Source organism: Brassica napus, chromosome C5 (genome assembly GCF_020379485.1).
Source record: "Brassica napus cultivar Da-Ae chromosome C5, Da-Ae, whole genome shotgun sequence".
Classification (NCBI taxonomy): Eukaryota; Viridiplantae; Streptophyta; class Magnoliopsida; order Brassicales; family Brassicaceae; genus Brassica; species Brassica napus.
In genome coordinates this window covers 19,362,101-19,416,864 of record NC_063448.1, presented here as the reverse complement: position 1 = coordinate 19,416,864, position 54,764 = coordinate 19,362,101, and the positions used below count along the sequence as shown (strand labels likewise).

Sequence of the window (54,764 nt, the reverse complement as noted above, 5' to 3'; positions counted from 1 at the left end):
TAATTTATCATAGAGTTATACGAGCATATTCATTAATTCATTGATACAGCTGAATAAAATTTTCTGTTCTAATTTATCGTTTCTTAATATTCTTTGGACCAGGGTTTACAGCAAACTAAATAGCATACTAATATATAGACATATCATATTCATTTATATTTACAGCATACTATATAGCCTCTCTTACTTATTAAAGGATCATTAATTTTTAAAACTATCCTTGCTTTTATATTTTATTTACAGCCTGTCATTTGTTGATGTATCGATTTCTCATGCTTTTTTAGCCTACATTTATAACTACTTTTTCCATTAGACTAATTATGAATAATCTCATTGGTACTACTTAAAATTATTGTATTATATTCTCTTTGTTTCTTTTTAATTTTTTTCTTGACAACCCGTTTCATTTTAATTGTTATTTTAGATTTGTAAACATGATTTAAGAAAACATCTAATTTTGTATATTTTCTATACAAAAATATTTTTAATGATACATGTAATCATATTTCAACCAATAGAAAAATAAACAGAAGAATATAAGAAATCATATATCATATTAAGTTAATAAAATTTTCACTGAAATCCTAGAACAACACTTATTTTGTAGCAAAACTTTATTCTATAATCACAATTAAACTGAAACGGAAGGAATATTATATAGTAGATTGGTGTTTGGAGTCACCCTAATCGTTGATGTGAAAAAATAGAGTTTGAAGGTAAAAATAATTAAAATCAATTTTTTACTTGGGTCAATTTCAATAAAAAGGTTATAGATTGGTTAAATGTTTCGAGATTATAGTATTAACGAGATTAGTATTGACGTACTTTTATTCAACTATATAAACTCATTTGCTACCTTTCCAATTTAAAAAGTATTATTATGTAACAATCTATATATATCAGGAATTATTATGTAACTTTCGTAGTTTAATAATCGTTTCACCATGCGCTTTTGCGCTGATCTTAACCTAGTATATATGTTATAATAAATGTTAACATAAGTTTCACTAGCTTCAACCCAATCACCAAATTTTTTAAAAAAAGTAATTATCTCCAACGGCCAAAAACATTTAACTGTTTCAAACACCATCACATTTTCAGTACATAAACATAACCGGTTTAATCTCTTCAAGAAAATTATTACGTCGTCCCTCAAATGCTTATGATTTTAGGAATATTCATAGCTTAACTTGGACAAGTGAACCGGATACTGTACAATTTGACCAGACATAAGTCATAAAAAAATCCACTTTATTATTCTCTAACATTTCGAGAAGCATTTTTATACATAGTCATTGTGAACAGGATACTGAATTTTTTTTTCTTAAAAATCATAAGAATTCCACCATATATTTATCTATTGTGTATGTTACATTTTCTTTATCATGTATAGATTAAGATTACATGTACTAATTGCATTTCTAAATGTATACAAACACATTGTGAATTTACATATCAAGGCTTATTGATTCATTATTTTCATTCCTTGAAACAAGGTCGAACCAATATGGTTGACTAAGAACTTATAAACTCAATCACTTAAGTATGGGTATGAACTATGAATCCAATCTCACAAGAATTGATAATAAACATGATTTGAAGAAGGATTGAACACAAAATAAAAATATAACATAATAAAAATCTATACCTATTAGCTCAAGATTTGTGCTGACGTGTTCTAAGCAGAGAAGAGAATAAAAGAATTAGTATGTCTTATTCCATGAATAATGAACTCCTTATATAAAGATACAATGGAGAGTCTAACTTGGAGACTAAGTACAAGTAAACCTTGGTGAACAAGATTTTCTATAATCAACATCATAATATTTATAACATTATTGTATATGTTACATTTCCTTTATCATGTATAGATTAAGATTACATGTTAGTCTACAAGTTGCATTTCTAAATATATACAAACACATTGTTAATGGTTATTTACAAATCAAGGCTTATTAAACCGGTTGGTTAAGGATGATGTATATGGTTAATGTATCTATAGTAACTAATGTATAAATTTGCGAAGTAACTAATAATATATGCGTGTGTTTATAAAGCAAAGAAACGTTAGTTATTGTAAGGGTACATTTTTAGTAATACATTAAATCTAAATCTTTGCTACGTAGGATTTTATTTAAATGATTCAAGGTTGATTTATATTGTGATCCAATATAAAATAATTTTTAAAAGTGTAAGATATACTAGAGCATCTCTAAAAAGACTCTCTATTTTAAAATTTGCAAAACTCTATATTTGAAGTTTCAAGGTGTTTTTCTCCAAAATAAAAACTTCAAAGTAAACTTTAAAATTATATGTATTTTACACTATGATCCTTATATTTGTTATAATTAATATAAATCTACAAAACTGGTGTTGTTGTAATATTGAAATTTGTGTAATAATTATGTCTTCGTGTATCTTATTTGAAAGTTTCTTTTATTAAGTTTCTTTTGTAAATCTAGTCTTAAAATATAATAAATCTAGTATTAAAATATTATAAATCTTATTTTAAAATTTTTATTTAATTTTATGTGTAAAATCTGAATTTATAAAAAATTTTTTAAATATTTATGATATATAATTTTTTTTAAAGATTATAACGATAAATGAAAAAAAACTTAAGAATCATAAATGTGATGTGTAATTAATTATAAAGATCAAAATGTAAATAAAAAGATGAATGAAAGAAAGATGAATGGAGAAGGAAGAAATATATTTTTTAAAAGAGAAAAAAAGGAGGAAGAGGTAAACCAAAATAAATGAGAAAAAGGAAGAAAAGAAAAAAATAAAAACGAAGAAAAGAAAAGGAAAAGAATGAGATTGGAAAAGAAGAGTAGAAGAATAAAGAGAAGAAGAATAAAAGGAAAATGAGACAAAAAGTATATCTATCTATCTTATTAATGTAGAAATACTTTAAACTTTTGTTTGGCAACATAGATAGTAGTTAAAAAAAATAGTGTTGTTTGGAAACATTGATAGCAGTAAGTTAGGAAAAAAATGTAATGGGTTTATGCTATTAAAAAAATTAGAAGTCTATTACATTATATTAAAAATTAATAGGTTTATGTTACTTGATATACATATTCAAAGTAAAATAATAATTTAAAATTGATTTATATCAAAAATTCATTCAAAAATATACATATATTCAAAATTTGATTTTTACTAACATATTTTTCAATAACCATTATAAAAATGTTTTCAATATATACCAGAAAAATACAATACAAAGCTCAATTTCAAACACCAACTTAAATTATTGTTTTATATTTCACATTGAAATTTAAAAATATAATATATGTGATTATTTATATGATTGTACGTATAAAAAATTATTAATTATAAGAAAACTTATTTGATGGTACGTATAAAATACGATTAGATATATGATAATACATATTTTTGTAACCTATGATGACACATATATGTTACATAATAGTGATTAGGGGTGGGCGTTTGGGTTCTTTTTCGGGTTTGTTTGGGATTTCGTGTTCGGTTCAGATCTTTGAGGATTCGGTTCGGATTTGGATAACCAATTTAAATTGGTTTGGTTTAAATATTTGGATAGAGAATTAATAATTATTTAAGTATTTTTGGAGTTTTGAGTATATTTTAACTATTTTAGATATTTACGTTTGATTATTTGTATGTATTTTCAAGTATTTAAACGAACTTAAAAGCATCATATATATTCTGGATGTTTTTATATATATTTAATTTAAAAATAATTAATATATATAAGTAAATAAATCTATTTAGGATACCCAAAATACTGCGGTTCAGATCATATTAGGTTTTAGTTCTTCAAATACCAAAATTTTGAATAATTCGGATATTTAATCAATTTCGGTTCAGATTTGGTACTACTTATTCGGATTGGGATCGGTTCGATTCTTCGAATTCGAGTTTTTTGCCCAACCCTAAATAGTGATATAAAAAACAAATAGCATCATATTTTTTAAAAAATACACCCGAACGGGCGTGCGGGTCAAAATCTAGTTATATTTATACTAGGTGATTATGTTTATACTAGGTGATTAATTGATTACCCGCACACATGCGCGAAATGAAATTTATATTCTAATAATTTTTTAATACGAATTTTGACCGTTCAACCATAATTATATCATTTATAAGTCCAATATATATATTTTTTTATTTGGTTAATTATGCTATTACAAATTATGAGAAACATTACATAGACGATATTACAGCCGACAATTCTACCTGCCTTATGAGGATTCACGTCTGACTGCATCACCCTGAGTAGCCCTATGAGATCCATTCCTGACGGTACTCCTTACGCCATGCTGAAGATCTCTTGTAAGCATTTTCTCTTATTTTCTGCATAATTCGCCTTTTCCGGGAATTGAAACCCATACCTCTTCCTGTAGAAATTGCATTGTCTGAGATTCAAACCCCAGACCTGGGTGTAGAAGTCTTTAAACCTTGACCACTAGGCCACTGTGCTTCCACAAGCCCAATATATATTAATCTGAATATCTATTAAATGCAATTTTAATCATATGGTTTTATGATCATTTATATTTTACTATAACAAAAAATTTTAAAATATAGATCATAAAATTTTCAGTGTGAGACTTTTAACAATTTTTGTTATTTATAGTCATTTAAAAAAATCTAAATATAACATATACGTAAAAATCTAAATTTTTATTATATGGTTAATATGATTGTTTAATTTATTTTAATAATATACCATTAAAAATAATGGAATATATGCAAATTGTTTTCAAATCTTTATTATTAAAATTATTAAATTGTTAAATATATATTTTATTCAATTTTAGTAATTTTGTAGCTTTTATTTAAGGAAAGAAGAAAAACTAATAATAGTATATTTTTAAATATTTTATGGTTAGTTTATTGAGAAATATATAATACTTCTTCTGTTTCATAATAGATGATGTTTTAGAAGATTTTTGTTATTTCAAAATAGATGATGTTTTGATATTTTATATTATTTTTAACTTTATTGAAAACTGTATAACCATTTAGAGTTTTGCAGTCAATTCTATAACTAGTTGAATGATTTTTTAAATTATATTTTTAAATTTAGTTTTTAAAGAAAAATATTTTTTTTAAATTTTTGTGCATTAAGCCAAAACTTCATGTATTACGAAACAGAGGAATTATATGTTTAATGGACCAACATATTTCTCTATAAACTTTAAGAAGCATTTTATTGATTATACGTGTTATAGTTAAAATGTTCTAATGCTTCTATTTAATGTATAAGGGATTATAAAATGTAGAATGCATTGTATACGGTTTGATGTTTGCTTCATTTTTACAATATAGTTGCTAGATATCATATAAGAGGCGCATTCATTGTCGTCAAGAATTACACAACAAAACTTCATACTGAAACATCTTCAAAAGTTCATGAAATCTTTTCTATTATATATTTTTCAAATAAAATAATACAACTACTGGCGGAGCCATGTAGTGTTGACCCCTATGACTTTTACAAAAAGAATGAATTCAGCTTTTATTCAGTGTTTCTTTCTGGAGCAATTGGTTAAAAAACTTAAAATCCGTTACTTTGACCTATGTCACTTTGACCCATTTCACAAGTTCGAACATTCTCCTTGACATTTTTTAATATTTTCCTTAGTAATATTATATAATTATTTTAACAACTTACTCCTACAATAAATTACGCCGTCTCCAGGGCTGATTGGTAAGTGCTATGAGTGCTTTCTACAGCTCACTATTTGTCTGCAGCAATAAAATCTACGGCTATTATTTTAAAGCCAAAAAATAAAAGCCACGGTACTTACCAATCATCCCCTATGTAAACTGTTCATTTTTCCAAAAGTTTAAATTTATATCTCTATATGTATTCTCTGCTTTTTAATCCACATATTAGAAGTTAGTAAAATTGGAAATGTAAACAAAAATGCCAAGAAAAGTAATCAAAGGATGAACAACCGTTAGATTGATGAATGTGCGGCATGTGAAGTACTCGTACGCCTCTAGGTCACTCCGATAACGACAGGTGACAATAGAAGCAACCGGAAAAAAACTAATATTAAGAAAAAGTAGAGGGTTAGAATAGAATGCGTTGAAATCGGTGGCTCTTTGTAATGACTAGATGTCAAAATCTACAACAATGTAAGAAAGGGAAAAGCGTGTGAAAAACAAACAAAAATCATAAAATTATCAGGGTAACTCGGTATTATACATATTATATAAAAAAATATAATAGTCATCATCTTCGTATGGTATTGGGTGAATTGTAATTTTTTGTGTTAGTTATACAATACAATTACTCAAGAAGAAAAATAGAAATGCAATCATCCTTTTTCTAATAAAACGTTCCAAAAAGATGATTTAAGCACTGTAAAAATTCTTAACAAATTCCAGACAACAAAAAAACTTATAAAAAAATAAATAAATATTAATGCTCAGTTAGACTTTTTTATTTATTTTATTTTTGTAAGACCATGAGAGTTACTCCCACTGTCAGCCTATAAAATTACAAAAGCTTTTTAATATCCAAAATTTTTTAATTACCCATTTTAATATCTCAACTAATTATTTTGCCCATTTTAATACACAACATTTTAAAATTGTGCCTATTTGAATATCTAACCTTTGTTTATTTTAATCAAAAATATTTATAAGTTTAAAACAAACTTAAAAATCTCCAAAATCTAAAAGAAATATTTTAAATTCCCAATTTTAATTCAAGTTATAGGAAATAAAGTAACTAAATTATGGATACATTTTTAAATTTAGAAAAAAATATTTTTTAAGGAAAAAAAAATAAATTTGTTTTCTATTTCCAAAATAAAATAAATTTGATATTTAAAACTTAAAACTTTTATTACATAATTTAAGATTATCCACAACTTAGTTACCTTTATTTATAAGACTTAAAATAAAATTAGAATTTTTAAGATTGTTTTGTGAATTTTAGAAACAAATTTAAATTTTATTTGAAACTTATTAATATTTTGATTAAAATAAACACGGTTTGGGTGTTGAAATGAGTGCCTTTTAAAAGTTTGTGTATTAAAATTGGTGAAATAATTAGTTGAGATATTATCGTGGGTAGCGGAAAAAGTTTGGATATTAAAAAATTTAACAAAATTTAGTTGATGTGTTTTTATGGAATTTTCCTACTTTAAAATCAAAATTTTAATATATTTGAAAATAAGCTTCCATGCATAAAAATAATCCAGAACATAAATAAGTTAACCTTATATTACCAATACACCATTGCCGCTTGATTACTTTCTTGAATGAGCAAGGATTGAACGTAAGTCAGCGTCGTCTCGTCTCAGAATTAGAGGATGATTGTTTGTAGTTTTTGGTTTGGTTTTTAATTTTTGTTTTCCCAAAAACAAATTTTATTCCAATCAAGATTTTCAAAAAATAGATTTCCTAGAATGTAGAGAAACTAGTTTTTGAAGATAACTGTTTTCTAACCTAAAAAACAAAAGTCAAGTTTTCATAGTTTTTTCTACACTTACGATGATTTTCATTTTTTATCTTTAAAAAAATAGTTTCTACTATAACGTGTTTGTATTTAAAACAAAAAAACCAACTTTTCCTAAATGTTTTGCTTAAAATAGTCAACTTAAGGCATTTTCTAGCTATTTTTTTTGGAACATACATCTAACAATAAACTGACGTAAATACAAAATAATTCAGATAAAATTTGAAAATTATCAATAATATAAATTTATTTGTTAATAACTTTTTATTTTATTTAAATAAATTAGATATATTTTTTTTTACTATTTGATACCTATAAGTTATATTTTGTAATTCTTTTATTTTTACTTAATATTAACTAGGACTAGAACTAGTATTTTTCTTTTACTATTTCATACTTATAAAATTTATTTACTATTATTTTAAATTTTACTAAGTATTAAATAAAATTAGGAATATTTCTCATTTTTATAAAATTTACTAATTATTCATTTTCAAAATTTTCTATAATAGTATTTTATTTATATGTGTTTTGTATAATAGTATTTTATATTTTACTTTTGCAGAATAAATATTTTACTATTAATAATATTTCTCATTTTATTAATTTTAAAATAAAAGACGAAAATCTAAAACAACTATTCATGTTTTTCTAAAAACTGAATCTACTGCAAAATCAAAAACCAAAAACTAAAAACTAAAATTTAAAAATCAAAAACCAAAAACTAGAAACTAAAATAAAAAAAAACCAAGAAAACAATCATCCCCTTACTCAACTGGGTCTACTTCCAACGCTTTAGCCAGTGTGTCTATAGTACTACTAATGTCATCATTACAGTATCAGTACTATACACACATGCAAAACATTTATTTTGGTATCTAATCTATTAAAAGGGAAGTACAAATAGTACTTAGCCGTGAGTTTTCCACGAAAATACATTTTTATGCTACTGCCCTTAAAACACAGTCGTTTTGTTAATTATTAAATCATAATTCTTTTTTGAATACACCAGATCTGAACAGAACGGGTAGATACGTTTTCTTCTTCTCTTTTTGCTATAGAACCTTCAACCAATTCTGAAAATATTGGAATTCTAAAATATGATTCACGTAGACTGATTTTTCTATTGAACCTTCCAACAATCCTAATATATGATTCACGCTGATTAATATTTTGAAAATGATACTATTCTTTGTATGTAAAGGTTTATTAATTTTGTCCAGCCTGCGTGAGAGATGTTCCTCTATGGCCTCCACAATCCCATCTCTGTCCTTTGCTGCACAATGCGTCTGAAGTCTACAGCCCCATTCCGTGTCTCTGCTCTGTCGTCATGGCTGCCGCCGGCGAAGATAAAGCTCGATTCCATTCCAATGGTTAGCTTCTCCGAATTTTCACTTTAGGTCCCTCGCATTCTGTATTTCCAAATGGACAAAATGCTTTGGGAATTTAAGAAAACATCCTTCAAATCAACCCCGTATCTTTCAATTGTGCCATACAGACCCAGTGAATATTCCAATTTTGTAATCTTGGTACCTAAATTTTCTGCTGTTTTCACATTTACCACCAATACTACTAAATTCACAAGAATAACCTCACAATTTTGCCCCAAACTTTTCAAGGGTGCAGTTTAATCCCTTTCTATGAAATTATGCATGTGAAATGCAATATATACACCTAATATGCAATCTAAATGATTAAAATGAGGTAAAATTATATGTTAAAGGCCATTAAAAACAGTATATACCACATGCATACATCCATATTGGTGTTTGTTTTCGATTCGTAGTATATAACATTTATGATGAATCAAAAAATTTAATTGTTTATAATTTGTTGGTTGCTCATATTGTGGTTAGATACAAAATTAATCAAAATAATATGTTATATAACATATTCACAATTAGTAATTTTAATTACATTAACTGTTTTTGATGTTTTTATTTATAAACTAAAAAATAGTATTTTTTATATTAATAAATCAATCTTTTCAAAATAAAATATTTTACGTCAAATAAAATATTTTATGTCAAATAAATTAACTCCTATTTTAATAAAATAGATTTATTGAATATACACATATGACTTGAATTATTGGAATATGTCCATTACGATGTACTGACTTTTTAAGTAAAAAATGTCCCAGTTTAATAACATTAATTAGGTTTGCTAAATTTCTTTAAAAAAAAAATCTATTCTTATTTTTGTTTTACATTCGTCTTATTTTTGAATGTTTTTGTAACTTGGTTTCATTATTTTTTTGGTTTGTCTAAACAATGTATTTGTTTAAAAAACTCAATAAAAATTTTGAACTTTATATTCAAATTATAAACAAAATATTTATAATATAGTTTAATAAACCCCACAAGTATACGTAAACCTCTGATAGTTTACTGTTTTTTTACATCATACTTTATTGTTTAATTTACCAAATAAACTAAATAAAAATACAATAAAAGAAAAACATAATCTCATAATTTGTAAATGAAGACATATTTCACTGAACAAAACACACATATGTCAAACCTGAAAAACATATGAATCTAATAACTTGATGAGTATAAAACAACTTAATTTATCGAATATTCAGAAGTTAAAAAAATATATGATTTTGAAGAACAAACACCCGCGCGGGTGCGCGGATCAAAAGCTACTTAAATGAATCAGTTTTAGAATTATGAATTATGTTTATAGTACTAATAATTAGGAATGTCAAACAGGTTGATCTGTCCCGTCCCGTCCTGTACCGCAGCGGGCTCGTCTTCGAGCGGGTCACGGCGGGTCACGGCGGGTCAGGCCCGCGCGGGCTGCGGTCCTCAAAATGGCTGACCAAACCCATACCGCAAAACATGTAGGCCTTTGCAGATCAGCCCGCGGGACATAGAATTACAAACAGACATATGGCTCCTGAACGCTTCAAGACATGATTCAGGACGCTTTATATCAGTTTCATGACGCATCAGTAAGTGAGTTTAGTCGAGGATTGAACTGGATAAGGCAATACCCTTGTTAGTTGAAGATTTTAGTTTTTTTTTTTTTTTTTTTTGGTTAAAATGTTAAGATTTATAACCAATTTTCAATTTTACAGAGTTGTGGAAGACCACTTATTACAGAAAAGGAAGGAAACATCAACATTAGACAGGAGAGAGTGAGAAAGAAAAGAAGATTTGCAGCAGGGAAGGGGCTGGTGGAGGACGTGAAGAGGGTGGAATGATGGAGAGAAGACGGTCGCGAATCATCCTGTCAACCCAGGAAACAGAAGCCTGAGTTGGTGATGAGGTGTCTCAGAAGATTCTGAAATTTCTTTCCCGCCAAAGGACATAGGAGATGACTTGCAACAGAAGCTTGAAAACCGATTGTGCAGCAGTAGAGGATGCCAGCGGGGCTTGGTCCAGCAAAGTGATGCACGAGAGGATAGATACCGGAGGGGCCGTTATATATGAGGCACATAATCGAGTCCAGACTGCAGTAGCATAGGGACATTGAAAGAACAGGTGATCATGGGACTCAATCCCTGTAGAACACAGGACGCAACTCAGCAGAACCGTTAATCTCCAAGTTGAAAGACGATCTCTGGTGGGAAGCCTTCCAAGAATGGCTAGCCAGGCAATGAAGGAGCATCTTGGGATTTCCTCCCTGAACCAAATAAGTTTGTGCCATGAAACTGGATGGGCAGCAACCCTAATTCTGTTCCAAGTAGCTTTTGAAGAAAACTTGGGAACATAATGATCCGCATCGTTCCTCCATGCGTATTTATCAGGCCCTCGTGATGGTGAAGGAGGGGGTATAGTTGATAAAACAATTTGTAGAGTTTCTGCTTCATTTGATCTCGCAGCCGGTAGAGACCACTCCCCATTGACGACCACATCAGCAACTGATGCAGAACGTCGGACGCGGAGATCTCTTCGTCCCGTTTCTCCTAAAGCCAAGATCAAAGGCCCTAGATCAGACCACCAATCAAACCAGAAGGTTGCAGCCCTCCCATCACCAATCGCACAACGCAAGAACTCCCTTACTCTGTCTCTTATCAAGATCATTCCTCTTACTGTTGGCGAGAAACGCTGCGAATTCTGCACCTCCCAGTAGTTTTTCCTTTTAAACACATTCTGCTTCAGCCATTCAACCCATAGAGATGAACCTGTTGCGAAATAATTCCATACCCTTTTGAGTTGGAAAACCTCTTGGAACTCTTCAAGCTTCCTTATCCCAAGACAGCCTTCACATTTTGGTTTACAAACGCTATCCCAGCTTACTCTAGCTCCTTGAGCTGATGTAGTCATGTTGCCCCATAGGAAAGCAGAGCATAGGGAGTCGACTTTAGCATAGAAGTGCTTGGGCAGATCAAAGACGGAGCTCCAGAAGTTCACCATACTATAGATGACCGACACCACCATTCTGACTTTCCCTGCAAATGATAAGCACTTCACCGTCCAAGAGTTTAGTTTTGAGGTTATTCTTTCCAAGAAAGGTTGGAGAGTAGCGAAGCTGATTCTACTTGGATCAAGCGGCAAACCAAGGTAGCGTGTGGGGAACGAGCCTTTCTTAAAACCAGCCAAGTCACTGAGTATCGCAGCTTCCATATGAGAATATCCTCCAAAGAAGATCTCCGTTTTTGTCGAATTTAATTCCAGCCCCGACCATGATTTGAACAACGCCATCACTCCTTTGATACCAAAGATAGAATGGACAGACCCATCGGAGAATGCAAGAAGGTCATCCGCAAACATCAAGTGAGTTACTTTTGGGTTAGAGCATAGTGGATGAAGACTCACTGATCCTTCTTCAACAGCTTTCCCCAGCATCTTGGACAACACTTCCATGATCATGATAAATAGGTAAGGAGAGATCGAATCGCCTTGCCTCAGACCTTTCTTCCCAGGGAAAAATCCAGCAAGTTCACCATTTATCGCTATAGAAAACCTTGGGGAGGTAATACATTCCTTGATCCAAGTGACAAATAAGGGAGGGAACCCCTGTGCCTCCAAAATCTTCACAACAAAGTCCCAACAGACCGTATCAGAAGCTTTCCTAATGTCGATTTTCAGCATACAACTCTTGGGGCATTGATCAGAATTGTAGCTTCTTATCAGCTCAGTAGCTAAGACCACATTGTCCCCTAAGCTTCGACCTTTAAGGAAAGCAGTTTGGTTAGGACTTACACAGAGCTGCAAGATCGGTTTCAGCCTATTAGCGATGATCTTCGTGATGAGCTTGTAGACAATGTTACAACAGCTTATCGGTCTGTAGTCCCCTAACTTGCAGGCTTCTGGAGACTTTGGGATAAGACAAATAGCAGTGGTGTTCAGATCTCTCAACAAGCGTCCATTTCTGAAAAACTCAGCAACCGCTGCAACAACGTCTCTACCAACAGTATCCCAAGAAGCACGAAGAAACTCAACACAATAACCATCCAGACCCGGACTTTTGTTGAGTGGCATAGAGGAGAGTGGTTTTTATCTCTGCCTCCTTTACCTCTCTTGTTAGATATGCCTGGTGAAGGTCTGAACATCTGAAATCCAGCAAGCTGTGCAGGTCATTCACATTCGCAGGAGAAGTAGACATATCTGTATGCCCCAAAATTCTCTGAAAGTAGTCTGCTGAGTGAGCTTTGATACCCAATGCTGTCCCAATAAACTGATCTTCTTCATCTTTTAGGAAGTGTATGTGATTGTTGGTTACCCTTTGATCGATGGTCTTGTGGTAGAAATTAGTGTTCCTGTCTCCAACATCTGCCCATCTAACCCTTGACCTTTGTCTATAGAATTTAAGTTCTGCTGTCCTCAATTTGTTGAGCTTTTCACGCTCCTGGTGTTCCTCTATAGCCGTAGGGCGATCAGGGCTGGTAAGCAGTGCCCTCTGGAGGATGTCCACTTTCGCACTCTGCTCCCTAACTCTCCTCGTAATACCACTGAAGTGCGTCCTATTGAGACGTCGCAACTCCTTCTTAAGACATTTCATTGAACGCACCAGCTTGAATTGATTAGAGCCTTCGATCATATCAGGCTGCCACGCAGTTCTCACAGTCTTGCAGTAGTCTGGAAGATCAATTACATGGTGGTAAAATTTGAAGGGCTTACGTATCTGACTTCTGTGTGAAGGGGTTCTGAACAAGCATGGCGCATGGTCCGATTGATCATGTTCCAAGTATTCCGCGTAAGAGTCCAGAAAAGAGTTCCCCCAAGCTTGATTAATAAGTGAGTGGTCAATTTTTTGGAAATGGGGTTATCCTCCTGATTGTTCCACCAGGTGACGGGTGAGCCTTTTGATTGAGCCTCAAAAACTTCAGCCTCCTGCATTGCTGCGATCATATCATTCACTCCAGACTCGTCAATAATGATATGCGGGAACCCAGAGTGATTGCTAGTCCTCATTATTTGATTAAAGTCACCTACAATGGCCCAAGGCGAGTGTGCAACCGCAGTGGAGTCATGTAGGAGGACCAGCTCATCCCATAGCATTCTTCTCTCTTCAACTTCATTGCAGTCATAGATAAACGAGACTGTGAAAGCCACATTGTCTGCCATAATAAAAATTCCACAAGTAACAGCCTGAGCTGAAACCTTATAGATAAATACAGACACAGAGGGATTCCAAACAACAACAATCCTCCCAGCCGCGTGCTCGCTATAGTTCCCAAAATATTTCCATCCAACCGGGATTGCCCTCTCAATCCTTTGTATATTATTTTCTTGAATATGGGTCTCCAAAAATGCTCCAAAAAGTGGCCTATGGATATTAATCCAATTTTTTGTCATATCGTGGCGTCTATCACTATTCAGTCCTCTTACATTCCACGCAAAAAACATCGACATATGGAATTATTGGTGAGATTTTCACCTGCGGCCACTCTTCATGCCGTGAACCAGAAAGAAAGGTGCTTCAGTTTCCTCTGCTGGAGAGTCGTGGTGACCAGAAGCCGAGGAATTGAGTTGTGCATCGCCTGAGGATCTGTTCGCGGGAGGATGAGGCTCGCCTTCAATCGCACCCCTTCCAACTAACTCTTCTGACCCTAAGTTGCTAGCTTCGAGTAGCTCCTTACTTGCAATCTCAGCCGATTCCTCAAGATTGGCACTCAGACTGATCTCTCCTTCCTCCAAGGCCGTGTCGACACCCCCGTGTTCCTTTGGAGTCTGTAAGGTTTTCATCTTGTCCCTTGCCCGACTAGGCCTAGAGTGCTGTCTCATCCTCTCCTTTTCCGCAGAGACACTTCTCTCACGTCTTCGGGAATCTGAAACTTCCATTTTCCTTATCCTACACCTCTCAGTAGAGTGTCCATACTTCCCACATGCTGAGCACTTCACTGGAAGCCATGGATAACTCACCGAGATTTCACACTCACGACCATTGGAGAATCCTGAGATGATCCTAGTGGGCAGCTTTTTAGTGAGGTCCACCTTAACATACAACTTAGCAACCTCAAAATTCTCTTTCCTTTCTGTCTCAGGGGCTAGAGAGTCCGGTTTACCAATCGCTGTGGCCAGACGACTGAGGCTTTGATTATTGAAAAGGAGGTACGGCACATTCCTCAACTCTACAGGAACTACCGCTGATGTTAATGGAGCCTCTTCTGGAGTGAAATCAGGCGACCAAGGTGCTACAAACATCGGAAAGCCTGCTATATTCCAACACGTTCGATACAGAAGCCACTCTTTACCCTTTGGATTTGTTACCCGTAGCAAGTAGCATCCTTTTCCTAGGTTATGGACGAATATTCTGGGACCAGATTTTGCCCAGATAGCGTTTATCACTCCAATGATGCGACCCATTGCAGGGAACTCTCCATGGAATCTAGCGAAGATGAAGTCCTTAAACTCCTTCTTAGCTGCTTCGATATTCTCATCTGGAATGAGGACGAAAGGAACTCCGGTCACATGTTCTGTTGGAGTACCAAGCTCTTCAAGCTGAGCTGGGGCCTTGAGAAGATTTGCGTAACTCTGGACTGGACGACCCGCAGACCCCTCATTGCGCTTATCCCCACCGACAATGTGAATATCATTTTCTTCCCCTGAAGCGGTCACAAGGTCCCGGGGTGATGCAGAGTTATCATCCCCCTTTGAGGTCAGGGTATTTTCTTCCATCTCCACTGGAAGAGCTGAGTCTACAGCACCCGAGGGCACTGCATAATAGCAGGAATCGGAGCCTGGAGAACCTGGTGACGCGACGGTAGCAGAAATCGGAACCTCCTCTGTCACAAGGGTGATAATTACAGCATCGGCGGATGACTCACCGGCGAGAGGGAGGGATTTCTTCTGCGACCTAGCAGCGACCGAAGCTTTGGACATTTTCGCAACATCCGAGAGACGAGCCATCTTCGTTGAGCCTCGAATCGGCGGACGGAGCTTCTTCTTTTTCTGATTCATGGTAGGAGATGTGAGCGAGAGGAAGGGGATAGGTCAAGAGTTCTCGCCGGAGAAGCGTGGTGCCCTCCGACGGTGGATCTGGGTTCTGGGAAACCCTAGTCCTTGGGAGAAAAAAGGTTCTAGAAAAAAGGTTCTAGCCCCTTTTTGACAACAATATTCAAAACACTAGTTTATTTGCTTTTGTTAGACTCCAAACATTTTTAAAATAAACAATACTTTAGTTGTTGAATCCAAATAATATAACTCATAAGTTCATAACAAATGCTTTAGTTTTCTGAATCCAAAATTAAATAAAACTAACACCAAATCAAAGATGCGAATCCCAAAAATATATAGAAAAAAAACACCAATCACACTTCTTGTTCTTCATCTTTATCACCAACAAGCGACAAAAAGATGGAAATTTTTCTTCTTCACCATCAACTTCATCTTCTGCAAATAAGAATAATAGAAGCCAGTTAAAGATATATTGAAACCTAAAACTCCAAAATGTATGATAATGTGAACAAATACATATATGCAAACTATGAAGAACTCATGGCGGGAACTAGATCTTCTTCTTCGGTGGAAAGTGAGTTTTCAAACTTCTTATGATGACTCGAAGAAGCTCCATCGGTGCATATTGAAGGCGCTTGGGAGACTGGAAGCATCATCGACCCTATAACCACCATCACCGGAGCTACATAACGTCGAATCACCTTCTCTCTCTCTCTCTCTCTCTCTCTCTCTCAATGTTTTAGGCGAAAGCAGAAATAAGGACTTAGGGCTGCGGGTCTTCAAAATCCCGCAGGTTAAGCCCATCCCGCTTTCGACCCGTCCTGCTTTCGACCCGTCCCGCTTTGAACCCGTCCCGCTTTGTACCCGTCCCGCGAGGCCCGCAATTTTGCGAGCTTACCAAATAGAAGCCCAATCCCGCTCCGCAGCAATCCTTTACGGGCCAGGCCCGCGGTCCAGGTCCTTGATTGCCATCCCTACTAATAATGTCCTTTCTCTTTTATTTGTTATTAAATATAACTCACTAGATTTAAAAGTGATAAAATTTATAACTATCAGATAACATTTTACAATTAAGAAAATATTAATTAACATTATAACATTTTACATTTTATTTATAAGAAATTATTACATATAAAGAAAATGATAAAGAATATTTAATTTAAGAAAATTTGAAAATTGGTTGACATATAGGCCAGCCAACATTTACGCTACGGATACGATGATCACATTCACAAGAGAAGAAATGACGATCTTGAAATAACTCTTTTAAGGATTTTTAAATTAGTAGTTCACAATTTTTTGACTGCCAAGCCCTTTCTCAAAAAAAAAAACAAATTTTTTGACTGCCATTGTTCTTTTTTCTTCATCTTCCTAATCATGTTACATTATATCTTTTTAACCATGTTAAAAAGATAACTTTTTAAAAAAAAACTTTTTGTATCTGTTTATACTCTCCTCCTTGAATCCTTTGAGATGGGCCAACCATCTCAAACTTTGAAAGCTTCGAATCTTTTTTAAGGGTTTTTAATAATTAAATCTTTACCTCCAACTAAATATGAATCGTAAAAGATTCCTCAACTAAAAATCCTGTGAAATAAACTCTCAACTTTAATTCCGTTAACATATGTTATCCTCCGTCTAAGAAACCATGACGGAGGGTAACATACGTTAAAGGTTTATAAGTTTAAGGTTTATAATGTTGAAAACTTAGTTGAGGTTTTTTTTTTACGATTTAAGGTTTTATCATTAAATGTCATTAAACATTTTAAATTATTTATTATCATTTATATATTTTTTTAGATTGAGTTATAAGTCTTTAAAACTAATTTATGAATTTTAATACATTAATTTGTTATAAAATTAATTTATACATCCTAAATTAATAATTTTTAACACTACTTACAACATAATATAACTTCAAAATATTAAATTAATTTATACTTGGCAATAGTGATATAAGAAAATTTGTGTGTTTATATCGTCATTGTCTAATATCAAATAATTTAAAGTTTCTAAATTATATTAAGTTTTAAGTAGTGTCGAAGATAATTCATCCACAATGTCAATCTTTCTATTTAGAGTAGGACACACTTTTTCCTATTCTCATGATTTCCGTCATCCGGCTCATATTTTCTCCATATCCCCCAAAAATAATGCATGATTATTTTTATTCTCATTGATTTCTAAACAAATACGTTATATTTTTGTTTTTTTATCAATAAAATAATATATTTGATATATTATTTTTGATTTATTGTATTACTTTATGTTTTAGTAGTATCACGAATAATTTTTAGATTATTTTATCCTAACAAATAGCAAAAATTGTAATAAAATCATTGTGAAACTGTATTAATCATATGTAAAAGTATTAAAATATGTATAAAACTTTATAAATCGGTTATAAAATAATGTATTAAAATTTATAAATTAGTTTTAAAGGCTTATATCAATCTAAAACAATATATAAATGATAATAAAGATTTTATAATATTTAATGTTTTTTAGTGATAAAACCCCTGAGCTATTTTTGAATCGTAAAAAAAAACTTCAACTTATAAACCGTTAACGTATGTCATCCTCCGTCACGGTTTTTTAGACGGAAAGTAGCATATGTTATTGGAACTAAAGTTGGAGGTTTATTTCACAAAGTTTTTAGTTGAAAGTTATTTTTACGATTCATCTTTAGCTAAGAGGTTTAATTACTAAAAACCCTTTTTAAGGCTTTATGTTATTGAATAACAAAGTTCATACATAGCCAAAGACCAACAAAAACAAAAGCAGAAAAATAAAAGGTGCAGAAGATCAAATCTAAGGCGGCGACATTGTTACCAAAAACATTTCCATCGACTTCAGTAGCCACTGAATTTGGTAGAAGAGGAATAGAAACCCAATTATTGAGAAGAAGACGGTTTCTTCACCCGTTTCCTTTTTTATTTAGTTTAGACAGAAAGTAAGATATTTGCGTCTGAACTGTCTTTACACCACTAGTTTAACCTTACCTTTTTTGGATCACAGAACATCATCCTCGATAGAATGTTCTTAGCATTTGAGTCTTCAAAATATATCGGTGGAATTTTATGTTTACCACTTTTATGATATTTTTATTCATTTTTACCATTACTAAAAGGATATTTTCAAAAATACTTTTTTCATTAAGTGGCAAAAGACTTTTATACACTTGTTCTCTAGACTATGTTTTCGAATTATACTGTTTCAAATTCGAACTTTTTTATAAATTTTTTTTTTGATTTTTTTCAAATTTTTTTTCTTCAAAATTTCTTTTTGAAAATCGAAAATTATGTTTGAAACTATTTTTTAAATTTTTTTAATAAATTTTTAAGTATTTATTTATATATTTATAAGAATCCTAAATTTCACATTCTACAAACCATATCACATCTCTCAACTCTGAACTCTAAACTCTAAATCTAGGTTAGTTAACCTTAGGTTTATAAATGTTTTTTACCCTTTATTAAAAATGAAGATAAAAGTGGTTAGTGTAAACATGAAAAGTGGTATTTGTTACAATTTCTCAAATATATATGTGTACATATATATAAATATAAATATTTAATTATGGATATTTTAAAGAGTCAATTGGTTGAAAACCCAAAAAAGTTAGTAATTAGATAAATGTAATAACAGTAAAAGTTTGCAGTCTACAGTATTAAATGAAGGTGTAAAATTACGTTAATCTCCTCCCAGATCTCCAAAATGCAGTCTCCAGCAACCGCCACTCTCCCTCCGACGATGCTTCTGAAAAAGGAGAAAGGTTTAAGTTTTAAGTAGGCACGTGAGAGAAAGAGAAAGGAGAATCTGGTTTGGGATTGCAACGTATAGGCTCAGAATCTGTGCGGAGGTGGTGGTCAGAGGGACGAGTCGGCCAGGATCGGAGGATCAGATTCGCGGCGCAGACTCGGTGGAAGATTCTGAAGACGTGGTTAGAAGATAATAATGTGTTGTGAATCTTAACCGACGATTTACATTTGTAGAACAGTGGAGTAACTTAGGGTTTGTGTGTATTGAGATTTGCAGAGAAATTGAATTTGTGAAGAGAGAGAAGATACATAATATGGAGTCTATGATAGGTAGAAGTAATAAGGGCAGCAGAGACATTAAAGAAAATGTACAGTGTATAATAGTGATTTTTGGTATATCGCTAATTATGCATAAACGTGTAGGTAGGGAATGCAAATTCTCTATTTTAAAGTTACGTAAAATCAAATCCAAAATATCTTAAATAAAATATTCTAAATTCAATTTCATGTAATTTTAACCCAATTCAAAATATTTTAATTAAAATATATTAAAATTGAATTTATCATTTTCTAATTATTATTGACTAAAGACAAATTTACAAAATTTTATATAAATCTACAAATTTACAAAATTTTATATAAATCTACAAATTTACAAAATTTTATATAAATCTACAAATTTACAAAATTTTATATAAATCTACAAATTTACATTTTTATCATTTTATTATTGGATTTACCCTTTTCTAATTATTATCGACTAAAGACAAATTTACAAAATTTTATATAAATCTACAAATAATTAAATAATATATACTAACTAAAATGATATATATATTTTCTGGCGATATAAATTTTTAATTTTTATCTCTGTATAAATAAATAAATATATTTTGATAAAATACAATTTTATTAATAAAAGAAAAGGAGTAAAAATATACATGACATGGTTTAGTCATTTTTAAAAGTTAGAATCCTTCTAAAAAAATAAAAATTGTGGGGATTTGCATTTTGCTCCTGCATTTTGTAGATAATATGCAGAGGCTGGTAATCTAAGCTATTCTTTTGCTTCAGATTTGATACTTTCTAACGCGAGGAAGAAAAACAAAGCCATGGGTTTTGTCTTAATTTCTTCTTGTCCCCCGTCCTCGCTCGTGCTCGCTTCTCAGCTTCATCAGGTCCGTCTTCGCTCTTCTTCTTCCGAAGCTTAGAATCCGATTTGTCTTTCCAATCTCTAAACAACGCCCTCTTGTTGTTGGTCACAATTGTTTTTTTTTTTCGTATTGATTTAGTTCTCTGCTCGAATCAAAAGCACTGAAATTTGGTTCGTCCTCAATTGGCTCCGGTTCGTAGAAGTAGAACCTTTACTGCAAAACCATGCTGTTTCAATCTCCCTCAAGAACCAATTCTCTCGGAGGCTCTCAAGGTACTCTTATCCCACTTAAAGCTAGTGACTTTCATTCGATTTGAGCTGCAGATTAGTACACCAACTACGTGATTGGTTATTCCAAATAGCAATAAGGAAATTGTATACCAATTCTTGATTGTGTGTGTTCTAGATGAATATTGGAGGCTTACCTTTCATGGCCTAATCCTTGGCATGATAATGATGCATCTAGCAATGTGGTTTGTTTATTGATGTCTTTAGGAGCCAATTGCATTTATGGGTGGGATGTTTGCTGGACTACTAAGACTTGATCTGAACGAAGAACCGCTTAAAGAATGGGTGACGCGAACAGTTGAAGCCTCAGGTATCACAGAAGAGGAAGTAGCTGATGCAGATGGAATGGCCTCCAACGAAGAAGAATCTCCTCAACAGATAGAGATTGAATGAGGTCTTGAACCTTTACTCATTACCGTTATCTCACTTCATACAGCAGTTGTGATTGTGGTTACTGTCTGTACCATCTCCAAGGAGAAATGTAGCAGCTTGCTTTTTGTATGTATGTAACCGTAAAAACTAAAACGAGAGTTAAGCTTTCAAAATAAACTCTTTTGTTTACAGTTTACACGTCGTCACTCTATCACAGTACAGTTTCGTAGATGAAATTATCCCTGCTGTTTTTGTCCGAACTGATCAAGGCCAACCAAACTAAACCGAAACTTTCGGTTTTCGGTTCGGTTATGATCTTGAGTTTGGTTTAGTTCAGTAGGGTTTTGAAAATTGGTTTGGTTTTACGTCTGCTTCTGTTTTTTATTTAAAAAAAAATAAATATAATAATCGAAAAGTAGTTGAAATAACCGAACTAAATTAACTTAACTGACCAAAATAATCGAAATTACCCAGAATATCCCGATTTTTAAGAAAGTTATACCCAATTCTAACCGGAAACAAAAAAAAAAGTTATTTTTGAAAATAAAAGTGATTACCACAATTAACCGATAACCAAACCAAAATATAATTCAGTAAATTTTGGAATTATTTTTTAAAAATTTTGGTTAACGGAAAAACAAATCTTCGGTTTGGTTCGGTTCTGGAAAACCGAAATCGCAAGGCTATATGAAACAATTATTAACCACAGATACTTCGGTCAAGAACAACTAAGCGACGTCACTGTTAAAGCCACATCGTTTTAAGTCATCTGATGAATCTGCGCTCTTGCCAAGACAGAAGTGAGTTCTGTTCTGTCTCTTCCTTTTATCAATTCGCTGTGACTATGGCCTCGCGTTTATTATCGACGACACTCATCACACCGCCGGCAAATCTCAACAAATCGTCGTCGGGTCTAACGGCGAGAGTTAGGTTGAGAAAGGGAAGGCTTAGTATCAGGGCAGTAAGCGGCAGCTCTCAAGGAGGTTCCGTAGATGGAACCGTGTACAAAGGCGTTTATGGTCCCTGGACCGTTGAGCAGTCTGATGTCAAAGAGGTGCGTCTCTTCCATACGAGTTATACTTCAATTGGGTTCCTTAAAAGTTAATATATTGGATGGTTGGAACATGCAAGTTGAATCCTTTATCACAGTTTTTAACTTTTTAAGTCTAATTTGTTCATGCAACTCAGGAAAGATAGAGTTTTTATTAGCTTTATGTTGAAAAAATTTGCTTCTTGAACTTTGAAGTTAAGCCTATCTAGTACCTCTTCCTCTTCAGGTTATTTTGTACAGATCAGGACTGGTAACTGCTGCTGCTTCCTTTGTAGCCGCTTCTTCTGCCGCCTTTTTACCGGAGAACTCATGGTTGAGTGAAATAATCAAGCAAAACCAGGACTTGTTCTACCTTGTTGGTGCTGGTGGTTTGGGGCTATCTCTGTTTCTGATTCATATATATGTAACGGAGATCAAGAAGACGCTTCAGGCTTTATGGGCACTTGGTGTTGTTGGTTCTTTAGCCGCGTACGCTTCCCTTGCTAGACCAGCTAGTGATAGCTTGGTTCAGTATGTCGTTGATAATCCAACTGCTGTTTGGTTTGTTGGTCCTCTTTTCGCTTCCCTCACTGGGCTCGTTTTCAAAGAAGGTAGTTCGAGGATGTGGTTTACTAATGTATATCAAGCTTCATAGTTCATGCTAATGTTCTTGATTTTTTTTTTTTTTTTTTTTTTTTTTTTGCAGGGCTCTGTTACGGTAAGCTAGAAGCTGGCCTTCTCACGTTCATCATACCCTCAGTACTTCTCGGTCATTTGGTAAAGTATCTTCCTGTTTCAGCTACCTTAGTATCACATCCTTGAATCTTGGTTAGGTCATGTTCTGAGATTAAGTAATGAGTGATGGATTTGCAGAGTGGCCTGATGAATGATGAGGCGAAACTGGTGTTGCTAGGAACATGGATGGCACTCTTTGTAGTATTTGCTGGGAGAAAGTTCACTCAGCCTATAAAGGTACACTTGTTGTTCACTGAAGATTCGTATATGGTGGTCTTGCTATCTCAAATAGTATCATAATGCTATAACACTAAATCATATGTGGTTTGGTTTGTTGGTTGTTGAAGGATGATATCGGGGATAAATCTGTTTTCATGTTCATGTCTCTTCCGGAAGATGAGAAGAAGGCTGTAGTTGCAAAACTCGAGCAAGATAATTCTGGTTAAGACTCTGAATGATTTTACAAAATGTTTTAAGTATCTTCAAGAACATGTAAATATCATGTACCCGTAGGTGATGTATACTAGTGGGGAGAGACGCGAGCATAAACATTTTGTATATCTTTATCTTGCATTGATAAATGACAATAGAAATCACAAAACCTAATTTTCTCTCAACTCTCTCTGCGCGACTGTAGATCTTTAGTACTGCATTTCTTTTCTTGGTATGCTCAGAATCCTTATTGGGTGTGTTTCATTATGGAACTTTTGGAAGGGAGTTGTCTCTTCTGTGACCCTGGTGTGTTTCTTCCCAGTGTTTTTTTCTTGTTTGTGTATGGCGTGGTTCGTTTCTGTCATGGTTCTGGTTTTCTTGTGATTTTGTTTAGGTGGTTTTTTTGAAAGTGTCTTGCTCCCTTCAGTGTTTGGGTTTTAAGGGTTCCTGTCTCCAGCAGTTGGTGTAGGATGAATGCATTGAACTTGTAGCTTCATCAGGTCTCTGATTACCTTGGGACGAAGGTTAAGCAAGAGATGATATTATCCTTTCTCCAGTCAAGTTTAGGCTGGTGCTTTTAACTCCTTCGCTTGGGGCTGCCTCTCGCCTCCTTTATGTTGTAGCCTTTGTAGTAGCCGGTTACGTTTGAAGTGACTGATTTCATGGAGCTAGAGATCTCCACTAATCTGAGTTTTTTTCAAGCCGCTAATGTAGATAAAAGAAGAGCTAAGAAATTTGGAGGGTTCGAGCTCATGGTTTTAGCAGATCATCCTTTAATATTCAGATCCTTGATCAGCTGCACTATTATTCCTTTTATATTTTATGAGATATTGACTTACATGGTATCCATTTCAGATTTCATATCATGAGTTTCCATCGCAGATGGTGTAAAATTACAATCATTGATGTATGAGGAAGCAGAAGACATGTCTTCGTGCATTGTGTTTGCGTTTGTGTTTCTTTGATTTGGATAACCTCTTTTAATATTTTCTATCCATCCTCTCTTATGGCATACTTACTGGTATGATCTTATACTTTGTTTTGTAATATTTTGAAACATTTTGCCCATGTGGCTTATTAACGATACACAGGCACACAGCCATAAAAATGACAATAGAAATAATACTCACTATATGTTTGTTTCATTCTGCGTGTTTTGACTACATTCCAAGTCTGCGTGTCTCTAAGCACGCAATTGGTTATTCAGTCAACTAATTGCAAATATGCAATCTTAAGTCCATGCTCTTCATTAATTAACTCGTTACACAAAATAAATATTTATATAGTAAAATGCAACATTTGTAATTCGATCTGGTTTATCGGTTTGACTGAGTATCAATATGCTGAACAATTACGGTGTGGTCATGATAATAACAAAAGCATAATGTATATATACATAAGTATACTTTACAAAAATATACATATGTAGATATTTTTATTATTATTAATTACGGTGCAGTTTGTAAACATTTGGATAGGTTTTTGAAATTATTTTCCAACAGCTTCGACTTGAATTTGCTCACATGCGTCACAAAACATTTCTTCACAAGTCTGCGAAAACGTCTTATATCATCTTATATATTAAAATAGAAGTCATAACTTATTTCATGTGTGATTTTTTAATTTGGATCATCACTTAGAAATTTTATTAGCTGTATTTTATTAAGACTAATAATACATAGAATCTTTAAAATACTTTAATCATAATATCTTTTGATATCTTTTCATTTTAAATATAAATATATTTATTTTAAAATTCTAACAAATCTGTTTTAAAAGATTTTTTACAAGATCTTCATTTTCGAAATTAAATTTAAATATTTTCACAAATCAAAATTAGTTTGAAATATTATTATACTTTAATAAATTCAGTTATCGTTTATAAAATGAAAAATAAAAAATTCTATAATATTTTATCTTTTATATAATCATAATCAATCATATTAAAAGAAATTATTATACTGAGCTAAATGTAATAATATTATATTAAATTTATAAATTTATATATTTTATTTTCGTAAGTATAAAATAATTAAGTTCAAAAATAAAATCTAAAATATTGGTAAGATGAGTTAACATTAGCAAAATATATAATACATGTATAAAAATTAACATGTATTTCTTTAAAGCTAATGATATAAAATCTTTGTAACTACTTTAATCATATATTAAAATAGAAGTCACAACCTTGATTCATGTGTGATTTTTAAAAAAATGGACCTAATGAACCTATTCATAGAAAGTCCTGTTACATTTAATCTCTAATCTTATCATTTAAATTTTGGGCCTACCAGAAATTTTTATTGAGCTATCAATAATTAGATTTAAACAATAGATGATCCATTGGATTTATAGATAGTTAAATTAAATAGATATAATTTAATGTTATAATACTATAACTCCATATGTTAATTATTTAAATATTTGTCGATGTTAATTTTTAAAATTATAAATATTTTTTTTAAATAACAAAAATCATAATTTATAACAATGGTTAATCTTTACTACCTTAAATCAATGAAAACAAATGAACTATATAGTTTATTTTAAAAATTAAACAAAAACTAAATGTTTAATTATTTACTCGATAATATAAATCTATGAAGCGAAAAGTTTAATTTTTTAAAAAATTTCTAAATTTGTGAAATGTTACAATATTTTTTGAATATGACAATAAAACAATATTTTACTAATATATATATAGTTACGATTTTAATAATGAAATAATATTCCGAAAATATATATATCTTATCATCCACACAAACTTATTACTGTTCAATTGACACCTCAAAGTCCATCACACAAATTACTCACACAAATTACAAACTTGAGCAAGAAGAAAGCTAATTATTTTTTTAAAAAAATTCCCATCTGTTTTCATTTACACCCATCTGGAGCAAAACCGACCCGCCCGCCTGCACCGCCGTACACAACTTGCAGCGTTTGCTGCTGGATGTTCCCAAAAATAGCAATGTCATTGTCATCCTTATTCCCTGCTAACGCCAAACAAACCTGCGACGTATTGAACGCGTACAATGTCCCTTTCCATCCAAGCTCCACGACTGCGCCACCTCTGAAGGCGAACACCACCGTCGGGACCGTCACCGTCTTAACTCCGCTGAGATCAAAGCACGTGTCAAAGATCGAGACGGCCGACGTATTCGGATACTGCGACATCTTTTCCTTAAATGCCGCTGGCAGTGCCGCATAGGCTTTTGGCGGGAGGCGAGAAACTACGGTTCCGGAGTCGATTATAGCTCCCGGAGCAGAGAACACGGTTGGAGAAATCTCTAGTTTCTCACCGCCGACGCTGATCCCGACGATATCGAGACCGTAGAAGGACGCGCCAGCTCTGATTGTGGACGTCGGAGTGAATTTGACGGAACTAGAGATTCCGGCGGATCCGAAGGTGAGATGTCCGGTGTCGCTGGCTGAAGAAGGGAGGCAGTAGGAGAATGTCTTATTGTACGTTGTCGCCGTCTGGGAAGGGAAAGAGAGCTTGTGACGGCTGAGACCGAGGAGTCCGGCGACACCGGCGAAAAGTCCTTGTTGTTCTCGCCGCAGCCGAAAGAAACGCTGTCGAATACAGTGGAGTTGGTTAGGGTAAATTTCTCCTTGGCGAGTAATCCAACGGAGAAGGATTGATCTCCGTATTGAATACCGTAGACGCAACTCAATCCCGAGCAGGCTCCAGGTTTGCCTAATTGCCCGGAAAACCAATTTTACATAATCTTATAAGAAATTAGAAAACATGAACTTCAAAATTGAAACCATCACCGTTTTCAATATCTCTTTATTTTCTTCTCTATAATTTACATTAAAATAGATTAACTTTACTATATCGTAATTTTTGTTTCATTGGTAGATGAATATCACATTTTTACTATTTGATATTCTTCTATATTCCACTTTATAGTAAAATAATACCATTGGAATAAAAGTTAATATATAATAGAGTTATTTTATTTTAGTGTAAATTATGAAAAAATTACTTCTACAGACACTTTATGAGTTCCAATTACACTTAAAGACACATTGGACTTACCACACACATTTCGTGTGTCTAAAGACATTAACACCCTTTAACTAGACCAAACTTCACTTCTCATTCCTCTTCTCTCGTAACTCATTATCAAACCTGACAAGTTCATCTTTTTTACCTAACTCAATTATACTTTCTTAAATACTCAAACCCTAATACTGAGAGTTTCAAAAAAAATCAAGAGAGGATCGATGGGTGTGATGATGAGACCAGAGCTTGTAATGAAATCAATCGTGGATGAGCTCATGAATCGATGTGGATGAGCTCTGGATTCATCGTGGGAGAGCTCGGGATCCGCCGTGGGTGAGCTCGGAATTCAGCGACCGTTTCACCGCGCCAATCTCTATTCCTAGAAAAACTCCAGATTTGCTAATCGTCTCACACGATGTTTGCTTTGATCGTGTGTTTTAGTAGAATCAATCGTTACGGTTTTGATTCAAAAAGTCAGATTTAGAACTCAGGTACCAAATTCATTTCCGTCTTCACCATGGGTAACATCTAAAGATTCAAAATTTTAGTTTGGTGTGAGTCAGAAGAAAACTCTCTTGGGCAATGTGTGCGTGGATATTGTTGATGTGGTCGGAAGAGTTGTGGATGAGGATCAGTGGCTCTCTTGGTCAATGTGTGTGTGTGGATATTATTGATGTGGTCGGAAGAGTTGTGAATGAAGATCTCGTTGTCAGTGGTTGTGTTGATGTTGTTGATGTGACCGGAAGAGTTGCGGATGGGGCTCTCGGTGGTGGATACGAAAGTGGTAATAGAGGGAGAGGAGATACTGGAGGTGGTGATTAATGTAAGTGATGGTAGCTCGCTTGGTCAATGTGTGTGTGGATGTTGTTGACGTGGTCGGAAGAGTTGTGGACGGGGATCTCATGGTTGTGTGTGTGGATGTTGTTGATGTGGTCGGAAGAGTTGTGGACAAGGATTTCATGGTCAGTGGTTCTGTTGATGTTGTTGATGTGACCGAAAGAGTTGCAGATGGAGCTCTCGGTGATGGATACGAAAGTTGTAAGAGAGATGGAGGAGATAGTGGAAGTAGTGATTCAAACGGAGGTGGTAATTAAAATGAAAATGGTAACGGAGGTGGAGAAGATAGTGGAGGAAGTGGCGATGGCAGATATGAAGATGATGATGGAGGTGGTGATTGAAGGGGGGGGGGGGGGGAGGGGGGGGGGGGGGGGGAGGGGGGGGGATAGTGATAATGAAGGTGGAGGAAAGAGATATTGGTTCAATCCAGAGAAGAAACTAAAAAAAATGAAAAAAACAACTCTTGAATCAAAAAAGAACTTTTCTAATTTTGTGGTCCCAAAACAATTCACTTTATCACATATATCTAGTTACAACATACTTCTCTTTAGACAAAAGCATGGTTAATTCTGTAACAAAATATACAGCTGTCCAAAGAATGTGTCTCAACTTTACTATGTGTCTCTCAGTGATACATAAAATCATATTGTGTTCCTTAGTGTAACTCTCTCCATAAATAAAGGAAAACTTTTTGCTCCATTAGATATGCTTTGAGAGAGTAAAAGAAAAACGAAATCGAACCTGTAGCAGAATAGAGACAACGACACTCCGCCGATAAGCAAAGGACGTTTTTGTATGAAGAAGACTTATATGGGTTGAATATGGGTTCCTTTTGGGAATAACAAGTAGGAATACATGGCTTGCATTGAATCCACGTCAGATCGCTTCCTGTGTCGAAGATCAAAGACTGATCTTGCTTCGGTGTTCCGATTCCGACCGTCACGACGTAGTTTGCCGATCCATAGATGCTTCCGTGTTTAGCCGGTAGATTCGTTGTCTGGCTTTGCCTCACTCCATCTGTGAGGAGCTTCTTCGACAGTTTCGAATGAATTGAGTTTACGCGCGCTTGGTCGAGTCTCAGGATCTCCGCATGGTCTGGACTCGTGGATTTGCCTCTTGTTAAAAGCGAGCACGTGCCGTGCCTATGTGTCACGTGCAGTGAGGACTTTGTATTAGACGCTGAGTGGGAAGATAAGCTCACGTTAGAAACAACAAAAAAATTCATACCGATTCTCCAAAAAAATAAATACTTTTTGTAATAACAAAATATTAATTACAGTCATATATGTTTTTTTTGTTATATATGTTTTTTATTCATACACATCTAACTATCGCTTCATTCCTAAATCACGTTATGGTAATATTAATGCCATATTTGCAGAAATTTGGAATTAATTGTAACTTAATTGATACTCGTAAACAACTAAAGTATGCATCGGTATCATCATTACATAATGAAATCAATAATATAAGTATATAAAAGGGCAAGCTAATACTGTATATATATATATATATATATGTGTGTGTGCAATATGCAATGTGCATCTATCTTATGTATAACACTAAAACACAATGAATCACAGTGAATTGAATTGGCTAAGGGAATATTACCTCTTGCAGAAAGAACACAGGGTGATGATGGTGAAGGGAAGAGAGAGTTGAGTTGGATAGTATGAGAATCAATCTCTTTCCTCTGTTTCGCTCGAGCTCCCTCGCTACAATCCCAACTGAAACATACACAAAGGATTATTATGATATTTAACAAATTCCTATTAAAGCTCATTTTTGCTCTCTTCTTCTCCCTCACAATATTAGAAGTGTCGCTCAATTTCATGTTAAGGTTGGTCCTTTTATAACCAATCTCTTGGATCAAGAAAGCAGCCTCGAGTGGAGGTTGCTAAAGTTACGAAGCACTCCAATCATCAACTAATCTCTTTAAACGATCTTTTTTTTTTAAACACTGAAAGTTTATTAGAAGATTGAAACAAAAGTTACAAACCAAAGATGGCAAGGATTAACATCCTTCCAGAAGTGAAGCCGGACATGATTAATATCCAGAAGTGAAGCCGGCGAGTTCGAAGTACGAACATCCTGAAGATAAGAAGTCCAAACAAGGGAGACATAAACATAACGATCTTACAAAAGCAAAAACAACAAACAAAGGATCTAAAGCATTACAGGCAAAAAGATCTAAGGATACAAAACCGAAGCTGAAAGCACGAAACACACATGAACCCTTCCATAGAAGCAATTTGTAGCTGGAGTTGAACCTAAGAACTAAGGATCTGCGGAGTATCCAATATAGAGGAAGTCAAAGCACGATCCCAACAAGTAACAACACCGGCGAAGAGGATCATGTAATAGAAACGAGCAACAACACCGAACTACTTACACCACACTTACATCAAGAATCACCACCCGCAACATAACACTGGCACAAGGTAAACCTTGAAACTCCAATAGGGAAAAACGTCTAAGAGGATCAAAGGTTCTTACACACAGACACTCATGTACCCAGCTTAGCCCATCTACAAGCACAAAGCTGGTCACGTCCTCGCAAGAGAAGAAACCGAAGATCGAGACCACTGCATCGTCTTTAAACCAATCTCCCCAAACAGAGAAGAAGATTGTAGATGGCTCCACAGCAAACTCACATCCGAGAGACGAAACCCCAAACCGAGACCAGGCCAAAAGCGAAGAAGCAAGACTCGCGAAGACATGGAAAAGTAGAGGTACCCAGATCTAGAAGCGATGATTAGATCCAAGGCCACCATGATCCTTTGTTAAATCGTTGAAAAAGCACATGCATGAAGAGAAATTTTCAGATCTGCCATGGATTTGCAGACATGCAAGCTCCTAAATGCCAACTCCTCTGCAAACAACCGACCTTTAAACCTCGCCCTCCTTCCAGATCACGATGCCTCCACCGAATTCAAGAACCACCATCGGCTCACAGAACCAGAGAAGCATAGAAGCACCAGAATTAAGACATATCGGCCCACAGAACCGGAGAAAGCAGAGAAGCAAACTAAAAACGAGATAATAAAGAAGAGAAACTCCGCCTACCGGAAAGGAACGCACGGCGGCGGAGGAGAACTTGGCTAGGTTTGAAAGTTCTATCTAGAGAGCATTTTTTTTATTTTTCACTTTGTATGTGTTTTTATAAAGCTTTGACTATAAACTCTTTAAACGATCTACATTGGTTAATTTATTTAATAATTAATATCCTTTTTTTCACTTAACAATTCAATACTCATTTACATTTTAGTTTTGAAAAATAGTTTTATTGGATAAAATTTAACACTTTATTCGACAATTTTTATTTTATATTTTTATTTTATAACTTCATGTTATTAGTAATTTTCAACTGAAATTAAATTAATTAAAATTACATATTTTAAATAATATTTAGTTGTTTTATTATATATTCTTGACTATTTTAAATACAATACTGGACGGTAGTTTGACTAATTTCCAACGAATGATGGCATAAAAAAATTTGGTAAAATTTATTTTGGAGTTGATTGAATATTAATTTTGAAATAGGTAACTGTTGAGATTTGAATAGGGAAAAAGGTAATTAGCAGTATTTTGGATACTGAAAAGGTTATTGTTAGGATCCATTTCACAAAAAAAAAAAATTTAAAGATATAAATAAAAGTTTTAGAGAATAACTAAAAATAATTATGGTCAAATGATTTTTTTGTAGTTAAATGAAATGAATCAAACTTCTATTTATAAAGTAAAAAATAATGAATTGATATATAAACATATAAATTGTTTACTACAGTTAATTTTAATTGGATGAGATAAAAATGGTAATCACTAATTAAAAACACTTGTCACTGTCTTACCAATTAATTTTCTCTTTCACACACCGATTTAATTAGCGTAATGAAAGGGTATAATGATCCAGTCAACTATTCATTGAGTTGTATGTTAAGTAAGTATCAAGTTATGCATGGCTGTTTGTGAAGCTTGTTAATTAGTTTGTGATGTAAAATAAAGTTTCAATTATTTTAATTAGGTCTACTCACATTTATCTGGAACCGACAAACCAAACCAAAAAATCCGGTTCAGGTTTTGATCAAATTAGTTGCACGAGGGATCTTACATCTCTAACCGAAAAACTGAAACTGAACCGAGAACCGAATATCCAAATTTTATAATATAGTTTATATGCTTATAAATATAAACTATATTTAATTTTAAAATAATCAAATAATTTAAAATAATATTTATAAATGAAAATACCCAAAAACTGAATTACCAGAATACATTTTATCCAAAATTTTAATTATTTGAATTATCTAAATTTTAATTGAAAAATCCCTAAAAAATCTGATATGTAATTTAAAAATCCTGAGTTTTCTTATTTTTTAATTGGAGTTAACCTAAAAATCGAAACCGAGCCAAATGGATCCAAAATTACTTAGAATATTATTTGGTTTCCAACTTGTTACCCAAACTAAATTTTGTAAATATTCGAACAGATTTTAAACCTCTAGAATTAAAGAACCGATAGATCCAAACCGAAACCAAACAGAAAACTGAATACCCATGGCTAATTTTAAGTGTCGACAACACATGTATATGTTTTATTCTTTAATTAATACATGACTGTAGTCATTAAGATATTTTTGGCTAAATAATAGAAGAGACAATTCATAAGCTATGTTACATGGAATGGCTGGTGGAGGTGCATTGCTCGGTTCCAAAGCGGAATCAGAAACGTGAGCGCTTGGAATCGATTGGAATCGTCTTGAAGTGACGATTCCAAAATTTTGGTGTTTGGAAGCGTGATGGAAACGCGTTGATCGGAAACTTTGACGGTAGTTGTCATGACCGACTCAACACTGTTAAGGGTCCTAGGGCGAAAAATATTTTTTTTTACCCTCTAAAATTATATGTAGATAATGTTTAAAATGTTTTTAAAATTTAATCAGTAATGTGTTGTAATGAAAATAAAACTATATACATATCAATTAATTTGGGCTCTTTTCAATTTTATTTATTATATTTATAATTTTTATATATAAACATATAGATTTTTAAAAAATTGGACCCCTTAATTAGTATTATACGGAGGGGACACAGACTTGGACTCGAGGCGGTCGCACCGCTTGTCCCCCTTAATAAGCCGGCCCTGGTAGTTGTATTGTAGATGTTTAAAGAAGATAAAATATTATTCTTTTGGGCATGCAAGTTGCAAGTTTAATATGTTTGTGGTCCAACATAACTGAGAAAAAATCTGGCTTCGGTACGTTCTAAGCAAACGTAAGTCCAGTCCAACTCAAGTGTTTCTAAATAATGATGTAAATGTATTATGTTTTTTCACTTATTCGTTTTGTTTCATGTTGTTTGTATTATTCAATTGTTGTACATTAATTGATTAGTTTTCGTGCTTTATTTTTCAGTTTCAAAGCAATATAAATAAATATATTATTTACATATATTATTATATTGTTCTTTGTAATTTTACATATTTTTTGAGTTACACTATAGAATTATGTACATGATATTAATGTTTACAATATTTTATATATTAATTTTGGTGTTATTATATATATATATATATACATTTCTAATTTCTGAATATTTTTAAGTTTTCATTTTTGCGTTTTTAATATTTTCGTTTCCACGTATCAGATTTTGATTCCATGTAACATAATTCATAGGTTTCCTTAATACTTTAGCGAATGCAAGCAATATGTAAGGTTGCTTTGCATTCAAAGAATTTGGAGTAATAAACTATTAGTATCAACAAAATGTGAAAGGAATGACTTAATGCAATTATTTAACATTGTGATTGTATCACTTGATTCCAGCATGTGAGTACATGTGAGTAACAACCACTGTACACATGCTTGTATTAATTGGGAAGTAATCAATCTCAACGAAAATTATTTCTAATATATTTTAAATCATGAACGTTATACACGTACAATAGTTTAAACAGTTTACCGTTAAAGTTTTGTGAAGTTACGTATAGCGATACTACAAGAAAACATATTTTTTACGAGGACAATATTCGTCGTAAACGGTGTTTTACGACGAATTAACCTCAAAATACGTTTCGTTGTAAAACGTCCGTCGTAACGGAGATTTCGTCGTTGATATCTTGCATATTCACATTGTTTTATCCATTTATTCATGTGCATTTTCATCATATAGATTAGGATTTAGCCATGTCTAGGTTGCATTTTGCATACATATGTCTCTATTAGGTATTGGAGTACCACATGAAGTTCCTGGAGACATTTGGGTACATTTGGAGCTCAAGGGAGGTGATTAGAGTGATCTTTGGACGAGCACTGCCTGGAGCGACTTCCCGGAGCGACTACATGAAGTCGCTGTGACACACATCTCAGAGCGACTTGACCGGAGCGACACAGCGAGGTCGCTCGCGCCTCCATCACCCGGAGCTACGTGACCGGAGCGACACAGCGAGGTCGCTCGCGAAGAGCGACCCAGAGCGACGTCTCGCAGCGACCCCTCCAGGTCGCTCCCGAACTGGAGCGACCTCCCGGAACGACTACTGGAGGTCGCTGCGCGCCTTCTGTTTGCTCGAATTCATTTCTACTCAAGGGCCTTTTGGTCATTTCATTATGCACGTTTTTACTTCTGAAAACCTATGTTTTAAGTACTTTTGTAAGCCACCAGAGAAGAAATCTTTTTTCTGAAGAACAATTAATAAAACTTCTTTTGATTCAGATTTCATTGCTTAGATCTTGTGTTCTTGTTGATTTCTTGTCTATTTCTCTACATGATTAATCTGAAATCCAATATGGGTTTAAGAGGAATCATAGAGATTAGTGAGTAATCACTTTTTGAATTCATGGGTTAGGGAGATCAAGGGTGATTAGGTTAGTTCTAGGATGTTTTAGTGTAGATCATTCTTGTTCCTTGCTAGTAGAGTATTTATAATGCATCTTCTGAGTTGGCCACTCAAAAGTTGATCGATAGGCATTTTCCACCCGAAAGGTGTTCGATGAAATGGCTGAGACAAGTCTCCTAGACTTTTAGTATACTTTGCCAAAGACATTTGTTAAAGATGCTAAGATAGCTAATAGACTTGTTAGTAATGATTGCTTTCACATTATTCAACCAAAGACATTTGATGTTTGAGATATGTTAGTAAATGAACATTCATCTAGACATAGAGTTTGTTTAAGATTGTGTCTAAGCTTAAGGTTGATAGTTTGATTGATCGTTTGCCATCCTTAGTTCGAAACTTGATCACCCAAGGTCTAATCCCTATGCCCATGAGTTCTCTTTTCCCTTAGTAAAGAAAGTCATTTCATTTATTAGTAATCATTAGTTTAGAAACCTCTTAAATTATCGGTTGCACTTAGATTAAGTGAGTACTTGCATTCTCATTGCTTTGAAATCCCTTAGAATTGGTTCGACAATCACTAAACTACAACATTTGTCTTAGGAGCCTTGAAAACTCCTAACATCAAATTGGCGCCGTTGCCAAATTCTGAGTAGGTTTAAACATTGAGATTTAGTCACTTGCTTGAGACTAAGTCATTTTTATTTTCTTTTGTTACTGATTCTCCTTCTTCACCTCCCTTCAGTTTACAGGTGTATGAATTTGAGGAGCAAGGGTCCATCAAACCTAGTTCCAAGATCCGCAGACATCAGAGCTTTAGAGAGAGAGTGTGCTAGAAAGAGACGAGAAGAAGAGCAACAGTCTCACTTGCAGAGATTGGATACTGATATGGGAGACATACCTCAAAATGATGCCAACAAAGTTCCACACAACCAATAGCGAGCAGCTCGACCCATTGGCACTTACGACCGCCCCAACATACATGGTCATATATTCGGAATCCTAGCACCAGCTGTGGCAGCCAACAACTTTGAGGTCAAGTCAGGACTCCTCAACGTGATCGAGAACAACAAGTATCATGGCTTGGCTCTAGAGGACCCATTTGATCACTTGGATAGGTTCGACAGCTACTGTGGGTTGTCAAAAACCAATGGTGTGTCTGAGGACGCCTTGAAGCTGAAGTTATTCCCTTTCTCTTTGGGGGATAAGGCACGTCAGTGGGAGAAGTCTCTACCCAGCGACTCTATCACTACTTGGGATGAGTGCAAGAGAGCATTCTTGGAGAAATTCTTCTCATCCTCAAGAACTGCTAAGCTGAGAAATGAGATCTCCAGTTTCCAACAGAAGAACTTGGAAGGATTCAGTGAAGCCTGGGAGAGATTCAAGGGCTACCAAGCTCAATTCTCACACCATGGTTTCTCTAAGGAGAGCTTGCTGAGCACATTCTACCGTGGTGCTCTTCCTAAGTACAGGGCCAGACTGGATACAGCTAGCAATGGGTTCTTCTTGGGGAAAACTGAGGAAGATGCAGAGGAGCTGGTTGACAACATGGTAAAGAGTGATGCAGTCTACAGTGGAGACCACGACAAAAGCAGTCGAACAGATGATAAGCAGACGAGGAAGGAGTTGAAAGCTCTACAGGATAAGATAGACATCCTCCTTGCTGATAAAGCCACACAAGAGCAGCTGCACTTTGTTGGTAACCCAAGCCAAGAGACACCACCTGTTGTCCATGAGGTTGAGGGTTTGGAAGGTCAGGAAGAGCTGTGTTTCATCAACAACAATGGTAGCTGGTACAAAAAAAAGCCCAACTTTCAGTACAACAACTACCAACAGAAATCCTATCCCAACAACCAACAGAATGGTTATCCGCCTCGAAACAACCAGCAAGGCAGCTATCGACCTCAGCAAAACCCCTCATCTGGTTCCTCAGCTCCTCAGGAGAGCAGCACTGACACCCTGCTGAAACAAATCTTGGAGTCTCAGAATAGAAGTGAGAAGCATGTTGGTTATGAGTTGAAGAACCTTCATTCCAAGATTGATGGGAGCTACAATGAACTCAACAACAAGTTCTCACATCTTGCTTCTACAGTCAAGAATTTAGAGAATCAGTTTGCTTCCATGAACACTCACCAGACTCGCCAGCAAGGATCTCTACCTGGAAAATCTGACCAAAACCCCAAGGAGGCCAAAGCTATCACCCTTAGGAGTGGTAAGCAGTTACCTCCTACAACCCTCACCAGGGATGCTGAGAAACTAGGTGAGGAAGTGGCCATCAACTTAGATGATGAAGTGGTGATTGTTGATGAGAAAATCAATGATGAAATCTTGGAGAAGATTGTGGAAGCCAAAGGTAAAGGAAATGTGGGAGAAGAGAAGAAAACAATGAAAAATGGTGAAGTTCTTGCTCCAGCAAGTGAGAATTCTTTTGTTCCTCCTCCCTATGAACCCAAACTACCATTCCCTGGTAGATTCAAGAGGCATCTGCTAGAGAAGTACAAGACTTTGTTTGAGAAGCAAATGAGTGAAGCTCAGGTTGCAATGCCCATCATCGATGCTTTCATGTTGATTCCTCAATACAACAAGTTCCTGAAAGATGTTGTAGCTGCAAAGAAGAAGGAAATGGAAAGCATGATGATTCTTACCCATGAGTGCAGTGCCATCATCCAGAGGCTTGATGTTCCAGAGAAGTTAGAGGATCCAGGATGCTTCACACTACCTTGTGCTCTTGGACCTATGGTATTTGAGAAATGTCTCTGCGATTTGGGAGCTAGTGTCAGCGTGATGCCCTTGTCTGTTGCAAAGAAGCTTGGATTCACTCAGTACAAGAAGTGTAAACTCTCTCTGGTGTTAGCTGATCGTTCAGTGAAGTACCCTGTGGGCATCTTAGAGGACCTACCTGTGAAGATTGGAAGGTATGAGATACCTACAGATTTTGTGGTGCTTGAGATGGGTGAGGAGGCTCAAGACCCATTGATTCTTGGAAGGCCATTCTTAGCTACAGCAGGAACAATTGTTAAGGTGAAAGAAGGCACGATTGATCTCCATTTGGGTAAAGGGCATGTTCTCCACTTTGACATCAAGGAGAAAATGAAGAAACCAACTGTGTTCGGGCAAGCCTTCTACATTGAAGAGATGGGCACTCTTTCTGATGAGCACCTTGAAGAGTTACCACCTGAGGACGACGAGGAGGGAGCATCTCCCTCTACTCATTTCCCATAGAAGGTAACCCACTACTTTCCCTTGTATATACCATTTCGTTTTTGCATATTAGTTTTCTTTTTGGGTATCTCTCTCTCCTTGACAACACAGAGACTGTGTCATTTAAGTTTGGGGGAGGTACCAAGTATTTGATCACGTTTGCTTTGATGATTTTGAGTCTCATGCATTGCATTATACATATATATTTGCAAAAAAAAAAAAAAAAAAAATCATTTAGTTTGCATCATTTGCATTTCTAGGAGAGTCTAGAGCATATAGGTTACATTTACTTGCATTGGGAGCAATGATTTGAAATGCCTTGTAAAGAACATTACTTTGCACCTGAGTAGCTTATGCACCTCTCAAAAACACTTGTATGCTTCGAGCCTTGAAGACTCTTCCTGAAACTTGTTGATTGCTGAAACTCAGTCTTTGAAGCCAACTACAACCTTATTTGAACTGAACGAACTTCATGCATCTTTCTCATGGTCCCTTGTGTACTGAATCATGGATATACACACTTGAGTTGTCACATCCTTTATGCCAATTTTTTTTTGACAAACTCTAGTGGTACGCCATTCCCAAAATCCCTTCCTCCTTTTAAGCTTTCATTATTTGATGAGTGAGGTCTTTTTCGAAAAGCCTTACATGTGCATAATGTTGAGAGTATCGGGAACGATAATGCTTGGTCTTCATTCTTGCTAGATTAGGCACTCTATTGTCTAGCTATAGGTGGGGGTGAGTGTGGTGACTATGGTTTGGAAGCATGAAAAGTTCAAAGGAAAAGAATAGACTCTTTGTGTTTAAATGGATAATCTTATTGGAATTAATAGATAAATGTCTAGCTCGAGTTTATGAAAAGTCTTGGCCCCCGAATAAAAAAAAAAAAAAAAGAGAAAAAGAAAGAAAAAAGGGGCTAGCAAAGTTGTTTAGAGCTAAGATTTGTTTAGAAGTTGAGAAAATCCTTTATAGATTTCAAAGAAAAAGAGTTTTATGTGCAAAGTATTCTTGGTGAGAGATGGGAGTTGGGTTTGACATTGGGAAGTGATTGTGTAACCTGTATGTTTGGGAAAAGGGTAGAACAATGGAGATTAAACATTGTATGCATGAGTTGGTCCCTTTCTTAGATATATTATGTGCAATGTCAAGGCTACTTGTTTTGAGAGTAAACCACTTAAAAGATCATGGATTTTGAACCTCTTGACCCACTTGAATAAAAGCCTTCCCTTATTCAACCAAATGATTTGGACCAATTGACCATTTGCAAGAATTCACTTGATGCTATGCTTAATGAACTTGAGAGTTGGCTGATTTGCATGTGTGAATGCATGATGATGAGTGTAGGGATGAAAAGAGTTGAGATAGGCCTAGAGAAGCTAGAGTATAATAAGAGAGGGTGTACTAATGCTGAATTTAGATGTTGATTTGAGTGCTTTGTGTGTTTCTTTTGGCTATGAGCTCCTACCTTCAAACATCTCTCCCTATGAGTTCTAGAAAGTTCACTTGAGGACAAGTAAAAGAACAAGTTTGGGAGAGTTGATATCTTGCATATTCACATTGTTTTATCCATTTATTCATGTGCATTTTCATCATATAGATTAGGATTTAGCCATGTCTAGGTTGCCTTTTGCATACATATGTCTCTATTAGGTATTGGAGTACCACATGGAGTTCCTGGAGACATTTGGGTACATTTGGAGCTCAAGGGAGGTGATTAGAGTGATCTTTGGACGAGCACTGCCTGGAGCGACTTCCCGGAGCGACTACATGAAGTCGCTGTGACACACATCCCAGAGCGACTTGACCGGAGCGACACAGCGAGATCGCTCGCGCCTCCATCACCCGGAGCGACGTGACCGGAGCGACACAGCGAGGTCGCTCGCGAAGAGCAACCCAGAGCGACGTCTCGCAGCGACCCCTCCAGGTCGCTCCCGAACTGGAGCGACCTCCCGGAGAGACTACTGGAGGTCGCTGCGCGCCTTCTGTTTGCTCGAATTCATTTCTACTCAAGGGCCTTTTGGTCATTTCATTATGCACGTTCTTACTTCTGAAAACCTATGTTTTAAGTACTTTTGTAAGCCACCAGAGAAGAAATCTCTTTTCTGAAGAATAATTAGTAAAACTTCTTTTGATTCAGATTTCATTGCTTGGATCTTGTGTTCTTGTTGATTTTCTGTCTATTTCTCTACATGATTAATCTGAAATCCAATATGGGTTTAAGAGAAATCATGGAGATTAGTGAGTAATCACTTTTTGAATTCATGGGTTAGGGAGATCAAGGGTGATTAGGTTAGTTCTAGGATGTTTTAGTGTAGATCATTCTTGTTCCTTGCTAGTAGAGTATTCATAATGCATCTTCTGAGTTGGCCACTCAAAAGTTGATCGATAGGCATTTCCCACCCGAAAGGTGTTCGATGAAATGCCTGAGACAACTCTCCTTAACTTTTAGTACACTTTGCCAAAGACATTTGTTGTTAAAGATGCTAAGATAGCTAATAGACTTGTTAGTAATGATTGCTTTCACATTATTCAACCAAAGACATTTGATGTTTGAGATATGTTAGTAAATGAACATTCATCTAGACATAGAGTTTGTTTAAGATTGTGTCTAAGCTTAAGGTTGATAGTTTGATTGATCGTTTGCCATTCTTAGTTCGAAACTTGATCACCCAAGGTCTAATCCCTATGCCCACGAGTTCTCTTTTCCCTTAGTAAAGAAAGTCATTTCATTTATTAGTAATCATTAGTTTAGAAACCTCTTAAATTATCGGTTGCACTTAGATTAAGTGAGTACTTGCATTCTCATTGCTTTGAAATCCCTTAGAATTGGTTTGACAATCACTAAACTACAACATTTGTCTTAGGAGCCTTGAAAACTCCTAACATCAGTCGTAAACGACTTGTTACATTTACGACGACATAAATTCCTCGTAAAGCGCGGGACAAGGTTTCGTCGTAAACAAGACGTAAGTTTTCGTGGTAAACTCAACGTAACTGTTTCGATGTAAAGCAGACGTAAGTACTTTCGTTGTAAAGAACACGTAAACATTTCGACGTAAAAACCTCGTAAATCTTTCGACGTTAATCACTCGTAAACATTTACGTGAAGTTTACATCGATTCTTATTATTAATATATATAATAAATTTGAATTTATTTAATATTCGGAATTTAAAATAATTTAAATTTTAAAACGAAATATGAAAATGAAAAACATATTAAAAATAAAAACATTTAAAAGTCATACAATAATATTTAAATTCATAATACAAACAGAAATATAAAAAAAAACAACATATCCTCGAAGTAGTCGGTGGGGTTGCTCGACTGTTGACGGGTTGGATCGGACTCTTGGGGATCTCGTACTGGCAACCCAAGAGCGGCTCGTCTCTCACTCAACATTCTCTGCATAACCGGGTTTTTCACGGCCATCACGTCTAGCAAATCCTCAAGAGAGTCTAAACAAACTTACTAGCTATCCATTCGAGCTTTCATCTGAGAAGTCTCTTCATCCCGTCTCGAAGTGTATGACGAAGTTGTCCTTGCAACTTCGTTAACAGAGCCTATACCGACTATCCGCCCCTTTTTTTTAGGAGCCACCTATAAAATTAAAACATATATTAATATAGTTAATTATGTTAAAATATTAAAAATAATGTAAACAAAAATTTTAAGTTGTACCTCTTCGAAGATTCTGTCGGCGTCTTCGGTGGACAATGTGACGGGTAATCCATCGGGAGACTCCTGGGTTAGTTGCGTCTCCCGTTCTTCATTCAGAGCAGCCACTGCTTGGAAGAGTTTCTCAGATGCATGATCCACAAAAACTCCGTCGGATGTGGCGTGAGTAATCTTGAATAGCTCACACAGAGATGGTAAGACTCTCGTCTTCTCGAACTACAAAAAAAAAAAAATTAAATATTAAAAATTATATTAATTGAATATTTTAAAATATATATTTAAAACAAAACTTACAGCTTCTAGACGGATTCCTGCATGAGGTTTTTGTCCGGTTCTGTGAAGCATGGGCAAATGACCATCTTTATCCTTCGTCCTTCGAGAAGCCGAGCACGAATTGGCCTTTTTGATCGAAGAGGGGTGCTCCCAATAGGCGATGAGGTCATCCCACACATCTTTCGTGAGCTCAGTGGGCTTTCCCCCATACCCGTAGATCTCCCACTTGTCCTTCCAATCGGAGACTGTGTTGCAGAGGCGGATCTTTGCCTTTGCAACGAATTCCGCCTTCACCCTCTCGGTGATTCCCAAAGACCAATGCCACTTTTGCTGAAACACAAAAGTTTTGAAAAAATTACAATTAATAATAAATATATATATATATATATATATATATATATATAGATATATATATTTAAAAGTGAAAATTTAATTAAATTTAAAAATCTTACCGCAAAACATTTAAACCAAGTGATCTTAACGTGATTTGGTGTCTTGCTCCAGTTCGGATATGCCCCATCGTAGTAACCCTTAATCGTCGCCGAAACGCTCCGGCTAACACGGTTGTTAGCCCCAAACCTGAAAAAAAACAATTTAACCGTTAGAAAATAAAAATAATTTAAATTTTAATGTAATAAAAATTAATAACTTACCAATAAGTTCCTCGGGGTCTAGAACATCAAAACCCTCCCGTCCAGGCTGGGCAAGCAAATCCTCCACTTTATATCTCGCAAATGGAGCATATGAAGGCACATGCAAATCCGGATGAACTGCACCTTCTGGGACAGGCTGAGGTGCAGCCGCTGGAGGAGGAGGTGGAGGCATCTGCGGTGGAAGAGGAGGACTCGAAAAAACTCTCTGAGAAGTCTGAGAGTCTGGAACTGCATCGGAAGACGATGGACCGGAAGAAGATGTACCGGAACCATCGCCAAAACTAGTTACCTAACTAATCACCTAAACTATAGTATTCCGTCACTTAACTAATCACCTAAACTAGTTACCTAACTAATCACCTAAATTAATTACCTAACTAATTAATCACCTAAACTAACTATAAAAAAATAGAAGAGGAAAGGGAGTGTACCTTAGAGGGAGAGCAAAGGAGTTTGGGAGGAATGAACGAGGCAGCCTCGCTCTCGGCGTCTCAATATATAGAAAACGTTTCGTCGTAAACGCGACGTAATATTACGACGAAGTTACCAGTCCCGCGTTTTTCCATTTACGACGAAGTTACCAGGCCCGCGTTTCTCTATTTACGACGAAATTACGTCGAATCGATTTACCAGGCTTTTCCGTTTACGACGAAGTTACCAGGCCCGTCTTTTTCCATTTACGACGAAATTACGTGGAATCGATTTACCAGGCTTTTCCGTTTACGACGAAGTTACCAGGCCCGTCTTTTTCCATTTACGACGAAATTACGTGGAATCGATTTAACCATTTACGACGAAGTTACCATGCCCGTGTTATTTTTACAACGATTTTACAACGCTTAACCCTAAACACCGAGAATGAAATCCATAAACCCCAAAGTCACATATCATCTAACATCATATCTTCTTCTCTACTACTTCTTGCTCTTTCTCCAACTTAAACTCTAAAAACCTAAAACTCTAAATAAATTTTTAAAAACTAAAGAAATACATATTATATAAAACAACATTTGTTACACATACATTAAGATGGTAAAAAAAAAACAATATTTCTTTAAACATACGTTACAATAGAGAAATACAATATTTGTTACATATATTACATCACTCTAAATCGTTTTCGTTCTCATCAATATTACATCACTCTAAATCGTTTTCGTTCTCATCACTATCATTACAATCATCATCGTCGCTTCTCTCGAATTCGTCTTCACGTGTTTCATCTGTCGCATCTTCGGGAATATCTTCATATTGAAAGTTTTGCGGATCGATCAAAAGGATTTCATCAGTTGGTTGTTCTGGTACCTCAACTTCATTGATAGCGTCTTCTTCTTGCAAGGGCGGTTCTTCTTCAGCGACAATGCGTCCACGAGGTGTAATTTTGATAGCAGCTAACCAGTTTATCCCGGAAGTTCGAAGCCGAGGATAAGGAAGGAAGCTAACTTGCTCGGCGTGTGAAGCTAAAATGAAAGGCTCAAATTTGTTGTATCTTCTCCCAAAATTGACATCCACAACACCAAATTTGTTATACCGAATCCCTCGGTTCACAACAGGATCGAACCATTCACATTTGAAGAGGACGCATTTTAGCTTCAATAACCCCGGAAATTCCACTTCAATAATCTCCTGCAAGATCCCGTAAAAGTCTGTTTCACCTTTCACACATATTCTGTAGTTACTCGTTGCCCGATGTCTCCCATACTCGTATGTGTAAAAGGTAAATCCTCGTGTGAAATACATAGGTGATGTGGTGACTTTTGCAACTGGGCCTTGAACCATACGGGATAATAAGGATCGTCATAATCAACCTGCAAAAAGCAGATATTCTTAATTAATATTGAAGTATCAAAACACTTACTTAATTAATCAATGTATGAGATATATTACGTACCTGTGATTTTAACCACTTGACAAAGTGCTTATCTTTACGTGTGTCCACATCAGTTGCAGATATTCCTGGTATTGCTTCTTCAACTTGAGATACAAACATGCTGCAAATTAAACAAATAATCAAGTCATATATAATTAACTTCAATTCATATAATTAACATTCACAAAAATATTTACCTTTCAAAGTAACGGGTCACTGCATCCTCGCAGTTGAGCAGAATATAAGTGTGGGCACTATGTTTATCCTCTTCACATGACCACCATACTTCTTTCGTTTTACCACCAAACCGTCCAATTTCGCAGAAAATGTCAGGAACACCATCAATTGGATATGATGTCGGTACTCCACCATCATCATATCTTCTAGGAACTCTTTTTCTCGTACGAACAGTTGGAGCAAAGTAGTATGATGTGAAGTTAGATATTTCGGCTGTCAAACTCCACGCAACTATTGAACCTTCCACCTTTGCAAGATTTCTTGCTTTCCCCTTCAAATGTTTAATCTGTCGCTCATACGGATACATCCATCCGTTGTGAACAGGTCCACGAAGCAATGCTTCATACGGTAGGTGGACAACTAGATGCTCCATGACGTCAAAAAATGAAGGAGGAAATATCTTCTCCAGGTTGCACAATATGATCGGAATGTTTTGATGAAGTTGTTCGATGACTTCTTCCTTGAACGTACGTGTGCTAAGATCTCTGAAAAATGCTCTGATGGCTGTATATTGTAAAAGTAATCAAATTAATAACATTTCATAACATATGTATATATATTATAAAATTATAATTACCTGCAAGTGCTTCATGGACATTTGCTGGAAGGAGCTCGGCAAAAGCAAATGGAAGTAGTCGTTGCATAAACACATGACAATCATGACTCTTCATTCCAGAGAACTTTTGACCTCGTTCAACACATCTTGACAGATTTGAAAAATAACCATCATGAAACTTAAATTCTGATGCAACCCAGTCAAACAAGGTTGTTTTGGCTTCTGATGACAACCGGAAGATGGGAACAGGAACGTTTCCATTGCTCTTGATACGTAACTCACTTCTTGAGCAAATATCAGGTAAGTCCATCCTTGACTTTTTGTTATCTTTTGTCTTCCCAGGGATGTTAAGTAATGTATTCATGATGTTCTCAAAAAAGTTCTTCTCAATATGAATGACATCCAGATTGTGGCGTAAGCGAAGATCCTTCCAATAGGGTAGCTCCCAAAATATACTCTTCTTATGCCAATTGTGATAGACACCATACCCATCAGGCATATTTACAGGAACATGCCAATTTCCTCCAACCTTAACTTTTTCATGAGCTCCGTAATAATCAATGTCTGCTTCGATCTGCTGGCCGGTGAGATATGGAGGAGGACTGTCTTTGACAATTTTTTTGTGCCGAAACAATGTCTTATTTATTCTGTACGGATGGGCAAGTGGAAGAAAGTGACGATGACAATCAAACCAACAACTCTTCCTACCATTCTTCAGTTGAAAAGCATCCGTCGATCCAAGACAATATGGACAAGATAATCTTCCATGTGTTGTCCAGCCAGACAACATCCCATAAGCAGGGAAATCACTTATCGTCCACAGCAGAACTGCTCGCATCGTAAAATTGTTTTTCAAGGAACAATCGTACGTCCTCACCCCTTCTGACCACAATTGCTTTAGCTCTTCTATCAACGGTTGAAGAAAAACATCAAGAGACCGTTTTGGATGCTTCGGCCCAGAGATTAATATGGTCAAAAATAGAAATTCTTGTTCCATGCACATATCCGGCGGTAAATTTTACGGCGTAAGAATGATTGGCCACAAAGAATATTGTCTACCAGACATTCCAAATGGACTAAATCCATCGGTGCATAACCCAAGATAAACATTCCGAATATTTGTAGCAAAATCTGCGTGTACCTTGTTGAAATGTTTCCACGCTCTTGCGTCTGATGGATGTGCAACCTCACCATCGCTCTGGACATGTTCCGCATGCCACCTCATCGACGCAGCAGTCCTCTCAGATTGATATAATCTTTTCAATCTGTCTGTAATTGGTAGGTACCACATCCTTTGGTACGGTACCCTATTCCTCCCACGGCCTTGCGGTTTGAATCGTGGTTTTTAGCAGAATCGACACTCTTCTAACTTGTCATCTTCTTTCCAGTAGATCATGCAGTTGTCGATGCAAACATTAATCATCTCCGAAGGCAACCCAAGACTATAAACCAATTTCTGAATCTCATAATAAGATTCAGCAGACACGTTGTCTTCTGGCAAATACTCTTTAAACAACTCCGCCCATGCATCCATGCAATTCACAGGTAAATTATGATCCGTTTTAATATTCATCATCCTAGCTGCTAGAGACAATTTAGAGAGACCTTCTCTACAACCAGTGTAGATTGGTTGATTTGCAGCATCTAGCATTTCATAAAACCTTTTTGCATCCAAATTAGGTTCTTCTACATTTCCAGTTCCATCAGCTATTGTTGTAGTTATTTCTAAAAATGCATCACTAATCATATCTTGAATCCTATCATGATCTACCATATGCTCCTCTTGATGATAATTATATTCATTATGCAAATGATTCAGTTCCTCACTATGATGAGCATCCTCAAAATTATTATTACTACTACTAGATTCATTTCCCCCATAACCTTCTCCATGTTGATACCAAATGTAGTACTGTGGTGTAAATCCTCTGTTTACTAAATGCTTCCATACAGTTTCACTACGTGCAAATTTTGAATTCTTGTATTTCCGACAGGGGCATAACATCTTACCGCTTTCCTGCGTGATCGGTGTACAGCCCGCCTGGTGCATGAATGTCTCTAGCCCGCTCAGAAATGCGTTCGTCACCCTCCCGTCGGAATCTTTATGCAAATACATCCAACTCCGCAACTCGTAAATACTACCGCCACCGGCCATTTTTTTCTTAGATTTTTTTTTGAAATATTTTTTTTCTGATTTTTTTTTTCCGTTTGTGTGTTGTGAGGAAGAGAGTTGTGGGAAATGACATATATATAGAGAAATTTTCGAGTTGAGTAGTTGAAATATAACAACGATTTTACAAGGAATGTTTTACATGGATTTTACATGGTTTTAACATAATATTTATGACTTTACGACGAAATTAGGTAAGTTAAAGCACATTGAATACACGTTTTCACCTAAATATAACGGTAACATGTTTCGTTGTAATGTCGATGTAACGATTACGACATATTTCTCATTCCACGTACTTTCGTCGTAAGCTTACATGGACTTTACGACGAAAATATTTCCTCGTAAATTTACATGGAGTTTACGACGAAATTTGGTCTCCTCGTAACTGCGTTGTAAACACAATGTAAATTTACGAGGAAATATTTTCGTCGTAAATCTTCGTAGTTATGGAAACGTTTTGCGAGTTATATAAAATTTATTCATTAATTAAATCACTCAAATATGGTTAACAAAAGGTTGAATCCACTTTATTCAAACTAGTAATTTCTTTAGAAAGAAGAAAAATCTATGACCATCTGTCTGGGATTTTGACGAGTTTAGGACGCAGCATATTTCAGATTTGATTTATTAGTTAGGAGAAATTAAAAACTTCTATTTAGAATGACTAGTTTAGTCTTTTTCATCATAAATTTAGGATATTTATGCAAATGTATTTAAAAGGAAAATTGAAAAGTGATCTAAAACTTATGCTAAATAAATAATTCATTTATAGAAATTGTATGAAATACCACAAATTGATTACCACTTTTAAAAATACTTTCAATTAGAAATTTCCTAACATTTTAGTTTAGTGATTATTGTTTAGAGTTTAGTATTTAAGGAATGGGGTTAGTTTTATAAACTTTGATAATAGGTATTAAACATTTATAAATGATTTAGGAGAGTTATTTTCTCATTTAAAAGTAAATTTGAAAAGTGCTATCCAATTTATGGTAAAATAAGAATTCTCCCTTAGTATTTTAAAATATTACATTGCTTTTGATTTTCCCTTAATATTTTAAAATATTACATCGCTTTTGATTTTTTTTCAACATAATTTATTTGTTTTCGTGTGAATTTCAAAAAAAAAAAATTATCATCTATTATCTTATCTTTTGTAAAATTTTGATTATTTTCATTTTGACTTTGGAAAAATTACGCAACTATTTTTCATTTAGAATATTAGATGAATTTTGAATTTTTGTTACTAAAATTAAAGAAACATTTTTGTTAAGAAAATATTTGATTTTTGTTTGTGAGTTATTTTAATTTTTTGAAAGATTTTTTTATTGTTAAAAATATCTGTAACTTGATATTTAATAGAAAAATTCTAATTTTATCACAAGTTTGATAACGCTTTTCAAATTTATCTTTAAAGGATAGACATTTTCATAAATACTTTAAATATGCGATATAAAAACTAAAGTAATCCTCATAAATCATTTATAAAGTTTAAGAATCATTTATAGAATTTTATAAATGCAACCTTGCCCATAAAATTAAACCCTAAACAATAATCACTATAAACTAAATTCAAATGTTATAGTGTTATTAATTGAAAATAATTTTGAAAAGTGCTATTTAACTAGAGGAGTTGCCAAAAATGACCAAAAATTTAACTTAAAATGCAAAAATGTACCCTAAGTTCAATAAAATATTACCCAAAAGGAGAGTAAAATTACAAACATCTCTTTATGACCAAACAAAAACATTTAATCACTTTTACAATTATAACCTACGAAGTCTTCTCGGGTTAGTGAAATCTTCTATGAGAAGATAATTCTTCTTAGGTATTTAATCTTAAAATAATTTTAAAATTTATAAAAATATTTTTATGGAAAATAAATCAAAATCTTATTATTATAAACATTTATAAATAATGTAATTTATATATACTAAAATTAAATTGTTTTCAATATAGTTGAGTAAAAATATGTTGTAACTCATAATTGTCTTTGATAACATATGTTGTTGTGTTATTTGTATTTTAGGGTTAGATTTTAGAATCTTATTTTTTAAGAAAATTAAATTTGACATATATATGTTTAATTTTGTATATATTAAACACTTTATAAGTTTATCTTATGTTTAGTGAAATGTTTATTGCTATTTAGTTAGTTATTTGATTTTTGGGTTTAGAAAACTTTATAAAAAGACTTACATATAATGTATTGTTTAAAAAAAAACATATGATGTATTAAAAGACTTCTTTTAAGATGAATAGTAAATATAAGGTTTAGAAGTTTTTTTGGGAAGTATTCTAGTGCATTTTATGTTAGAAAAGTCTTCCGAAACAAATAAAATTATTTTAATTAAATTTTTTGTCTCTTTATATAAAGAAAAATTACACATCTTTTTCATTCAAGTGGCTGCAACAAAAATGTAATGTTTCTCGCTCTAAAACTCTCAAACCTCTCTTAATCTCTTTAAACTTGATGATACCAAACTTTCTATTAATTTCACATTTTTTCTCATGTTTTTTGCACTATTTTATTTTGTTTTTGCAGGTTTTTCATTTCATTATTCTCATCTTTCACTTTTTTAAAACGGTAGATATATAAAATTTGGATATTTATTTTTGTGTGTTTTATATGTTAGATTCAAAAATGTTATAGATTAAACTTAATATGACTATTTTATTTATTATTCATGCAGAAAATAAATTATTTCAATAGTTTTTCTCTATTTCTGAATCATTTTAACATTTTTGAATTTGATGAAAAGTATCTATTCTATTAAAATAGACTTGCTATTTTATTTGCTATTGACATATCATAAAAAGATCATTTAATTAAGGGAGAATTGCCAAGTGTGACTCAAAACTTGGAGTCAAACCCAAAACAATACCCCAACTTGGGTCAAAGGCAAAAGTAACCTAAAAGGCTATTGAAATTACAACTATCCCCTTGTGACCAAACAAAAAAACGGAATTTGTTTTACGTTTCTACCCCTCGCAAGTCGTCTGTTTAGACGACTTGAAAATAAGTCGTCCAGACGACTTAACTGAAAGTCGTCTGGACAGTTAGTCTTAAACATAATTTAAAAATTTTGTAAAAAATATTTTGATAAGTGAAAAATGGGAATTATGTAATTAACATATGTCTTAGGAGGTGTAAATTAAGATATAACAAATTTCAATTGTTTTCAGCATAGATGAGTGAAAGTAGTGAGTCATGATATTCTTTAGTTTATGTTTCATCAACATATGTTATAGTATTGTATGTGTTCTTAGGGTTAGATTTTGGAAAGCATTAAAACCGTTTTTGAAAATTTTTAAAATTACTTATGCGTGTTCATTTCTGTGTATAGTAAACACTATTTAAGTATAATTTGATTTTATAACGTGGTTAGTTAGTTAATCTAGTCATTTTAGTTTAGGGGTTCATTTTAGGGTCTAGGACGACTTAATATTTTGTCGTCTGAAAACAGACGACTAAATATTAAGTCGTCTGTTGTACATTATCAGCCAGAATAAGTCGTCTAAACCGGACCAAACCTTAAAGTTTACCAATGTACTTTTAAAGCTAACCGGATTATTTACCCAATATATAAGGTGATTTTTTCTTTTTTTGTTTCATTTTTCGCGAAATTCAGAAACCCTAACAGTTCTCTCTCAAAGGCGATTTCGAATTCCCACGATTTCCGAACAAACCATCGTTCTCAACGTCGGCTATCTATCTCACTTCATTCTCACCGTTGTCGCCGCAGCTTCTTCTAACCCTAGCGCCGCCGATTCCTCTAAACCCTAGCGCCGCCGATTCCTCTAAACCCTAGCGCCGCCGATTCCTCTAAACCCTAGCGCCGCCGCTTCCACTATTTCCGAACAAACCGTCGCCCTCGCCACCGTGGTCACCAACGTTCTCACCGCCGCTTCCTCTAAACACTAGCGCCGCCGCTTCTTCTAAACCCTAGCGCCGCCGCTTCTTCTCTGTAAACCTTAGCGCCGTTTCTCTGTAAACCCTAACGCCGGTAAGTCATCAATCTCGAGGAAAAGATGAACATAAAACGTTGTCTCTATCAATTTACTCATTCTCACCGTTTCACGTTTATTTTTTCAGATCTATAACCGCAATGACGAGTTCTCCAACTCCTTCTGCGACTAATCAGGTCCGCTTTGTACTGGAAGACTTGTAAGTAATTTAAGTCGTCTGGAAAGTCTTCCAACTGGACGACTTAGTAGATGACTTAAATATAAGTCGTCCATTTGGAAGACTTTCCAGACGACTTAATTATAAGTCGTCTACTAAGTCGTCTGGACTTATATTGTTGTCTTTGATTATTTTACAGACAAAAAGGATGGATATTCCAGAACTCCCCCGTAGGTTAGACACATCAGGGGAAGAGCCAGAAGCCCACAATAGCATTTCGTATCATACGGATAACAGCAAGTTGCATACTGCTCTTAGGGAAGCTCTTACTGATGACGAATTTGAAGAGTTCAAGGAGTCGAGTTTGGGAGTTTTCATCAAGTTCAAGGAGCAGGGATTTGGTTGGGCTTCAAGGCTGGTTCACTACATGCTCAGTTTCAAGCTGGACATTAAGAAGAAGTATGAGATGTGGTCTCTCGTTGGTCCAGAACCTTTGTGGTTTTCACTGTTAGAGTTTGAAAACCTCACTGGTCTAAACTGCGAGTACATCGAGGACCTTGAGACACCAAAATGTGACATTACCCAAGATATGGTTTCTTTCTGGGGGATGCTGGGAGTTCATCTGGAAGCTGGGCCAACTACTGATCAGATAATAGCAGCACTGAAGAGATGCGGGGATTGGTCCAGGGAAGATCGCAAGCGGCTCGCGTACCTCTCCAACTGGAAGAAATAAGTCGTCTGGAAGGTTTTCCAACTGGACGACTTACAAATAAGTCGTCTAGAAGGTTTGGACGACTTATTATAAGTCGTCTGGAAGGTTTTCCAACTGGACGACTTACACTGGACTTCTAAAAATAAAATACACTGGACGACTTACACTGGACTTCTAAAAATAAAATACACTGGACGACTTAGTAGAAGGTAGTCTAAAAATAAAATACAATTGAAGGGATAGTAGAAGGTAGTCTAAAAATAAAATACACTTGAAGGGATAGTAGAAGGTAGCATGAGAGCAAGGTATTTTCTCCACTCCATAGACACCACAATCACACTTTGCATGTTCCAAATCAACCACACAGTCCATTTTGCCACCTTTGACAAAGAAATGCCATCCATCAATTGGTTCGACCGTCATCGTATCCGCTATCTCTTCTCGAACAGCAAGCAAGTATTCAACACCCCCGCTATGTTCAGTTGTGAGACTCAAAGCATCTTGTCTCCTTTTCCAATACCATTTTCCTAACTTCTGCCTTATGAATGGGAAGACTGCCTGGAGCCATCATCATTTCTGCTGGTAATGAGTAGCTAATCTCCACACTCACTGTTCTCATGTCCAGGTTATAATCTTCTTGAGCCATTGCAACAAGTTCAGCATGTGTTGAATCTTCATTCAATAAAAACAATCTTGCTCCTTTGAGATCATCAACCACAAAATCCCAACGGAAATCTCTCAACAACCATTCTCCATACACTGCATGTAACTGAAAAATCATCTGCAAATATTCAAAATAAAACACATTAGTAAACATAGAGAAAATGAAGAAGTTCAATAAACATTGCCGCAGACGACTTAGCATTAAGTCGTCCAGAAGACTTAAAGGTAAGTCGTCTAAAGAGGTCACTTTTGCAATTGAAAATTAAAAGGGACGACTTAATTCTAAGTCGTCCGGCTTTGTTTGTTAAAAAAAAAACTTCAGACGACTTATATATAAGTCGTCTACGAGAAAAGGGCTAGTTTTGCATTTGACTGAATCGTGTCAGATCTTTGACTATTTCTGGACGACTTATAATTCAGTCGTCTCTGGGAAAGTTAAAATTTCAATATTTTATGAAAACTTGACGACTTACGTGTAAGTCGTCCTAGGTTAGTTTTGTAATTGAAAAATAAAACTTGAAATTTAACTTTCTCCAGACGACTTAGATGAAAGTCGTCCAGCTAAACGACTTAATTTAAGGTCGTCCGGGATAAGCAAGGTTTGACCAGAAAATTGGGAAAAATTCTGGACGACTTTGCTTTCCCCGGACGACTTTAAATTAAGTCTTCTGGAGGGACGAATTTATATTAAGTCGTCTGGTTAAAGTTAAATTATGAAGTTTTATTTTTCAATTACAAAACTAACCTAGGACGACTTACACGTAAGTCGTCAAGTTTTCATAAAATATTGAAATTTTAACTTTCCCAGAGACGACTGAATTATAAGTCGTCCAGAAATAGTCAAAGATCTGACACGATTCGGTCAAATGCAAAACTAGCCCATTTCTCGTATATAAGTCGTCTGGAGTGTTTTTTTTTAACAAACAAAGCTGGACGACTTAATTTAAGTCGTCCGTTTGACCAGAAGACTCATCAGTAAGTCTTCTACATACAGATGACTTACTAGTAAGTCTTCTACGCGAACAGATCTTGAAAAAAAATTCAAATTCGTACCTTAAACTAGGTGAGATGACTTCGTTTGCACACAGGGTCTTCTCCAACCACCCAGAACCTCAAACGAAAGCAACCGTAAGTCAAAACGAAAGAAATATGGCTCTGTCAACCATAGCCCATATTTTGAATCAAAAGCTTGAGTTTTTTGGATGAATATAGAGAGAAAGTGAAAGAAATATTGTTTTTAGTTCATAACAATTGAAACAGAGAGAGTGTAAAGAGATTTACGTGCATTAAAGGGCATTAAAAGCTCCAAACAGTTCGTACAAGGTTGTTGCCACTATTCATTGCA

General features: G+C 34.8%; 1 protein-coding gene, 1 long non-coding RNA gene, 1 other non-coding gene and 2 pseudogenes across 3 annotated transcripts; 2 read left to right on the top strand and 3 right to left on the bottom strand.

Moving 5' to 3' along the window:
* Nucleotides 1–19,145: 19,145 nt before the first annotated feature.
* LOC125587746 lies at nucleotides 19,146–20,202 on the bottom strand. Its single transcript, XR_007324087.1, has 2 exons — nucleotides 19,660–20,202; nucleotides 19,146–19,581 (listed from the first exon to the last, which is right to left on the bottom strand). It is a non-coding gene; the product is annotated as an uncharacterized LOC125587746 (long non-coding RNA).
* A 360-nt stretch (nucleotides 20,203–20,562) lies between these two features.
* Nucleotides 20,563–21,587, top strand: LOC106413714 (annotated as a pseudogene).
* A 530-nt stretch (nucleotides 21,588–22,117) lies between these two features.
* On the top strand, nucleotides 22,118–23,767 carry LOC106415195. The gene is made up of 5 exons (XM_013855833.3): nucleotides 22,118–22,450; nucleotides 22,674–23,037; nucleotides 23,133–23,203; nucleotides 23,300–23,398; nucleotides 23,509–23,767. Exons 1-5 carry the CDS (start codon nucleotides 22,169–22,171, stop codon nucleotides 23,605–23,607), a joined length of 915 nt encoding a protein of 304 aa, XP_013711287.2. The 5' UTR covers nucleotides 22,118–22,168; the 3' UTR covers nucleotides 23,608–23,767.
* Nucleotides 23,768–26,331: 2,564 nt separating this feature from the next.
* On the bottom strand, nucleotides 26,332–34,622 carry LOC106413007 (annotated as a pseudogene).
* Nucleotides 34,623–36,588: 1,966 nt separating this feature from the next.
* On the bottom strand, nucleotides 36,589–36,695 carry LOC125588075. The gene has a single exon (XR_007324471.1). It is a non-coding gene; the product is annotated as a small nucleolar RNA R71 (small nucleolar RNA).
* Nucleotides 36,696–54,764: the final 18,069 nt, after the last annotated feature.

What these genes read in the sequence shown, in the direction of transcription:
- LOC106415195 (XM_013855833.3), top strand. Translation starts at nt 22,169, where the DNA reads ATGAATCTGCGCTCTTGCCAAGACAGAAGTGAGTTCTGTTCTGTCTCT. An exon ending in AGCAGTCTGATGTCAAAGAG is followed by an intron (nt 22,451 to 22,673) that starts GTGCGTCTCTTC and finishes CTTCCTCTTCAG; the next exon opens with GTTATTTTGTACAGATCAGG. An exon ending in TGGGCTCGTTTTCAAAGAAG is followed by an intron (nt 23,038 to 23,132) that starts GTAGTTCGAGGA and finishes TTTTTTTTGCAG; the next exon opens with GGCTCTGTTACGGTAAGCTA.